General features: G+C 42.7%; 1 protein-coding gene across 3 annotated transcripts; it reads left to right on the forward strand.

Moving 5' to 3' along the window:
* The first annotated feature begins 11,745 nt into the window (after window positions 1-11,745).
* Window positions 11,746-42,087, forward strand: LOC112264803 (sodium/potassium-transporting ATPase subunit alpha-3). Of its 3 annotated transcripts, XM_042295609.1 has the most exons (22): window positions 11,746-11,906; window positions 12,212-12,290; window positions 24,476-24,622; window positions 25,313-25,372; window positions 25,516-25,719; window positions 26,640-26,753; window positions 27,638-27,772; window positions 28,160-28,277; window positions 29,653-29,921; window positions 31,535-31,733; window positions 32,137-32,381; window positions 32,735-32,927; window positions 33,175-33,487; window positions 36,362-36,512; window positions 36,806-36,974; window positions 37,619-37,773; window positions 39,455-39,578; window positions 39,712-39,857; window positions 40,153-40,283; window positions 40,457-40,558; window positions 40,798-40,889; window positions 41,369-42,087. In XM_042295609.1, exons 2-22 carry the CDS (start codon window positions 12,285-12,287, stop codon window positions 41,395-41,397), a joined length of 3,102 nt encoding a protein of 1,033 aa, XP_042151543.1. In that variant the 5' UTR covers window positions 11,746-11,906; window positions 12,212-12,284; the 3' UTR covers window positions 41,398-42,087. The 3 variants fall into 3 exon arrangements, with proteins under 3 accessions (XP_042151543.1, XP_042151544.1, XP_024297425.1); XM_042295610.1 differs by lacking the exons at window positions 11,746-11,906; window positions 12,212-12,290 and adding an exon at window positions 19,713-19,838; XM_024441657.2 differs by lacking the exons at window positions 11,746-11,906; window positions 12,212-12,290; window positions 24,476-24,622; ... (3 more) ...; window positions 27,638-27,772; window positions 28,160-28,277 and adding an exon at window positions 28,620-28,785 and having other exon boundaries at window positions 41,369-42,086.
* The last annotated feature ends 30,002 nt before the right edge of the window (window positions 42,088-72,089 follow it).

Genomic DNA, 72,089 nt, shown 5'->3' on the forward strand with positions numbered 1-72,089 from the left:
TGTAGACATGAAACTAGGGTTACGGGTGAACTAGGATGTAGATAGGAAACTAGGGTTAGGGTTGAACTAGGATGTAGATAGGAAACTAGGGTTAGGGTTGAACTAGGATGTAGATTGGAAACTAGGGTTAAGGTTGAACTAGGATGTAGACATGAAACTAGGGTTAGGGTTGAACTAGGATGTAGACATGAAACTAGGGTTAGGGTTGAACTAGGATGTAGATAGGAAACTAGGGTTAGGGTTGAACTAGGATGTAGATAGGAAACTAGGGTTAAGGTTGAACTAGGATGTAGATAGGAAACTAGGGTTAAGGTTGAACTAGGATGTAGACATGAAACTAGGGTTGAACTAGAATGTAGACATGAAACTAGGGTTAGGGTTGAACTAGGATGTAGACATGAAACTAGGGTTAGGGTTGAACTAGGGTGTAGACATGAAACTAGGGTTAAGGTTGAACTAGGATGTAGATAGGAAACTAGGGTTGGGGTTGAACTAGGGTGTAGACATGAAACTAGGGTTAAGGTTGAACTAGGATGTAGATAGGAAACTAGGGTTAGGGTTGAACCAGGATGTGGACATGAAGCTAGGGTTAAGTTAGGCTTGGGGCTAGGGTTAGGGTTGAACCGGGATGTTGATAGGAAACTAGGGTTAGGGTTGAACCGGGATTTAGACATGAAACTAGGGTTAGGGTTGAACCAGGATGTGGACATGAAGCTAGGGTTAGGGTTGTGCTTGGAGCTAAAGTTAGGGTTGTTGTTGAGACTAGGGTTAGTGTTGAACCAGGATGTGGACATGACGCTAGGGTTAGGGTTGTGGTTGAGTCTTGGATTAGGGTTGAACCTGGATGTGGATATGAAGCTAGGGTTAGGTTAGGGTTGTGGTTGAGTCTAGGGTTAGGGTTGAACCAGGATGTGGACATGAAGCTAGGGTTAGGTTAGGGTTAGGGTTGTGGTTGAGTCTTGGATTAGGGTTGAACCTGGATGTGGATATGAAGCTAGGGTTAGGTTAGGGTTGTGGTTGAGTCTAGGGTTAGGATTGAACCAGGATGTGGACTTGAAGCTAGGGTTAGGTTAGGGTTGTGGTTGAGTCTAGGGTTAGGGTTGAACCTGGATGTGGATATGAAGCTCTGGTTGGGATAGGGTTGTGGTTGAGCCTAGGATTAGGGTTGAACCAGAATGTGGACATGAAGCTAGGGTTAAGTTAGGGTTGTGGTTGAGTCTAGGGTTAGGATTGAACCAGGATGTGGACATGAAGCTAGGGTTAGGTTAGGGTTGTGGTTGTTGTTGAGACTAGGATTAAGCTTGAACCTGGATGTGGATATGAAAGCTAGGGTTAGGTTAGGGTTGTGGACTCTAGAATGTGGACATGAAGCTAGGGTTAGGGTTGTGGTTGAGTCTAGGGTTAGGGTTGAACCAGGATGTGGACATGAAGCTAGGGTTAGGTTAGGGTTGTGGTTGAGACCAGGATTAGGGTTGAACCAGGATGTCGATATGAAGCTAGGGTTAGGTTAGGGTTGTGGTTGAGACCAGGATTAGGGTTGAACCAGGATGTGGATATGAAGCTCAGGTTAGGGTTGTGGTTAAGACTTGGATTAGGGTTGAACCAGGATGTGGACATGAAGCTTGGGTTAGGTTAGGGTTGTGGTTGAGTCTACGATTAAGGTTGAACCAGGATGTGGACATGAAGCTGGGTTTGGGTTAGGCTTGAGGCTAGTGTTATGGTTAAACCAGGATGTGGATAGGATTAGGTTAGGGTTGTGGTTGAACCAGGATGTGGACATGAAGCTAGTGTTAAATTAGGGTTGTTGAGGCTAGCGTTAGGGTTGAACCAGGTTGTGGACATGAAGCTAGGGTTAAGTTAGGGTTGTTGAGGCTAGGGTTAGGTTGAACCAGGATGTGGACATAAAGCTAGGGTTAGGTTGTGGTTGTTGTTGAGGTTGAGGCTTGGATTAGGGTTGAACATGAAGGTGGACATGAAGCTAGGGTTAGGTTAGGGTTGTGGTTGTTGAGACTTGGATTAGGGTTGAACATGAAGGTGGACTTTAGCTTCATGTAGATCCTTTAAGATAGGGATCATGACTGAGCATGTTTGAGTTCTATTAATATCCCTATCTTCCTATGGGAACTGATTAGAAAACATCATCTGGTGGATGGAGGATTAATTGCCTTTGTTCCATAAAGATCACACTTTAAAAAACACAGTGCAGCGGAATATAGGAGATAATTACTCCACCAATTCATCTCTCACTTTTTTGCTCACTCACTCTGAATAATTCTCTCCCTCCCACACATTTCCTGAACCTCCCTTTTATCCCTCTTTTTCTACTGTCTCATTTTACCAATTTCTTTTAATTTAGCACTCTGATTAGGAGGCGAGGTTACCTGACAGACGGTGCCATATCGACCAGGTTAAGGTTTCTTGTTCAGTGTACATTCTTGTGGTATATACAGTGCATGGTATTGTTGTCACCAACCTGTATAAGAATGGTAAGGGTTGAGGGTTAGGTTTGAACCGGGATGTTGATAGGAAACTAGGGTTAGAGTTATAGGTTTGTGGTTGAGGCTTGGGTTACTGTTGAACCCGGCTGTGGATATGAAGCTAGGGTTCGGGTTGAACCAGGATGTTGATAATAAACTAGGGTTAGGGTTGTTGTTGAGGGTTAGGGTTGAACTAGAATGTGGGTAGGAAACTAGGGTTGTGGTTGAGGCTAAGGTTAGGGTTGAACCTGGATGTGGATATAAAGCTAGGGTTGGGGTTAGGTTAGGGTTGAGGTTGAGACTAGGATTAGGGTTGAACCAGGATGTGGATATGAAGCTAGGGTTGGGGTTAGGGTTGAGGTTGAGACTAGGATTAGGGTTGAACCAGGATGTGGACATGACGCTAGGATTAGGGTTGTGGTTGAGACTAGGATTAGGATTGAACCAGGATGTGGACATGAAGCTAGGGTTAGGTTAGGGTTGTGGTTGAGGGTAGGGTCAGGGTTGAACCAGGATGTGGACATGAAGCTAGGGTTAGGGTTGTGGTTGAGACTAGGATTAGGATTGAACCCGGATGTGGATATGAAGCTAGGGTTAGGTTAGGGTTGTGGTTGAGTCTAGGGTTAGGGTTGAACCAGAATGTGGACATGAAGCTAGGGTTGGGGTTAGGGTTGTGGTTGAGACTAGGATTAGGAAAGAAACCAGGATGTGGATAGGGATTCTGTAGTAGATAGGGATCATGACTGAGCATGTTTTCCAACAGATGAGTTCTATTAATATTTCCCTATCTTCCTATGGGGACTGATTAAAAAAAACATCATCTTGTGGATGGAGGGTTAATTGCCTTTGTTCCATAAAGATCACACTTTAAAATAAACAGTGCAGCGGAGGATAGGAGATAATTACTCCACCAATTCACTTTCACTCTTTTGCTCACTCACTCTGTTTGTCTAATTCTCTCCCTCCCAGACCTCTTGTGAACCTTCCCGTATCCTTCTCTTTCTACTGTCTAGTTTCCCCCATTACGTTTCATTTTATCAGCAGCCTGATTAGGGGGCAAGGTTACCTGACAGCCGTTGCCACAGCGACCAGGTTAAGTTCTCTCTCTCTCTCTCCTCTCATACTTTCACTATAGGCCAAGTCAAAGAAAGAGATGAAGAGAGATGACGAGGAACAATCTAATATGACTCCAGCATGGTATTTCCCTAGTGGAAATTCCACACATGCTAAAAGCATGGTTTCTACCAGAGACATGGAAATGTCAATAAATGAAAGAGACCAGGGAGTTTGTGTGTTGTGGAGGATGGCAGTTATAGCACTCCTCCATCGCTGTGTGTGTGCTGTATTTTAATACAGTACTTACATGGGTTATTGCTCTGTAGTTCCCGTAGTGTCTTTGAGGGGTCAGGAGAATGCAAGGCCAATTAATCGGAGGTCGTTGAGCCTCTCACACTGTGTTACAATGAAAGACGTCTCATTCTAGGCCTACAGCCTGAGGATTTCACTCTGATCTTGAAAATTGGCAGACGACCATCAAATCCTATCAAAATCAATCCAAAAGCTTAGCCAACAGTGTATGCCCATTATAAGACATTAGTTCATGTTAGTTCTCCACACGTATCATTCTTATATTTTCACCATAAAACCAATAACTGCCCGGTCTGATCTATACCTTCCTCTCTGTTATAAAGTAGAGTGAATTTGTATTTGATTTTGAATAGCCAGGTAATAGGGAATTGTTTACATTTTCATAATTAATTGAGTGACATTTACCTTCAGCTACACAGAATATCTCACCACCGTGCGTTTCCATCTCCTCTCTCCCTTAATTCCTTTCTCGAGCGTGCAGAAGGGCTGTCAACAGTTTAGTGAAAATACCTTTTTTTTTTGCGAAAAACATGTTACCACAAACAGATTTCACCTGCAGGAACAAGGTTTGAGAGTCCATGGCATACAGAGTTCAAGTGGAATATCACCTGCTGGGCAGTGAGAGCATGGTCCTCAAAGAGTGGTTGATGCATGCAGTGAAATAAGTGTTATTATATTTGTTTCTGAGCACATGCTCTGCTGTAAAACTGAAGTAGCCGAGCGGACCGGCGGGGAGGCCCACGGACTCCATCTCTATTTGAGAGCATATAGATGGCATGTATTTTCCCTCCTGTCCATGTGATAATGGGCCATTCTAAATCTAAACAAATTGGACATATTAGTAAAGACAAGATTAAATTGAGAAGAGATTGATGGGTGAAAATGTGATTGCTTTTTTACTCATACATTTTTACTAATACTGTGTGACTTTATTCCAAAGCGGTATCCGTAGTCGTTAGATGCCGTGATCACAATATAGTGGCTACATCCAGGAAAGCCAAGGTTCCAAATGCTAGGCTTAAAATAGTGTATAAGAGATCACGCAAAAATATTTTGCCGTGGCCTCTTATGTGGATGATAAAACCATTTGTTGGTCTGATGTGATTAATAAGGAGCATCTAGACACGGCACTTGAGGAATTTATGAAATTGCTTCTTCCAATTGATAAACAAGCACCTGTTAAAAAAATGACTGTTAGAACTCCCAAGGCTCCATGGATTGATGAGGAATTGAACAACTGTATGGTTTGAAAGAGACGGGGCAAAAGGAGTGGCTAGTAAGTCTGGCTGTACATCTGATTTACTGCAAATTAAGATATGATGTGACTGAACTAAAATTATGGGCAGAAACACACATTCAACTCTGTTTCATCAAATCAGATGGTTTATCTCTCACAAAACCATTTGATGGTGACAATTATTTGAATGATTATGTCAGTTTAGTGTGAACCCCTTTAACTCCACCCAACACAGGATTCAATGTTCTCCAGCACACAACCCCAGCACACAACCCCAGCACAGAACCCCAGCACAGAACCCCAGCACACAACCCCAGCACAGAACCCCAGCACAGAACCCCAGCACAGAACCCCAGCACACAACCCCAGCACAGAACCCCAGCACAGAACCCCAGCACACAACCCCAGCACACAACCCCAGCACAGAACCCCAGCACAGAACCCCAGCACAGAACCCCAGCACAGAACCCCAGCACAGAACCCCAGCACACAACCCCAGCACACAACCCCAGCACTCAACCCCAGCACTCAACCCCAGCACTCAACCCCAGCACACAACCCCAGCACTCAACCCCAGCACACAACCCCAGCACTCAACCCCAGCACTCAACCCCAGCACTCAACCCCAGCACAGAACCCCAGCACACAACCCCAGCACACAACCCCAGCACAGAACCCCAGCACAGAACCCCAGCACACAACCCCAGCACAGAAGACCAGAACAGGTAAGTATGCTTAAGGTCAATTTTAATTGAAATTCATGGGGTTAACATGGATCAGGCCCCATTTCCCCACAGCAGATGGTGTCGACACAGAAGAGGAGCCTCCCCTCAGGTAGGATACCTTCCCCCTTACTACCTCAGGTACGTATCGGGCATGCGGAAGTGACACGCCGCATTATTCTGATATGGCACTGCAACAATATAGTTATACCAAGGGAAGGCACTGCAAACAATATGGTGAAAGGCACTACAATCTAACCCTGGTGCTGAACAGAGTATGGGGGCCTTGGTTGGACCTGCACTACTATGCCAACCCCTCTAAAGAACTCTCCTGCTATAGGACAAAATAGGGAGGGTGAAAGACAGACATAGAAAATAAAATGAACATCTCTGTATGGCGATATCCAGATCCGCACAGCTGCCTGTCCTGGAACGCACCCGGTCTGAGAATTTGCTTGGCGAAGTCGTCTCTGGCCCTGCCTCCACTTTCAGTGGTGTGGCAAAATGGCCCAGAGAGAGAAAGAGTAGTGTTAGGGGAACCCAGGAAGAATGGCGTCCCTTATTTGGCAGAGCTAAAGCTCCTAGATGTGCGTTGTACCAATGCCTATCTCGGTCCTCTGCTCTCAGAGCACCACTCAGCTCCAGAGCCCCAGTTCGTTTGGAAACTGTCACGGTCAAAACATATTGCTTCAATGGTTGTAAATAAAAAATGGGGAGGTCTATCAGTGATAAAAAGATGATCTGCTTTTTTGACACCACACTCCACAAAGAAGGCGGCACGTTTTGCTCTCGTAATTAGAGGGCTAATATTAACAATGTGCGTGCCAAACTCTCACGGCATAGAGTTGAAGAAAGACTGCATTGCTTCTTGTTTTTACAATGTTAGTTTCTAATTCTCAAGGTGAAAAAGACAACGGACACTATAGAAGCTTAACCAAGTTTATTCTTCCCAGAAGATCAATACAGCTGCATTTGACAAATACATTTCCACGCAAGCACTGATATTTAACCCTTCCTCCTAGGCTGAGTCTCCTCCTACACATCTGTACAAACATTGTTCTTTAATGCTAGGCAGGACACTAAGTGATACGGGCCATAAACTTTTATTTCTCCCTTAACATGACCTGACCTGATCTCGCCCCCATCACTAATCCATGGCTCTCTCCCCTTATCAATGCCTGCCACATGCGATCGCTTCCCTACACTCAATATTTCAATAGGATGCCTGACACAATGTAAATGTTATACATTACCCTCTCTCCCTCAGTGAGATGAATAAGTATATTTCTTATTCTCAGAACCCAACAATAAGAAACATTCATGTGTTGGAAATTCCAAATTGCTGTGTGTCATCATACACACAGCACTGGCAGACACACAGAACCCCAGCACACAACCCCAGCACACAACCCCAGCACAGAACCCCAGCACAGAACCCCAGCACAGAACCCCAGCACAGAACCCCAGCACAGAACCCCAGCACACAACCCCAGCACACAACCCCAGCACTCAACCCCAGCACTCAACCCCAGCACTCAACCCCAGCACACAACCCCAGCACTCAACCCCAGCACACAACCCCAGCACTCAACCCCAGCACTCAACCCCAGCACTCAACCCCAGCACAGAACCCCAGCACACAACCCCAGCACACAACCCCAGCACACAACCCCAGCACAGAACCCCAGCACAGAACCCCAGCACACAACCCCAGCACAGAAGACCAGAACAGGTAAGTATGCTTAAGGTCAATTTTAATTGAAATTCATGGGGTTAACATGGATCAGGCCCCATTTCCCCACAGCAGATGGTGTCGACACAGAAGAGGAGCCTCCCCTCAGGTAGGATACCTTCCCCCTTACTACCTCAGGTACGTATCGGGCATGCGGAAGTGACACGCCGCATTATTCTGATATGGCACTGCAACAATATAGTTATACCAAGGGAAGGCACTGCAAACAATATGGTGAAAGGCACTACAATCTAACCCTGGTGCTGAACAGAGTATGGGGGCCTTGGTTGGACCTGCACTACTATGCCAACCCCTCTAAAGAACTCTCCTGCTATAGGACAAAATAGGGAGGGTGAAAGACAGACATAGAAAATAAAATGAACATCTCTGTATGGCGATATCCAGATCCGCACAGCTGCCTGTCCTGGAACGCACCCGGTCTGAGAATTTGCTTGGCGAAGTCGTCTCTGGCCCTGCCTCCACTTTCAGTGGTGTGGCAAAATGGCCCAGAGAGAGAAAGAGTAGTGTTAGGGGAACCCAGGAAGAATGGCGTCCCTTATTTGGCAGAGCTAAAGCTCCTAGATGTGCGTTGTACCAATGCCTATCTCGGTCCTCTGCTCTCAGAGCACCACTCAGCTCCAGAGCCCCAGTTCGTTTGGAAACTGTCACGGTCAAAACATATTGCTTCAATGGTTGTAAATAAAAAATGGGGAGGTCTATCAGTGATAAAAAGATGATCTGCTTTTTTGACACCACACTCCACAAAGAAGGCGGCACGTTTTGCTCTCGTAATTAGAGGGCTAATATTAACAATGTGCGTGCCAAACTCTCACGGCATAGAGTTGAAGAAAGACTGCATTGCTTCTTGTTTTTACAATGTTAGTTTCTAATTCTCAAGGTGAAAAAGACAACGGACACTATAGAAGCTTAACCAAGTTTATTCTTCCCAGAAGATCAATACAGCTGCATTTGACAAATACATTTCCACGCAAGCACTGATATTTAACCCTTCCTCCTAGGCTGAGTCTCCTCCTACACATCTGTACAAACATTGTTCTTTAATGCTAGGCAGGACACTAAGTGATACGGGCCATAAACTTTTATTTCTCCCTTAACATGACCTGACCTGATCTCGCCCCCCCCATCACTAATCCATGGCTCTCTCCCCTTATCAATGCCTGCCACATGCGATCGCTTCCCTACACTCAATATTTCAATAGGATGCCTGACACAATGTAAATGTTATACATTACCCTCTCTCCCTCAGTGAGATGAATAAGTCTATTTCTTATTCTCAGAACCCAACAATAAGAAACATTCATGTGTTGGAAATTCCAAATTGCTGTGTGTCATCATACACACAGCACTGGCAGACACACACTTACCCCAACAAACATGCCAACAGGGGACTTTTCACAGTCCCCAAGTCCAGAACAAATTCAAGGAAATGTACAGTATTATACAGAGCCATGATTGCATTGAACTCCCATCTTAAATAGCGCAAGTGAACAGCAAACCTTGTTTCAAAGAACAAATGAGGCAACACCTTACAGCACAATGCCTCTCCCCCATGTGACCTAGTTTTTGTGCGTATGTACTGACATGTATGTGTAACTGATAGATGCACACACACACACATACACACTACACGTTAATGTTTTTAAATGTATGTAAATTGTAAAGTATTTTGTCTGTAATGTATCTTTCATTATGTGTCAGACCCCAGTAAGACTAGCTATTGCCATGGGTGTCAGTTATTGCAGATCCTAATAAAATAAAATACACACACACACACACACACAAATAATCATAAAACACAAATTCCTTTCTTCTTTCCAGTGTCAAGGCACTCCAGGTACTCACCCAGTTGGATACAAAAATAATCTTGTAAAGCTAGAGCCTTACGCTTTCAAGTGTGTTACAATGGTATCAGATTAATGAGTGTGTGTTCTCTCTGGACTGTTCTCATTGCATTTACATGCATGGAGACCACAGCTGACTTTGGTGTGGAGAGATAAGAGACGTATAGAGACCATCACTCTGGATGAACTGCAGAGATCTACAGCTGAGGTGGGAGACTCTGTCCATAGGACAACAATCAGTCGTATATTGCACAAATCTGGCCTTTATGGAAGAGTGGCAAGAAGAAAGCCATTTCTTAAAGATATCCATAAAAAGTGTCTTTTAAAGTTTGCCACAAGCCACCTGGGAGACACACCAAACATGTGGAAGAAGGTGCTCTGGTCAGATGAAACCAAAATTGAACTTTTTGGCAACAATGCAAAACGTTATGTTTGGCGTAAAAGCAACACAGCTCATCACCCTGAACACACCATCCACACTGTCAAACATGGTGGTGGCAGCATCATGGTTTGGGCCTGCTTTTCTTCAGCAGGGACAGGGAAGATGGTTAAAATTGATGGGAAGATGGATGGAGCCAAATACAGGACCATTCTGGAAGAAAACCTGATGGAGTCTGCAAAAGACCTGAGACTGGGACGGAGATTTGTCTTCCAACAAGACAATGATCCAAAACATAAAGCAAAATCTACAATGGAATGGTTCAAAAATAAACATATCCAGGTGTTAGAATGGCGAAGTCAAAGTCCAGACCTGAATCCAATCGAGAATCTGTGGAAAGAACTGAAAACTGCTGTTCACAAATGCTCTCCATCCAACCTCACTGAGCTCGAGCTGTTTTGCAAGGAGGAATGGGAAAAAATTTCAGTCTCTCGATGTGCAAAACTGATAGAGACATACCCCAAGCGACTTACAGCTGTAATCGCAGCAAAAGGTGGCGCTAGAAAGTATTAACTTAAAGAGGCTGAATAATTTTGCAAGCCCAATTTTTCAGTTTTTGATTTGTTAAAAAAGTTTGAAATATCCAATAAATGTCGTTCCACTTCATGATTGTGTCCCACTTGTTGTTGATTCTTCACAAAAAAATACAGTTTTATATCTTTATGTTTGAAGCCTGAACTGTGGCAAAAGGTCGCAAAGTTCAAGGGGGCCGAATACTTTCGCAAGGCACTGTAAGAGATGCATGGAGACCACAGCTGACTTTGGTGAGGAGGTATAAGAGATGCATGAAGACCACAGCTGACTTTGGTGTGGTGAGATAAGAGAGGCATAGAGACCACAGCTGACTTTGGTGTGGAGAGATAAGAGACGCATAGAGACCACAGCTATCTTTGGTGTGGTGAGATAAGAGATGCATGGAGACCATAGTTGACTTTGATGTGGAGAGATGAGAGACTCATGGAGACCACAGCTGACTGACTTTGGCTGTGTGAGAGATAAGACCACAGCTAACTTTGGTGTGGCGAGATGAGATACGACCCACAGCTAACTTTGGTGTGGAGAGATGACTTTGGTGTGGAGAGATAAGAGACGCATAGAGACTACAGCTGACTTTGGTGTGGAGAGATAAGAGACGCGTAGAGACCAAAGCTGACTTTGGTGTGGAGAGAGAGATAAGAGACGCATAGAGACCACAGCTAACTTTGGTGTGGAGAGATAAGAGATGCATGGAGACCACAGCTGACTTTGGTGTGGAGGTATAAGAGAGGCATAGAGACCACAGCTGACTTTGGTGTGGAGAGATAAGAGATGCATAGAGACCATAGCTGACTTTGGTGTGGAGAGATGAGAGACGCATAGAGACCACAGCTGACTTTGGTGTGGAGACATAAGAGATGCATAGAGACCACAGCTAACTTTGGTGTGGAGAGATAAGAGATGCATGGAGACCACAGCTGACAGTGGGGGCTTAGACGGAGGTAATTGAGAGGAACACTACAGTGTAGTAACAGATTGATCATTGGGGAGGGACAGTGCCAGTCTATTAATTTGTTCTCGAAATAGGGAGGACATTCTTGAGCATAGTCTTTGTATTTATAGCTGCAGGAGAGACTCCATAACGTCATTGACGTGTTGTGAAGACCATCTCTCAAGAGGTAGGCTAACTGTCAAGCAAACTGTATGAAAGTATAAACGTTTTCATAGTTGTTAGACAGTTGATCTGTCAAGCCTTCTCTCACTTCAATTATTGACAAATGTTTGACCATCCTGACGCAAAATTGGACTGGTGATCTGTCAATTGTCTTTTTGTAATGCGACCTATTGTGGCGCAGAATGGTCTGTGGTTGGATTATAGTTGCGAGCGCCACTGATTACATAGCGCACTTGCAATAGGTCTGTCCTGCTTTGCGTGTATATGGGAGTGCCAGTGCATCTCACACACCCACTGGCATTTCTTTCACACGCGGAGTGGTGTGGAAAAGGAGAGGGACGGCAGCTGGGCATAGCAGTGGAGGGAGACAGAATCCGAATATCGCTAACCAAGACGCTCGGCTCTTCAATTTGACCTGGTATCATTTTCACGTCATACAGAGCAACGCGTATTGCTAGGATGCTTGTAATTGTATATTACACATAAAACGGCCCCTTTAATTCGTTGTAGTTTTTGTGTGTGTGTGTGTGGGGGGGGGGGCGAATAAAACTTGGCATAGGTATTCAATGAAACCTTGCCTTCTCACGTATTCCTATGCCGTTCCTCTTTTAAATGAGATCTGATCATTTATTATTAGAGCAAAAGCCAATTGTGTCAGGAAGAAGAGCGTTTGTTCCTCAAATTTGTCGAGTTACAGTTTCCTCTTCTGTTTTTATACTACAGCCTACTATCAACTATTCTGCTTTGAATCCAGCCTAAAACAGTTTCATCTGCTGAGGATACCCGACTGACTGAGATGGGGGTAAGAGCTATTTCCATTCTAATTGGTGTGCGTAACAATGAGTTTATGAATGGGTAGCTGTAACCTATGAGGAATGTGTAACGCACCTTAAAGATAATAAATATCATATTAGAATGGCATAGTCCACTATAGTATTTCGATGGCTTGTGATACCATGGCAAATTGGTGTGACTTTACTTGCATGACTGTTAAACGTGTGCAGTGTAGCTATTTATGTCTATGTTGATTCAATGCAATTGCACGAATTACAGTCCCAATACCTTTAATTACTGTCTATTCTTTCGTTACATTATATTTTCTTGCCATGTCTGTGTTAAATAGCAACATTACTGACATTCTTATAATCTGCTATCTGCCCTGTTTTCCGAATTGCACCCGAACCGATCCGCGACACACTTCCACTCTTCTCCTCTCCAGACGCCAGTCGGTGCGTCATAATGGAGTTACCGGGAGAGGGGAATCTGTTGTTTCATTCCCGCTCCAAAATGGACATTAATAACGCTAAACATATGTAGGCTATGGATGGATGGACCTCGTGCCAAATTGAAAACAAGCTGTTCTCTAAACCCAAATCCCAAATTAGCCGGATAGTTTTTTTTGCCATTCACTATTTGGATACTATATTCCATTGAATTTGAATGGCACATATAGATATTGCCAATAAGAATTACAATATTTAGGCTAGGCTACCGAAGAAAGGCAATGGTGATGCAGTAAGGATGGCGGACAACTTTATCAATCCTCGACATCTCATTAAATCTAAAAAGGTCTAATTCCATTACATTTTGAGTCTGGTTGTCATCATTTTGTTTCACGTTTTGACACCTTGCTTTTATTGCACACTGATGGCCTCCGTGATTGTAATCTGGAATTGATGGAGAGGCGACGGGGACATATTCAGAGGGTGGGTGTGGGATACTAAATGCCGATAGATAATATTTGAATTGTCGACCACTTGTTTTATATCCATCCTACAGAGTAATATTTTAAGTCACGGAAGCTGTGAAAGTCGTTGCTTATGGATATACCGAAATGGAATTAGTGGAGAGGTTCGGTTGGGGTACCAATCGGCGCAGACAGCTGCGTCAAAATGGATGCCCAATTCCCCATTTCGATGTGGGTTGGGGAGGTTGTCGTAGCCTAATAATCAAACATGCCAGTGCATGATTCTAACAGAAAACATTGCTCATTTCCAGTGGCGATTTTGGCATATAAATCTTGGTGGGGCAAAACAAAATTATGTGGGATGCATGCCAGCAAAGCCACAACACAACACTAAACAATACATTAATTGCACTATACCATTGCTACACCTGGCTATCAGGGGAGCCTTGTCTGGCAACGAAACAGTTCATTCAGCCTCATTTACTGCCTTTTAAAAACCCATAACTGATATGGCTGACTTGCTTAAACAAATGTGGTTTCTACTGACAATTGAGATGTACAAACTATGTCATAAGGGGAAGACAAGCAGATGAGAGGCAATCTGTAATTTTGATTAAGACATTCATTTTGAAATGTACAGTGACAGAATTCAGAACATGGGCCGTTCTTACAGTGTTCTCCCTGTACACCAAGTCAGAACCGTAGGATAAATAAAGGGGGCATTTAAGCAGACAATGAAAGCTCTTACAAATCAAATCAAATTTTATTTGTCACATACACATGGTTAGCAGATGTTAATGCGAGTGTAGCGAAATGCTTGTGCTTCTAGTTCCGACAATGCAGTAATAACGAGCAAGTAATCTAACTAACAATTCCAAAAAAAACTACTGTCATACACAGTGTAAGGGGATAAAGAATATGTACATAAGGATATATGAATGAGTGATGGTACAGAGCAGCATAGGCAAGATACAGTAGATGATATCGAGTACAGTATATACATATGAGATAAGTATGTAAACCAAGTGGCATAGTTAAAGTGGCTAGTGATACATGTATTACATAAGGATGCAGTCGATGATATAGAGTACAGTATCAACGTATGCATATGAGATGAACAATGTAGGGTAAGTAACATTATATAAGGTAGCATTGTTTAAAGTGGCTAGTGATATATTTACATCATTTCCCATCGATTCCCATGATTAAGGTGGCTGGAGTAGAGTCAGTGTCATTGACAGTGTGTTGGCAGTAGCCACTCAATGTTAGTGGTGGCTGTTTAACAGTCTGATGGCCTTGAGATAGAAGCTGTTTTTCAGTCTCTCGGTCCCAGCTTTGATGCACCTGTACTGACCTCGCCTTCTGGATGGCAGCGGGGTGAACAGGCAGTGGCTCGGTGGTTGATGTCCTTGATGATCTTTATGGCCTTCCTGTAGCATCGGGTGGTGTAGGTGTCCTGGAGGGCAGGTAGTTTGCCCCGGTGATGCGTTGTGCAGACCTCACTACCCTCTGGAGAGCCTTACGGTTGAGGGCGGTGCAGTTGCCATACCAGGCGGTGATACAGCCCGCCAGGATGCTCTCGATTGTGCATCTGTAGAAGTTTGTGAGTGCTTTTGGTGACAAGCCGAATTTCTTCAGCCTCCTGAGGTTGAAGAGGCGCTGCTGCGCCTTCCTCACGATGCTGTCTGTGTGAGTGGACCAATTCAGTTTGTCTGTGATGTGTATGCCGAGGAACTTAAAACTTGCTACCCTCTCCACTACTGTTCCATCGATGTGGATGGGGGTGTTCCCTCTGCTGTTTCCTGAAGTCCACAATCATCTCCTTAGTTTTGTTGACGTTGAGTGTGAGGTTATTTTCCTGACACCACACTCCGAGGGCCCTCACCTCCTCCCCCTGTAGGCCGTCTCGTCGTTGTTGGTAATCAAGCCTACCACTGTTGTGTCGTCCGCAAACTTGATGATTGAGTTGGAGGCGTGCATGGCCACGCAGTCGTGAACAGGGAGTACAGGAGAGGGCTCAGAACGCACCCTTGTGGGGCCCCAGTGTTGAGGATCAGCGGGGTGGAGATGTTGTTGCCTAACCTCACATTACAGCAACAGGGGCAGGTCAAGGCAGGCAGGGGTCGATAATCCTGAGTAGTGGGGCAAAGGTACAGGACGGCAGGATCAGGGCGGGCAGAAAAGGGAAAACAGGGAAAAACGGACAATCAAGAGACAGGAACAGAGGGAAAGACGCTGGTAGACTTGACGAAACAAAATGAACTGGCAACAGACAAACAGAGAACACAGGTATAAATACATAGGGGAAAATGGGCGACACTTGGAGGGGGTGGAGACAAGCACGAAAACAGGTGAAACAGATCAGCCGTGACAAGCATTTCAAATTCCTTATATTAAGCAAACCAGACAGTACCATTTTTTATGTATGTATAGCCAGGGGTACACTTCAACCCTCATCATTTACAAATGAAGCATGTGTGTTTAGTGAGTCCGCCAGAATGACCAGGTGACCATTCAAAATGTAACGAGTACTTTTGGGTGTCATGGAAAATGTATGGAATATTGCAGTGCTAGGTGTGCCACTAGAGATTCTGGGTTCATGTCCAGGCTCTGTCACAGCCGGCCGTGACCAGGAGACTCATGGGACGGTGCACAGTTGGGCCAGCATCGTTCGGGTTAGGGGAGGGTTTGGCCGGCAGGGATGTCATTGTCCCATCGCGCACTAGCGACTCCTGAGGCGGGCCGGGCGCAGTGCACGCTGACACGGTCGCCAGGTGTACGGTGTTTCGTCCTTCCGGGTCAAGTGGGCATTGTGTCAAGAAGTGCTGCTTGGTTGGGTTGTGTTTCGGGTGACGCACGGCTTTCAACGTTCGCCTATCCCAAGTCCGTACGGGAGTTGCAGCGATGAGACAAGACTGTAACTACCAATTGGATACCATGAAACTGGGGTGAAAAAGGTGTAAAATATATATATATGTATAATAAATTAGATTGATGAGGGAAAAACTATTGAATCCATTTTAGAATTAGGCTGTAATGTAGAAGGGTCTTGGTCAGCCATTGTTATGATTGATGGCTGAGAAGAAGAGTGACGGCTAGATTATGTCTTCTGTTTTATTTCCTCCATGGCTGCCATTAATGTCCTTGGTGTTGGCTGTGGATGAATAACCAATCCCAGGGCTTCATTGGGAGACTGCTGTGGATGATGGAATGTGTTTGTGTTTAAGTGCATGTACAGTATGTATGTATGTATGTACTGCATGTATGTGTGAGACAAAAGATGTACATTGAGGGGGCAGTTCTGCTATATGTATACAGTAATCTGCCGTGACTACTGCATATAGCCTGCCCTATACAGAGCATTCAGAAAGTATTCAGACCCCTTGACTCTACCAAATTTTCTTACGTTACAGCCTTATTCTAAAATAGATTAAATCACTTTTTTTCCCTCATCAATCTACACACAATACCCCATAATAACAAAGCAAAAACTGTTTTTCAAATTGATTAAAAAAATTAAAACTCAAATATCACATGTACATAAGTATTCAGACTCTTTATTCAGTACATTGTTGAAGCACCTTTGGCAGGGATTACAGCCTCGGGTCTTCTTGGGTATGACGCGACAAGCTTGGCACACCTGCATTTGGGGAGTTTCTCCCATTCTTCTCTGCAGATCCTATCAAGCTCTGTCAGGTTCGAAGGGGAGTGTCTCTGCACGGCTATTTTCAGGACTCTCCAGAGATGTTCGATAGGATTCAAGTCCAGGCTCTGGCTGGGCCACTCAAGGAAATTCAGAGACTTGTCCCGAAGCCACTCCTGCGTTGTCTTGGCTGTGTGCTTAGGGTCGTTGTCCTGATGGAAGGTGAACCTCCGCCCCAGTCTGAGGCCCTGCGTGCTCTGGAACAGATTTTCATCAAGAATCTCTCTGTACTTTGCTCCGTTAATCTTTCCCTCGATCCTGACTGGTCTTCCAGTCCCTGAAACTGAAAAACATCCCCACAGCATGATGCTGCCACCACCTTGCTTCACCATAGGGATGGTGCCAGGTTTCCTCTAGATATAACGCTGGGCATTTAGGCCAATAAGTTCAATCTTGGTTTCATCACACCAGAGAATCTAGGTTCTCTTGGTCTGAGAGTCCTTTAGGTGCCTTTTGGCAAACTCCAAACGGGCTGTTATGTGCATTTTACTGAGGAGTGGCTTTCGTCTGGCCACTACCATAAGGTCTGATAAGGTCTGATTGGTGGAGTGCTGCAGAGATGGTTATCCTTCTGGAAGGTTCTCCCATCTCCACAGAGGAACTCTGGAGCTCTTTCAGAGTACCATCTGGTTCTTGGTCACGTCCCTGACCAAGGCCCTTCTACCCTGATTGCTCAGTTTGGCAAGGCGGCCAGCTTTAGGAAGAGTCTTGGTGGTTCCAAACTTCTTCCATTTAAGAATAATGGAGGCCACTGTGTTCTTGGTGACCTTCAATGCTACAGAAATGTTTTTGTACCCTTCCCCAGATCTGTGCATCCACATAATCCTGTCTCTGAGCTCTATGGACAATTCCTTCGACCTCATGGCTTGGTTTTTGCTCTGACATGGACTGTCAACTGTGGGACCTTATATAGACAGGTGTGTGACTTTCCAAATCATGTCCAATCAATTGTATTTACCACAGGTGGACTCCAATGATCAATGGAAACAGGATGCTCCTGAGCTCACGTTCGAGTCTCATGGCAAAGGGTTTGAATAGTTATGTAAATAAGGTTATTTCTGTTAAGGTATTTCTGTTTTTAAATTTTTTATACATTTGCAAATCTCATAATGGGGTATTGTGTGAAGACTGATGTGAAAATTAATTAATTTAATCCATTTTAGAATAAGGCTGTAAGGTAACAAAATGTGGAAAAAGTCAAGGGGTCTGAATACTTTCTGAATGCGCTGTATGTAATGTGTAACGTTTCTTGACAGCATCTGCTAAGATATAGGACCTGTATTGGTTTGTCTCCTCTCTATCAATGTCTGATTTATTGAACTAGTCTGGAATCTGAATAACCTGTGGACAGCCGATAAGCCACATGGTCTCCACTTTGATGAGTACAGCAAGTGTCGTAGTGTGCCCATGATATAGCTCTCATTTGCATTCTCCTCCCCGCCCCTCCTCTGTTGTGATTGGTTGAGCAACACCCTTGCCCCAATTGTCAATCCAATAAATCAGTTTCAGTTGTACAACCATTATGCATCAGGTGAATCTATGTTGGTTAAACGTTAGCATGTACTAGAGTCCAACATTTACGTTTTATGGACATCAAAGTAACACTTTCTGTGTAAAAATCTCAATACAGAATTGTAAGTCATTCTACAGTTAGATTCTGAGATGTTTTTCAGATTGAGGCATGGTTTTGATGAAGATTTAGACCATGTCTAAAATTCTAACATTGCTGCGAGTATCTTATCATCATGACCAATACACAACCATACAGCCCCCCCCCCCAAAAATAAATAAAGTGATGACATTGCATTCAAAGTTGCTTTCAAATGCAGCGTTGTGTCAAGGCGTTGGTGACGGGGAGGGGGGGACTCCTTGTATATATGAGTCACCAGTGCCAGTGAAGAGGGTGATTATGGGCCGTTGAATAATGCAGTCCTGACATCTCATCTGTGTTGATGGGACCTCTTGTTTCCTGCATGTCTGGTTTCCAACAGCTGTGTGTGTGTGATCCATACTGCCCTAATGTACGTCAGGCATCAGGGACATCCAATATACCTTGTCCTAGTAGTGAAAGGCCGTCATTGATTTCCAAGTATGGCGAACATGACATCACTTCCTGTCAGAGGTGTGAAGACGGGCTTTTACTGGTTTTCCATCAGGGTAAATAGAACAGCTCTGTGATGCATGAGTTAAAAGGTGGTCAGTTAGATTAATATTTCTTAACAGTCCAGGGATTGGCTGTTGCCAGGAAACCTGGCTCATTTGTGGCCGGGTCTGTCAAGCTCATTCAGTCAATAGTAGCCATTTTGGTCAAACAGTGTGTTTGACCAGTGGGCTTTAGAGATATGAGGTGTCTTTAGGGATCAGTAGGATTAAAGCACGAGGAGAGATAAGTAGGATTTCTAGAAGTGAATGAGTGAAGTGAAATGCCATTCAACCCATATGCAGCCCCGTCTTAAAGCACAGTCAAACAGCGAGGACGCTCAAACGTCAAGCGCCATACGCTTAACGCAATCACATGCCGAACGCGATCAAGTAAACAATGTACTTACATCAATGTATCTCATTTGACGGAAGCCCCTACCCTCCCACACTGGATGAACCGATCACAGGAGGAAAGAGAGAAGACAGATGGGTGGGCTTCTGGGGAGGGGGGTGGGAGGATGGATGATGGAGGGGGTGGGGGGGGGCGGGTCTCCGGTCAGTGTGCGTCAGTGATTTCTAGGTCGATCCACTGATCGGCGTGTAGTGATGATCTGCTTCTCTGTGGAAGAGAGGTCTGTGGTCTACAGGATCTAGTCTGTGGCAAAGCACTCTGAAATATTCTAGAGCAGGTTTGCACTGGTACGGAAACTGTACTTCCTCTTTCTTGGGTATCAACACTTGGTTAAACACAGCTTCTGCAACACCGTGGCCCATTTTCTAGCCTGTGGCATAAATTCTGAAATTCAATTGGACTAAAGGTAAAGTTAACTATATTTCCATGGTTCTTGGATATTACCATTTGTTGTGTAGGAAATTTTAGACTCAACAGCTTTAATCTGCAAACCTGTCAGCTACAAGTACCATAGGCTACTGCTGGTGCATTGGGATAAGGCATTATGCTCAACCCAAAATCATAGTGTCTGAGACAAGGAGTTCTGATCTAGAATCAGGTCCCGCCTTTCAATGTAATCTCATTCATCATGATCTAAAACTGATCCAATATCAGCACTCATACTCTGAGAATTTCTTCTTAGAAATTCCTCAGGTCGAGCCTGTACCAAAGTGCAGGCAGTGAATAGTGCTGAGTAGGGGTCCTTCTAATGAACAAGTCGGGCTAGTGTGTGCCTGAGTGGAAAGACTCTTGGGCATCAGCCTTGACTGTGAATGGATGTGTAGGCTACACGTGTGTAGTGGGCTGGGAGCAGAGAGGGAATAGCCAATGGAATTGAGCGAGGAAGCAGTCAATATCATGAGTGGATGGTTGGATAATCAATTGTCTATATTGGTGCGTATGTTATGAACTCACAGAATGACTGGGTAAAAATGGATGTGTGTGAATGTGTGAGTAAATGACTCAGTGACTGGGCTTGTAGTGCTGGATATAGGTTCCAGTCTGAAACGGTATGTGGCTTTGAGATGAATCCCAACATGATAAAGGTTTACACAGCTCAAAGTTTCCCTTGAATCATGCACTCCTTTCAGAACCATTCAGCTCTTTGTGAGCAAGGGAATGAGTGAATACGTGCAAGTGATAAGATAGGGGAGAGAAAAAATAGAGTCGAAGGTGAACGCGATTAAGAGAGAGAGTGGTAGAACACCAGAATGATAGAAGATGAGAGAGAGGGAGGGAGGGGGGGAATAAAAGAGAGTAAGGATTACTATATTGTTCAGTGGGTTTGTCCTATACTGTAGTAAACAGTGGTAATCCCACCTCCTGCTCCAGATTTTCACACTATCCCTCCTTTATGACAGATGGCTTACAATCACATCACATCACTCACTCACGCAAACACACACGGGGACACGCTCACACATAGAGCTTCACACCGACCCAACATCATACTGAATCACATACACACACACACTGTATACTTTATATACAAATAAGTAAAGGTACACATACACACACACACTGTATACTTTATATACAAATAAGTAAAGGTACACATGCACACACACTGTATACTTTATATACAAATACAGTGGGGCAAAAAAGTATTTAGTCAGCCACCAATTGTGCAAGTTCTCCCACTTAAAAAGATGAGAGAGGCCTGTAATTTTCATCATAGGTACATTTCAACTATGACAGACAAAATGAGAAAAAAAATCCAGAAAATCACATTGTAGGATTTTAATGAATTTATTTGCAAATTATGGTGGAAAATAAGTAAAGGTACACACACAACACACACACACACACACACACACTGTATACTTTATATACAAATAAGTAAAGGTACACATACACACACACTAAATACTTCATATACAAATAAGTAAAGGTAGACATACACACACACACACACACACACACTGTATACTTCATATACAAATAAGTAAAGGTACACATACACACACTCTTACACCTACCATTACAATAACAGCCATACTTCACAACAACACCTCACACACAATATGGCCTAGTATCTCGGTCGCTATATCATCTTAATGATTATCAGTCATGGCAAGTGGATTCTAATAGAAACAAGAGCGCAGAATAACAGGATGTTGGTGGTTTAACAGCAAACCACGAGATATGCTAGTTTACCAAAATAGAAAACAAACACAAACCGTTGCCATAGCAGACAAATGTCTGGATTAAACCTACAGATAAGACCCCTCCCAAATGTATGTAATAGGACCTCCCAAATGTCCCTTCTCACCCCCTCCCCTCTGCCTTTTCAAAACTAATTTGAGAGCAACGGGATTTAAGTGGATTATCAGCATAGTCAGTCAGTGGTAGGCTAGGCAACTGAGGGGTTTAGTGGATGACATTTTGGCTCTACTGTGGAGGACTCCTGGAGGACTGTGGAGGACTCCTGGGGTACTTCCTGGTTTTTTGTGTGTTAGATTCTGGGAAACAGAAGCAGATGTAGTAGGAAGATGAACCACCAAAGGCTCCTGTGATGCATATCTTGTAAAATGTCAAGCTGCGGGATTTAGCTCTGATACAATGATTTGGAGTTGTCTCATAGGACAGGTTATATATCCATATCTGCAAGCTTTTGAATCTCTCCCCTGAGTGGCAATGTCTAGTCTTTGATCAAGCGATGCAGACTGTAATTCAGCCATGAAACGTGGTTACCTTGTGGACTGCACAAGATGGATACAATGTGAATGTATCAGGGACGAAACCCAAAGCCCCGCTCATAGTGTGTTTTACTGTCTTACTGCGATTGAATAGAGACCCTAAAGTTGAGACGATACATTGCCACTTGTATCTATTAGGACCATATGGCACTGATAGGCACAGATAGGCACATATAGTGCATTTGGAAAGCCATGATGTGGTCCAACTCCCCAACCGGCTCGGGGGGCGAAGGTCGAGTCATGCGTCCTCCGAAAACATGACCCGCCAAACCGTGCTTCCTATAACACCCACCCGCTTAACCTGGAAGCCAGTTGCACCGATGTGTCGGAGGAAACACCGTTCAACTGACGACCGAGGTCAGCCTGCTAGGCGCCCGGCCCGCCACAAGGAGTCGCTAGAGTGAGATGAGTCAAGTAAAGACCCCGGCCAAACCATCCCCTAACCCGGACAACGCTGGGACAATTGTGCGCCGCCCTGTGAGACTCCCAATCACGGCCGGTTGTGATACAGCCCGGGTCTGTAGTGACGCCTCTAGCACTGTGATGCAGTGCCTTAGAAATCTGTTCGACTCGGGAGGCCCACCATTTATAAAATATTTAATACATTTGCAAACAAAAAAACTAATTTTGCTTTGTCAGTCTGGGGTATTGTGTGTAGATTGATGAGGGAAAAAAACAATTGAATCAATTTTAGAATAAGGCTGTAACGTAACAAAATGTGGGAAAAGTCAAGGGGTCTGAATACTTTCCAAATACACTGTACAAAGACATAATGTATGTGTGTTTCTTTGAAGAGTGTAACTGCTTGTTTAAATCATTTTGTATGGTATTATACCATGTTCTATCTGTCTTGGGTGTCATTGTACACTATGATATTTTCAAACCCATCCATAACAACAACTTTTGGTCATGTAGTGCACAAGAGGCATGTAAACACATACACGCACATATAAGGCACATAGTTTAGTAGGTCTATCATTGACCAAATCTCCTCTCAGGACGTTCTCAGGACTTGCTGTGGTCCGTAGTCTCCCTGATCACCATGGCCCCCTGGAGCCACAGGGCCACTGTCATGCGCTTTCCATAGAAACGACCATGTGAGGTCCCGCTCACTGCTGCCACTGTGGCACTGTACTCTCACAAGGCTCGCATTGTCCACGGAGGAGAGAAAGAGGAAGGGATGTGAAGAGAGTTTGCGAGAGAGAGAGAGAGAGAGAGAGAGAGATGAAAGGAGAGAAAGACACAGTAAAATAGAGGGTGGGTGTGGAGGGAGTAATTGAGGGAGGGAATGGTAGAGGAAGAAAGCATGTTTGGGGGCCTTTTCATTAGGTAGGAAATCATTAACTCATCACTTACTGTTAAATCGGGAGATTGAGGCAGTCTTAAGGGAAACGAAGCAGCAGGGGCAGGTGGGTCGAGGTGGTTAGATTCATTGACAAAATGGCGCCAATGTTCCAAAGTGACGTCGCCCACTGTACGCATTTACAAAGTTCCCACTTCAGACTTCAATATTTAAAAGAAAAAGCCTTCAATCAGGTTAACAAAATAACGAAAAAAAGATTTACCGCGAAAGACAACGCAGGAATGCAGCCTTTCCCGTTGAGATACCAAGACCGATCTGACAAGAAAATCCCAGAAATGGGTGTTTACCGGGAATACACTTGGTCACTCCTTGGCCCATACCTTGTCTCAATGACAGGAATTCATTTTAATGTTGGGAAACAAACATTTTCAACTGGAAAATGAAACGCTCTCAAAGGGTGGGAATTTGGATAGTTTCACTACCTATAGGAGATGCCTAGTAAAGTCGCTGAGTTTTTAACCATAACCAATTGGTCCTGATTAGACAAAACCTTCCATTCTGGACCATGTTATACACACATCCTCCTGGCTGTTATACTTTGATCCTTTTCATGTGGAATATACAAAGCTAGAGTGGAAAATATTTAGAGAGCTTTGCCCAATCGTATAATTACGGCAGCCTTGCACTTCAATCTCTGTTTGCTTGTTTGATTGTGGCCGACACTCAAGTAGCTAACAGTGATATTGTGGGTTATCTGAGTGCATGAATTCCTATGTAATTGTGGCTTTGGCTTGTGGTGCACATAGGATACCAGCTGGCACTAGGAAACCCACTTCACTGCCATACTCAAAGTTACTACGGCAGCATTGAGGCATTCACAGCCTAACATGGTGCTTTTGGGATTAGCTGACCCACACCGTGTATTAGCCCAACCTTTTTCTATGTAAAATATGGACGAGTCAGGGATCTGTGTTCTGAGGACTCTCTTTGTTTGTCTTGCAGTACGGACGGTCAGACAGCTACCGTGTGGCCACCACGACGGAGAAGGATGAGAAGGAGTCCCCCAAGAAGGCGGACTCCAAGAAGGCGGACTCCAAGGCAGACAAGAAGACCAAGGACATGGAGGAATTGAAGAAGGAAGTTCCCTTGGTATGTGGTGCATCATTCCTACTTCCTGTTTTCCTGTCAGTGCACCGTGGGCCTAGAGCAGTGTGTCCTGCGACCGGCACTGGTCCCTGGGATGTTGCTAACTGGTCCCTCAGATTCATCTAGGGTGCTAGTTTTAGCCGAAGGAGAAAGGACCATAGCTTGCCGGACACTGGTATAATAACAGTTTGAGAAACACTATCCTAAAGAGCACCCACTGGGCACAGACGTCAATTCAACATCTATTCCACGTTGGTTCAACGTCATTTCATTGAAATGACGTGGAAACTACGTTGATTCACCCAGTGTGTTCCCAGTGGGCAGTCTTTATGTATTCTGTTTGGGACAGCGACAAAGTTGTTAATAAATGACTTCTCAGATGTTTGGACAATGGATTTTGACAGCCTGTATTCCTGAAAATCTATTTTATTGTTGGCAGTAAATTCATCTCATGGGTGTCAAGCAAAGGAAATTGTTTTTTGTTGTTGGTACGAATAGTAGTCTCTGGCGAGAGGCACTTCCAATATAAACTAATCCTGTTTGAAGAAGATTTACTCTGTTATGAGGTGTAACAGTATAGCTTCCGTCCCTCTCCTCGCCCCAACCTGTTTCCAGCGTTATTCACAATATGTATTTGCAAGAATGTAGTTAAAACTAGAGATTTATTCAATGTTTTCAACTTTTCTCTTTTAGACGGAACACAAGATGTCCATCGAGGAGGTATGCCAGAAGTACTCTACCGACATAGTCCAGGTAAGTTCATCACCTCAAGACTTTTCTCAAAAACCTGTGTTGGGGCTTTTAAAACGAAACATGTTAGAACATCAATGGTAATATCAGTTGTCGCACAAAAATATCAGCCAATCCCTTTCCCTCCTCTCTCACCCCCTCTTCAGGGTCTGACCAATGCCAAGGCCGCTGAGTACCTGGCTCGAGACGGCCCCAACGCCCTCACGCCTCCCCCCACCACCCCCGAGTGGGTCAAGTTCTGTCGCCAGCTGTTCGGTGGCTTCTCCATCCTGCTGTGGACCGGCGCCATCCTCTGTTTCCTGGCCTACGCCATCCAGGCCGCCACCGAGGACGAGCCCGCAGGAGACAATGTGAGTGACAGACCCCCCCCCCCACAAAAGGGCCACCATTATCACTTGGCAGGGGACAAATGGATGCAAGGTTATAGATGGCCTTTTGGGTTCAGCTTAATGTAGTGTTTCCAAAACGTAGCATTAGGATTCAACTTGGGAGGTTGTGGCTGATTCTTACTTGCCACTAAAATATTTTGGAAACTCTATGCCTTGGTGAACAAGGAAGTGTCTCGTGTCTCGTGTTGAGATGAGTCAGAGTCCCATGTGTTCCTTAGATCCAGCTATATGGTTCAACCAACCCTAAATGAATGTGAAGTATAGGCACCGTCTAAAATGATAAATGGTTAAACAATATTTCTCTCTCTCCTTGCTCTCTGTCTCCAGTTGTACCCGGGTAATACTAAATGAGGCATTTGAATTTCCACGAATTTCATTGAATTTATCAATGACTTATTTCCTATCCTATGTATGTTCCATTAATTCAAAGTCAAATTCAAATTATTCTGCATCCTGTGTACTATTTCAATTAAAATTCAAGAACTGAATTGGAATTGATCAGCCATTCTCAATTCAATTCTGAATTGACCCCAACCCTGCATGGCATGTGGCATTTTAGATCCAGCCATATAGTTCAACCAAACCTAAACGAATTAAAAAGCTTGCCACCATATTAACATGATCAAGCAATGAAGTTATATTTTACCCCAGCAAACAGTTGAACGTTCCTGCAACGTTAGGCAACGTTCCAACGGAGTCCCAGTTTGGTTTTCAGATCACTTTAGCATGACAACATCCCACGAATGCTTTTAAAATGTCCTGGGAAAATGTTATCTGATAAACATTCGTAGAAGGACATAATAGTTGTAAGAACGTTTGTATCAAATGTTCCAATACTGTTTTGTTTTTTTAACATTGTTTGCTGCGTTCTCTCTCCCCAGTTGTACCTGGGTATCGTTCTCTCGGCTGTCGTCATCATCACCGGCTGTTTCTCCTACTTCCAGGAGGCAAAGAGCTCCAAAATCATGGAGTCCTTCAAGAACATGGTGCCCCAGGTAAACAAACCTCTTCTTAGACCTTTACCACCCTATCCTATTGTCTCCCTACATTCCCAACCGGTTAGAGCAGGGTTCCTCAACAGGTTGGCAGCAAGCTGAATTTGGCCAGCAGTTGATTTGATTTGCCCCCCCAAGTTTTCTGACCCCAAAAATATATATTTGTTTAACAAAATCGGGACATAAAAGACTGTAAAACAAATCAACTCCAAGTGATTTTAATTCTGGAAATGTGTTCCAAAGTATTCCCACACATAGTGTAGAGATATGTGTGATCCTATACAAATGTAAGCAAGGTTTGAGATGATCATGTATTAGTCAAATGTTACAACTGTTTGGGCATCTTGCGTTCAATTTGCAGTGTACAAATGATTTATAATCATGTTCCCGGTCCCCAGACCATCCTCTCGAGAGAAAAAAACGGCCCTGAATCTAGTTGATGATCCCTGACCGTAGGACTCAGTGTCTGTAAATACTCATTCCAATCCTATTAGTCTCAATCATATGTGTTTTACAAATGAATAATCCAAACTTGTTTTTCTAGATGACGATGGGTGGGGTAGTTGTGGCAGTGACTCAAAATAACCTTTGACCCTTATCCATATGTTCCCCCTCAAAACACACGTAGCCGACATGGTTTTGGCCACTGTAACCAGGGGTTACTCTATTCTATTCTACGTCTTTGTAAGTGAACACGATGCATATAGTCATTCAGTGGTGAGTTAATAGCTACTAAGACATCGGCTCAAATGTTCAGTCTCTGATAGGTCAGTGATAGCGTGTAGTTGGTTTTACTGTTACCCCAGTGTTACACCTGTATGCATAGTCACTTAATGGTTGGTTTATGGTTCCTACTTCACCATTGGGGTTTCCTCTGTCCACAGCAAGCGCTGGTGATCCGCGAGGGCGAGAAGATGCAGATCAACGCTGAGGAGGTGGTGGCTGGAGACCTGGTGGAGGTGAAGGGAGGAGATAGGATCCCCGCCGACCTCAGGATCGTCTCTGCTCACGGCTGCAAGGTAAACCTACACACACACACACAGACACACACAGACACACACACACACAGACACACACACACACACAGCATATGTTTAACTATCCTTGTGGGGACCAAAAAATTGATTTCCATAAAAAAATCCTATTTAAAAAAACTTAACCCTAATTCTAACCCTACCCCTAATTGTAAACCTAAACCCTAAACTTAAAATAACCTTTGGAGAATGTTCCTTGTTTTACTATCCTTGTGGGGACTTTTGAGGATTTCCTGTACCCATGAGGATAGTAATACAAACTGATACACATACACACACACACTACCACACACACACACACACACACACATTTTACATACAAGCTTTTTAAAATTGTAATCAAGTTCCCTGGATTTTGTCCTTCTCCTATAGGTGGATAACTCCTCCCTGACTGGTGAATCAGAACCCCAGAGCAGGTCACCCGACTGTACCCATGACAACCCCCTGGAGACCCGCAATGTCGCTTTCTTCTCCACCAACTGTGTTGAAGGTACGGTCGCCTTGGCAACTGCATCGTCCCCATCCCCCTCTTCCTCTTGGCCCATTTCCTTCTTATCATCATCATCATCATCATCATTGTTGTCGTCTTAACCATCATTGCCCCGTCACTCTACATGTCGTCTTTCCATTGCTGTGTTTTCTTCCTGTTTTCTCTTTCTTCTTCTCTTTATCCACCTCTGAGTGGGTTTTAAGGTGGAAAATGCTGGCTGCCATGGCAACAAGGCACCCACCATTTTAACAAGCACCCAACCCAGCGCCCACGCACACTCTGTCTCGCTCTCCTTCTTTCTTTCACCTCTCCCTTCCTCCTTCTTTGAATTCCCCGGCTGCCCCCTTTTCCCTTCCCATCTGCCCACAGCGTTTCGTCTTTGAGAACACTCCATCTGGTGTCAATATTAGCTTAGCGTCCACTTATGGCTCAGTGGTCTAATGGAAGTGTCAATAGAGGAGGAATGGCGAAGATTCAGCCAGTTCAGAGAGAGAGAAGAGAGACTGCGGTAAGCGACAACTGCGTAGCGTATATTTGTTTTTGTTTTAAGGCGACGTCGGAGGCGTAACTGCGTTGGAGCGGTCGAATCCACGATCGGCCTGTGTGTTAATACCTGCCGCGGACATTTCCCGTTGGATGCATTAGTGAAACATCCCATGCGGCCATGTTGCAACGTAATCCACACCTCGTTTCGGCTCGTATAAATACTTCTTTGTTTTGTTGACTGATTTTTCTCAATTTGAGTGTCATTATTTTTTATTGAGCCTACACTTTCTCTTTGGAAACTTCTAAAAGCGAGTGGGATGGCTGTGGCTTCGTGACGATGACCGCGAGAGCAGCCGCTCACTGATTTGACAGCTCCAACGCAGTTACACCTCCAACATTGCCGAAACAAAAGAAACGATGATATGGAATGCAATTGTCGGTTACGGCAGGTTAACGCTGATCTGATTGACTCTAGGCCTTAGTTGTCTGATGAAGCTAAGGCCAGGCACTGGTTACCTGTAGGCCCCAAATATACTAAAGAACTAGGATTTACTTCATAGAATGGTATATGCCGCCCCCATGTGGTCAGAACAGTGTATGGCACCTGCATTGGTGGCGATAAGAATTACTTCCGTGGCATTTCAGTAAAGAACACTTCAGCAGTTCAGTATTATAATTTTTTGAATGATTACTTTCGGGACATTTACTATAAGGGAGTGATACAAAAAAATGATTATTAAAAACATTTGATTTGCACTTTGAGTTTTTCCTCAAAGTGCTTTTCGCTGTATGGTGGTAACTTATCATTTTACACAATCTTTGACAATACACCAATATAACATGCAAGTAAAGTCATCTAACGCCCGACTCTTCTCCCCACTGTCACCAGGCACGGCGCGTGGCATCGTGGTGTGCACCGGCGACCGTACCGTCATGGGCCGTATCGCCACCCTCACCTCCGGCCTGGAGTCGGGCAAGACCCCCATCGCCAAGGAGATCGAGCATTTCATCCACCTGATCACAGGTGTGGCCGTGTTCCTGGGCATCACCTTCTTCATCCTGGCCGTCTGCCTGGGCTACACCTGGCTGGAGGCTGTTATCTTCCTCATCGGCATCATCGTGGCCAACGTGCCCGAGGGCCTGCTGGCTACTGTCACTGTGAGGGGATATTTTGGTGGATTTTAGTGTTGTGTTGTGTGGTGTGGTGGACGGGGTTGCGAGGGGAAGTTGGGGGGGTAGTGAAGAGTGGACTGTGTGTTTGTCTGTGTTCTTCTTTTTCCTCTGTGTCGGTGTCTTGTGCTGTACCTCTGTGTCTGTCTGTCTCTTACTCTGTGTGTTATATCTCTGCGCTAATATTTCCATGTGTTCCAGTATCGCTGCGTGGTTATCCGTCTGTCTGTAATAATAGAGGCGCTTGTGTCTTCTTTGATGGTTGTGGTGGTGTATCTCTCTTCTCTCCTCTCTTCTCTCTCTCTTCTCTCTTCTCTCTCTCTTCTCTCTCTCTTCTCTCTCTCTTCTCTCTCTCTCTCTCTCTCTCTCTCTCTCTCCTCTCTTCTCTCTTCTCTCTCTCTCTCTCTCTCTCTCTCTCTCTCCTCTCTTCTCTCTCCACAGCCCATTGATTTCTGTGCACCTGTATCTCTCTCTCTCTCTTCTCTCTTCTCTCCTCTCTTTGTGTCTGTGTCTCTTTTTCAGGCTCTCTCTTCTTCTCTCTCTCTTCTCTCTCTTTGTGTCTGTGTCTCTTTTTCAGGCTCTCTCTTCTTCTCTCTTCTTCCCTTCTTTGTGTCTGTGTCTCTTTTTCAGTGCTCTCTCTCTCTCTCTCTCTTTCTTCCCTCTGTGTGTCTGTGTCTCTTTTTCAGGCTCTCTCTTCTTCTCTCTTCTTCCCTCTGTGTGTCTGTGTCTCTTTTTCAGGCTCTCTCTTCTTCTCTCTTCTTCCCTCTTTGTGTCTGTGTCTCTTTTTCAGGCTCTCTCTACACCTGCGTCATTCAGTGTCAGTGACTCCCCCCGGTCAGTTGTCTTCTATGACAACTGTTAAGAGAGACTGATAAATGCTAGGCTCATGTTCATGTAAATGCTGGGCTGTTGCCACTCTCGCTGCTTGGCTAGTAGCCTGTATGGCCCATGATACGTTTTGCCTTATTGAAAGTCGCATGAAACACTCTGCGCCTGCCTTTCACTGCTTTTTACTCTGCGCTTGGCTTTCCTTCTCTTTCTTTCTATCCTTCTGCATTTCCCTTCTGGGCTGTGAAATATACTGTAGTATTTGTTTGGCTCTAGTGCATTTTACTGTAATGGGGAGCGGGGGGGGTGTGGAATGACGGGGGTTTGTACAACTCCAGGTCTCAAGGGTAAGTGTGTAGTTATCTTGTATTGGTTGGTCATGGGTTTCTTCTCTGCAGATGCAAGTAAGTCGTTGATTGGTTTGAGGGTCTAGGGCGTCTGCACCTGGAGTTGTGCATCCCGTGTTTTCACTTTCATGATTCGGTACTAATCTTTTCTCTCATGTTCTCCCATTCTCTATTTGTTACTTTCTTCCAACCCTGTCTTCTTTTCGCAATCTCTGTTGCTTTCTCTGTCTCTCTCTTTTCTCCCTCCTTTCTCTGTCTCTCTCTTTTCTCTCTCATTTCTCTCTCTCTCTTTTCTCTCTCATTTCTCTCTTTTCTCTCTCATTTCTCTCTCTCTCTCTTGTCTCTCTCTTTTCTCTCTCCTTTCTCTCTCTTTTCTCTCTCCTTTCTCTCTCTTTTCTCTGTCTCTCTTCTTCTTCTCTCTCTCAGGTGTGTCTGACCCTGACCGCTAAGCGTATGGCTCGTAAGAACTGCCTGGTGAAGAACCTTGAGGCTGTGGAGACCCTGGGCTCCACCTCCACCATCTGCTCTGATAAGACTGGCACCCTGACCCAGAACAGGATGACCGTGGCCCACATGTGGTTCGACAACCAGATCCACGAGGCCGACACCACTGAGGACCAGTCTGGTAGGAGAGATGGGTTTAAGTTCACTGAACTCGTTGTTTATGTTCTTTACTATATAAACATCAAAGTCAATACATCTTATTGTGATCAGTTATTCATATGGTGGCACCAGTTTAGGTGATTTAGATAGTCTTGTAGTCGCTGGAATTAGATACAATTTTGCAAACCAGCAAAATGTGGTTTGCAGGCCTGATGTGGCACCCGAGTCAGAAGTTTCAGACCACTGTGTTGAGATTGGCCTGATGTTGTTTGTAACATCTTGTATCAAAGGATTTGCATGTTCTTTGTTGGTGGTACGTATATTGATGCAGGCCTTGATGAAGGCTTCAGGGCTGCCTGTGAGCACAGGAATGCAACAACCATGTGTCTGCCACTAACAACTCTTCCTCCCTCTCTTCTCCCCAGGCGCCTCTTTCGACAAGAGCTCGGAGACGTGGTTGGCGCTGGCGCGCGTGGCGGCCCTGTGTAACCGGGCGCAGTTCAAAGCGGCTCAGGACCAGCTGCCCATCCTGAAGAGGGACGTGGCGGGCGACGCCTCCGAGTCCGCGCTGCTGAAATGTATCGAGCTGTCCTGCGGCAGCGTCAGGCAGATGAGGGAGAAGAACAAGAAGGTGGCCGAGATCCCCTTCAACTCCACCAACAAGTACCAGGTGAGGGACCAATATGGAGAGCAAGTGCGCACCCTGGATCCCTGGGGCTGCATGTATCAAATTGTCTCAGAGTAGGAGTGCTGATCTAGGATCAGGTTACACCTATCCGTGTGATCTCATTCGCTGTGTTATAAAAGGCAAAAGCGACCCTGAATCGGCTGGATGCACACGGCTCTAGGTCTAGATGTGGGTCCGACCCTGGTCTTACCTGGGTCCGGGTTAGGGTCGAAGCTCGGGTCAGGGAAAACAAGGTTTTTTAAAAATCCTTATATAAACAGTTTGTGTAAGGACTTTGTATAAGAGGCTGAACAACAAGTGTGTGATTGTGCTCCACCCCTTGCCCCCCCCCCCAGCTCTCTGTGCATGAAACGGAGGATGAGAACGACAACCGCTACCTGCTGGTGATGAAGGGAGCACCAGAGAGGATCCTGGACCGCTGCTCCTCCATCTTGATCCAGGGCAAGGAGCAGCCCATGGACGAGGAGATGAAGGAGGCCTTCCAGAACGCCTACATGGAGCTGGGAGGACTGGGGGAGAGAGTACTCGGTGAGACAGGAGGGAGAGAGGACAGAGGAGGGATGAGGCAGGGAGTCCTGGGTCAACAAGAGGGTGGGAGAGAGGTGTAGGAAGTCCCAGGGCGCTTGCACGGAGCTGGGAGGACTAGGAGGGAGAGTACTCGGGTAAGAGAGGGGGAGGGAGGGAAGAGGGTAAGAAATGGGAACCTAAAGAGGCCTTTCAGAATGCATACACAAATACTGACAATAATACCAATTCTAATACTGTCCCTTCCCAGGCTTCTGCCACCTGCTAATGCCCGAGGACCAGTACCCCAAGGGCTTTGCCTTCGACTGTGACGACGTCAACTTCACCACAGAGAGCCTGTGCTTCGTGGGCCTCATGTCCATGATTGACCCTCCCCGTGCCGCCGTGCCCGACGCCGTGGGAAAATGTCGCTCCGCTGGCATCAAAGTCATCATGGTGACCGGCGATCATCCAATCACAGCCAAGGCTATCGCCAAGGGCGTGGGCATCATCTCCGAGGGCAACGAGACCGTGGAGGACATCGCCTCTCGCCTCAATATCCCTGTCAGCCAGGTCAATCCCAGGTAAGGAGAGTGTGTGTGTGTGTGTGTGTGTGTGTGTGTGTGTGTGTGTGTGTGTGTGAGCATACTTTATCTATCTTGCTTTCACACATATATACAGTGAGTGGACACCACATTATGAACACCTGCTCTTTCCATGACATGGACTAACAGGTGAATCCAGGTGAAAGCGGTGCTCCCTTATTGATGCTACTTGTTAAATCCACTTCAATCAGTGTAGATGAAGGGGAGGAGACCGGTTTAAGAAGGATTTTTAAGCCCTGTGACAATTGAGACATGGATTGTGCATGTGTGCCGTTCACGGGCAAGACAGAAGATTTCCGTGACTGTTAACGGGGTATGGTAGTCGGTGCCAGGCACTCCGGTTTGTGTCAAGAACTGCAACGCTGCTGGGTTCTTCACACTCAACACTTTCCAGTGTGTTATCAAGAATGGCCCACCACCCAAAGGACTTCCAGACAACTTGACACAACTGTGGGAAGCGTTGGAGTCAACATGGGCCAGCATCCCTGTGGAACGCTTTCGACACCTTGTCCAGATAAATTGAGGCTGTTCTGAGGGCCAAAGGGGGTGCCACTCAATATTAGGAAGGTGTTCCTAATGTTTTGTACGCTCGGTGTACTTTACCAAGCACTCAGTCAGTCAGATAGTCAGCCAGTCGCACCCAATTACTGGCATAAGTGTATGAACTACAAACCTTCTGCAGTTCTGTGTGTGTCTGTCTCAGTGATACCAACCGTACTCTCACTCAAATCAAATCAAATGTTATTGGCCACATACACCATGGTTAGCAGATGTTAATGCGAGTGTAGCGAAATGCTTGTGCTTCTAGTTCTGACAATGTAGTAATAACCAACGAGTAATCTAACCTAACAATTCCACAACTACCTTATACACACAAGTGTAAAGGGATAAAGAATATGTACATAGAGATATATGAATGAGTGATGGTACAGAACGGCATAGGCAAGATGCAGTAGATGGCATCGAGTACAGTATATACGTATGAGATGAGTAATGTAGGGTATGTAAACAAAGTGGCATAGTTTAAAGTGGGTAGTGATACATGTATTACATAAAGATGCAGTAGATGATATAGAGTACAGTATATACGTATACATATGAGATGAGTAACGTAGGGTATGTAAACATTATATTAAGTAGCATTGTTTAAAGTGGCTAGTGATATATTTTACATCAATTTCCATCAATTCCCATTATTAAATTTGCTGGAGTTGAGTCAGTGTGTTGGCAGCAGCCACTCAATGTTAGTGGTGGCTGTTTAACAGTCTGATGGCCATGAGATAGAAGCTGTTTTTCAGTCTCTCGGTCCCTGCTTTGATGCACCTGTACTGACCTCGCCTTCTGGATTATAGCGGGGTGAACAGGCAGTGGCTCGGGTGGTTGTTGTCCTTGATGATCTTTATGGCCTTCCTGTGACATCGGGTGGTGTAGGTGTCCTGGAGGGCAGGTAGTTTGCCCCCGGTGATGCGTTGTGCAGACCTCACTACCCTCTGGAGAGCCTTACAGTTGTGGGGGAGCAGTTGCCGTACCAGGCGGTGATACAGCCCGACAGGATGCTCTCGATTGTGCATCTGTAGAAGTTTGTGAGTGCTTTTGGTGACAAGCCGAATTTCTTCAGCCTCCTGAGGTTGAAGAGGCGCTGCTGCGCCTTCTTCACGATGCTGTCTGTGTGGGTGGACCAATTCAGTTTGTCTGTGATGTGTACGCCGAGGAACTTAAAACTTACTACCCTCTCCACTACTGTCCCATCGATGTGGATAGGGGGGTGCTCCCTCTGCTGTTTCCTGAAGTCCACAATCATCTCCTTAGTTTTGTTGACTTTGAGTGTGAGGTTATTTTCCTGACACCACACTCTGAGGGCCCTCACCTCCTCCCTGTAGGCCGTCTCGTCGTTGTTGGTAATCAAGCCTACCACTGTAGTGTCGTCCGCAAACTTGATGATTGAGTTGGAGGCGTGCATGGCCACGCAGTCGTGGGTGAACAGGGAGTACAGGAGAGGGCTCAGAACACACCCTTGTGGGGCCCCAGTGTTGAGGATCAGCGGGGTGGAGATGTTGTTACCTACCCTCACCACCTGGGGGCGGCCCGTCAGGAAGTCCAGTACCCAGTTGCACAGGGCGGGGTTGAGACCCAGGGTCTCGAGCTTGATGACGAGTTTGGAGGGTACTATGGTGTTAAATGCTGAGCTGTAGTCAATGAACAGCATTCTCACATAGGTATTCCTCTTGTCCAGATGGGTTAGGACAGTGTGGTTGAGATTGCATCGTCTGTGGACCTATTTGGGCGGTAAGCAAATTGGAGTGGGTCTAGGGTGTCAGGTATGGTGGAGGTGATACGGTCCTTGACTAGTCTCTCAAAGCACTTCATGATGACGGAAGTGAGTGCTAGTCGTTTAGCTCAGTTACCTTTCTTGGGAACAGGAACAATGGTGGCCCTCTTGAAGCATGTGGGAACAGCAGACTGGGATAAGGATTGATTGAATATGTCCGTAAACACACCAGCCAACCTGGTCTGTGCATACCTCTTGTGTCTGAGCCGTTGAATTGCGACTCTACTTTGTCTCTATACTGACACTTAGCTTGTTTGATTGCCTTGCGGAGGGAATAGCTACACTGTTTGTATTCAGTCATGTTTTCGGTCACCTTGCCCTGGTTAAAAGCAGTGGTTCGCGCTTTCATTTTCACGCGAATGCTGCCATCAATCCACGGTTTCTGGTTTGGGAATGTTTTAATCGTTGCTATGGGAACGACATCTTCAATGCACTTTCTAATGAACTCGCTCACCGAATCAACGTATTCGCCAATGTTGTTGTTGGACGCAGTGTCTTCCTGTGTGTGTGTGTGCGCGTTCCAGGGATGCCAAGGCGTGTGTGATCCACGGGACAGACCTGAAGGATCTGTCTCAGGACCAGATGGATGAGATCCTGAGGAACCACACTGAGATTGTGTTCGCCAGGACCTCCCCCCAGCAGAAACTCATCATCGTGGAGGGCTGCCAGAGACAGGTGAGGGGCGCACGCACACACACACGCACATGCACACGCAAACGCACACACGCACACAGAGACAGTCATGCAATGTGCACACACACACACACACACACACAGAGACAGTCATGCAATGTGCACACACACATGCACACAACCAGACACGTCTGGCTTCCTTGACATGAAAGGACTTTGAAGTGTAGAAATCTGAAGAAACAGATTCTCCACGACAGATTCTCATACAGTAGTAGATAGAATTTGAAGGCTTTTTCTAGGAGGCTTTTAACAATTTTCACTAACCTGTCTTTCAGGGTGCCATCGTGGCTGTGACTGGTGATGGGGTGAACGACTCTCCCGCCCTGAAGAAGGCTGACATCGGCGTCGCCATGGGGATCTCCGGCTCAGACGTCTCCAAACAAGCCGCTGACATGATCCTGCTGGACGACAACTTTGCCTCCATCGTCACCGGAGTGGAAGAGGGTGAGGGACAGAGGGAGGGAGGGAAGGAGGGAAGGAATAAGGGAGGGAAGGAATAAGGGAGGGAAAATGAGGGAAAGAAGCAGGGAGGAGAAAGGTAGGAGGGAAAGAGGTATACAGATGCAGGATCTTAATTTGATCACACTGTTGCAGGAGAACCTTTCTGCAGCGCAAGAAATGAAAAATTGAAATTTATTATAGTTTTTTTTAAAGGCTTCTGAAGTTTGTAATTTCCACGTTGAAATGTCAGACTTGCTTTTCCCTTATGAGAAATGTACCAACCCCTACAAAAATGCCCATTAATTATAATCCACACAATAATTCACATTTCCTGTTGCTGCAGGATTATTTTCCTGCTGTAGCAAACTGGCTCAAATTAAAATCCCACATCTGTATGCAGGATGAAACTGAAGGAGAGAACGGGGGTGGTGTGAACGACAGGTAGGAGGAAGAGAGTAAGAAAGGTCAGCGAGAGTAGAGAAGGAGACCAGACAAGAGAGGTAATGGAATATTTAGAGACAAAAGGAAAGGTGCTGTTTCGAAAGGTAACCTTATCTGCACGATGAGCCTTGTTGTATGAAAATAAGATGTCTAATGATGTCGTCCTGGGCTAGCCTATACAAGCTTTTCCTTTTGTGACCCTCCAGGACGTCTGATCTTTGACAACCTGAAGAAGTCCATTGCCTACACCCTGACCAGTAACATCCCTGAGATCACCCCCTTCCTCTTCTTCATCCTGGTCAACATCCCACTGCCCCTAGGGACCATCACCATCCTCTGCATCGACCTGGGAACCGACATGGTGACACACACACCCACACATGCATGGCACATACATACACACACACAGGCAAATTGTAGTTTGTTCAATTTATACCATTTCAAATCAAATCAAGGTGCATTCGTCCACATGCCCCCAAATACAACAGGTGAAGTAGTGAAATGCTTACTTACCAACAATGCAGTTTTAAGAAAGTACCCCCCAAAAAGAACGAGATAAGTATAACAAATAATGAATTAAAGAGCAGCAGTAAACAACAATAGCGGGGCTTTATACAGGAGGTACTGGTACAGAGTCCATGTGGAGGCTATATACAGGAGGTACCGGTACAGAGTCAATGTGGAGGCTATATACAGGAGGTACTGGTACAGAGTCAATGTGGAGGCTATATACAGGAGGTACCGGTACAGAGTCAATGTGGAGGCTATATACAGGAGGTACTGGTACAGAGTCAATGTGGAGGCTATATACAGGAGGTACTGGTACAGAGTCAATGTGGAGGCTATATACAGGAGGTACCGGTACAGAGTCAATGTGGAGGCTATATACAGGAGGTACTGGTACAGAGTCAATGTGGAGGCTATATACAGGAGGTACTGGTACAGAGTCAATGTGGAGGCTATATACAGGAGGTACCGGTACAGAGTCAATGTGGAGGCTATATACAGGAGGTACCGGTACAGAGTCAATGTGGAGGCTATATACAGGAGGTACTGGTACAGGGGGCTATATACAGGAGGTACCGGTACAGAGTCACAGGGGTACCGGTACAGAGTCAATGTGGAGGCTATATACAGGGGTACCGGTACAGAGTCAATGTGGAGGCTATATACAGGGGTACTGGTACAGAGTCAATGTGGAGGCTAGGCTATATAGGCTATATACAGGGGTACCGGTGGAGGCTATATACAATGTGGTACCGGTACAGCGTCAATGTGTGGAGACACTGGCGTCGAGGTAATATGTAGAGTTATTAAAGTGACTATGCATAGATAGTAACAGACAGTAGCAGCAGCGTAGAAGAGATGGGGGGGGCAATGCAAATAGCCTGGGTAGCCATTTGATTAGATGTTCAGGAGTCTTATGGCTGTGGGGTAAAAGCTGTTTAGAAGCCTCTTGGACCTAGACTTGGTGCTCCAGTACCGCTTGCCATTCGGTAGCAGAGAGGACAGACTATGACCATTTTTAGGGTCCTTCCTCTGACACTGCCTGGTATAGAGGTCGTGGATGGCAGGAAGCTTGGCCCCGGTGATGTACTGGGCCGTACGCACTACCCTCTGTTGTGACTTGCGGTTATTTAAGTCGTCTGGTAGTCTCGTGTCACTGGGCAGCTATTGGCTGTGCTTCCCTTTGTGATCTGTAATAGTTTGCGAGCTCTGCCACATCCGATGTGCGTTGGAGCCGGTGTAGTACGATTCGATGTTCGTCCTGTATTGCCGCCTTGCCTGTTTGATGGTTCGTCTGAGGGCATAGCGGGATTTCCGGGTTAGAGTCCTGCTCCTTGAAAGCGGCAGCTCTAGCTCAGTGCGAATGTTGCCTGTAATCCATGGCTTCTGGTTGGGGTATGTACGTCATTTGAGGTCAGTTGTCTCATCCAAGTGTGTGCTTTGGTCTGTTGTCCTTTGCACCACAAAGAGAGTCAGTCTATTGTAATGTGTATTGACATCCACCATTTTCTCCTAACCCTACTGTATGCCTACAGGTGCCAGCGATCTCCCTGGCCTACGAGGCAGCAGAGAGTGACATTATGAAGAGACAGCCCAGAAACCCAGCCAGGGACAAACTGGTGAACGAGAGGCTGATCAGTATCGCCTACGGACAGATTGGTGGGTTTTTAAAAGTCTATCCCTGTGTTCAGGTCGTTAGTCTGCGGTGGATTGACTCCCGGCCTAATTCTAATTCTAGTTCTATCGGCAGAGTAAATAAAGTGAAGACATCTTCCTCCCTCTGCCTCTGTAGGGATGATCCAGGCTCTGGGAGGGTTCTTCTCCTACTTTGTGATCCTGGCAGAGAATGGTTTCCTTCCCTCTTTATTGGTGGGCATCAGGCTAAACTGGGACGACCGCTCCAACAACGACCTAGAGGACAGCTACGGACAGCAATGGGTACGCGACCCTCCTTTCTCTCTTTTTTTTTAAATATATTTTTTTTAACTCTTTCTTTCTCTCGTCTTTACTCACTCTAACCTTTTTTTACCCCTCTGTCATCTTATTTTCTCTCATCCAGTCCTCATTAGTCTCATTAAATGAATTGCTCTCTGAGTCATCACCACAGCTTTCCGCTTAGTCATCACAACTTTCCACTTAGTCATCACCACAACGTTCCACTTAGTTACCTCTACTCCACTTAGTTTGCTCTTTAACCCTCCCTCCTTGTGATTTCCTCTCCCTCGCACGCCAGACCTATGAACAGAGGAAGATAGTGGAGTACACCTGTCACACAGCCTTCTTCGTCAGTATTGTGGTGGTACAGTGGGCTGATGTCATCATCTGCAAGACCAGGCGCAACTCTGTCTTCCAGCAGGGCATGAGGTCAGAACCCTTTATCTTTGCACCTGTCCTCTAATGACACAGACGTTTGGCATGATTCAAAAGCAGACCTTTTCTTGTCTCTATTCAGATTTTGTAAGGTTATGGAAGCGCCTCTACTTTGTCTCTCTCATAGCTAGGATAAATGTTGAGATTCATTATTTGTTTGTTTACAGGAATAAGATCCTGATCTTTGGGCTGTTTGAGGAGACAGCTCTGGCTGCTTTCCTGTCCTACACCCCAGGCATGGACGTGGCTCTCAGGATGTACCCCCTCAAGTGAGTACCCCAGCCTCTGTTCTCATTCACACAGAGCAACAGCACCCTCTACTGAGGGACATTTATATGACAGTTACTTGATAGTAAAGTACCACTGTGTGGACTGGAGACTATTTCAATCCATTCTATGGGGAAATGATTTCCTCTTTTAAGGAGAGTTATTCACTCAACTGAATGGCCCTCTGCCTTTTTCTTCCTTTTTCTCTCCATCCGTCTTTTTCTCTCTTTCTCTGTCTCAGGCCCAGCTGGTGGTTTTGTGCGTTCCCGTACAGTTTCCTCATCTTTGTTTACGATGAGATCCGAAAACTCATCCTGCGCCGAAACCCCGGAGGTACTCACAAACACACTTACTGTACTCACTATAGACGTGTGTATGACGTATTACAGTAGCCATAATAACATTTACTATGATAGAACTGGGTATCTTTCGCAGAGCATTGTGGGTACTGTTGTACATCATGCTACAACATTTTTAAAAAAACAAGAAAATGCTGCTGTCAGGTTTGCTTAATATAAGATATTTTAAATGATTAACCCTTTTATACTTCACTTTTGATACTTAAGTATATTTTAGCAATTATATTTACTTTTGGTACTTATGTAGATTTAAAACCAAATACTTTTAGGGTAGTATTCTGAGAGACTTTCACTTTTAGTCATTTTCTATTATGGTATATTTACTTTTATTCAAGTATGAAAATTGGATAATTTTTCCACCACTACCTCTGATACAAATGTTTGCTGTTTTGTTAATAATTTGTCTCTCTCTTTCTCTCTGTTCCCTTCATTTTCTCCTTCCTTTCTCTTTAGGCTGGGTGGAAAAGGAGACATACTATTAAATTATCAAACCATTCTTTACTTCTCACCCCCTTACCTCCCCCTCTTTTTCCTCCTCCCTACCTCCACCCGTCCCTCTAATCACATACAAACCATACAAGAAACCGCATCTGAAAACTCATCCATTCCTCATCCCGTATTTTCATCCAACATCGCCTTGAGGACAAGAGGACCAACCACTGAGAAGGAGAGGAACAGGGCGATCACGCCAGATCCCTGTGCCCCTCTTCGTCTCTGCCTTTTTTTTCTGCCAAAAGACTACAGCATAGTCAACACTGCCAATACTCTTCGAATGTTTACTACACTGTTATGACACTGTTTATAAATGTGCTAATACACTGTCATGTACAAAATACCGGTATCTCTCTCCTCTATCGACAACAAAATGGCAGCTGCATCTAGATTCCCCCGGCGAGCGGTGTGGCGTCATTGTCACCTGTTCCACCCCGCCATCCCCTCGACACGCTCCCTCCACCAATCTTCTACTTAACATGCCCCTCAAGCCACTCCCACCACTCCCTGGCCCAATGGGTAAAACAGAAAGATCCCACCGCTGACACTAGTAAACGTGGAATAATCTCCCACGGCCTCTACAGGGGTAAAAAAAATAAAAAATCCCCCTCCCTCCTCCTCCTGTTCCCCTCCCTCCTCCTCCTGTTCCCCTCCCTCCTCCTCCTGTTCCCCTCTCTCCTCCTCCTGTTCCCCTCCCTCCTCCTCCTGTTCCCCTCCCTCCTCCTCCTGTTCCCCTCCCTCCTCCTCCTGTTCCCCTCCCTCCTCCTCCTGTTCCCCTCCCTCCTCCTCCTGTTCCCCTCCCTCCTCCTCCTGTTTTTCTGCCAATGTTGTTGTTGTTTTCTAAACAATTGTTCGTAACACTACGGTGTGTTTTTTTAATGTTAGGAGTGGGTCTGGGAACTGCTCGTCTGTCCGTCCCTGTTTATCCGTCTGTTGGTGAGCACCGTGCGACTTCCCCCTGTCCTTGTAAACCCCCCAACTCACCCCTGCTAATAAAATACAACAATCTTTCTGTATCCTAAGAAAAAGAGATTTCTCTCCCATGTCATTATTTAAATAAGTGAGCAATGGAATAAGACACTGTACCTTACATGCGAAACAGCAGCAAGAAATGAAATAAAATATAAGGATCTCTCTTTTTTTCCCAGTTTGGCCTCAGTTTTGTGTGTGGGGTTTGGCAGAGAAAGACAATACTGTAAATACATTTTTCACACTATTAACACTCCTGATCCCACTTTAAGGCAGACAGAATGTCGCGAGTTACATACCAGCGTGATTGAAGGGTTGTCTGCCATGAGATTTTGTTGGGAGCGCCGATAGTGAGATGATCATCACTTCTTACTACACTTATTATCACACCGCACACAATTATTCTGCTCTACCTACTCACTCATCATGGTTGGGAAAATAATAATACTGATTTTTTATTTATTTTTTAAATCAAGGTAAAGTAACATTACATAGGTATTCATTCACCACCTCAGGGGAATACATACGGGCGATAATGACGCCCTGAGCTTAGAGAGACGTTTTATTTCTCTATTTTGTTAGGTTAGGGTGTGATTTGGGGTTGGCATTGTATGTTATCTGTTTCTTTGTTTTTGGCCGAGTGTGGTTCCCAATCGGAGGCAGCTGTCTATCTATCGTTGTCTCTGATTGGGCAGCCATACTTAGGCAGCCGTTACCCCAGCTGTGTTTTGTGGGTAGTTATTTTCTGTTTAGTATCTGTTTACCTGACAGAACCGTTCGCTTTCGTTTTGTTACTTTGTTCGAGTTTCTTTGATCAATAAAATCATGAACACTTTCCATGCTGCGCTTTGGTCCACTCATTCCGACGAGAGCCGTAACAGAACTACCCACCACTAAAGGACCAAGCAGCGTGGCCAGGAGGAGAAGGGATCCTGGGCACGGGAGAGAAGGGAGTTTAGGACATCGTGGACATGGGAGGAGATCATGGCAGGCGACAAAAGCCTGGCATGGAAACAGGCGGAGGCTGATGTAGAGGAGCGGAGAGATCAGGAGTTACGGCAGAGACGAGAGCACGAGAGGCACGGGTTGGCGATCGGAGTTGGTCACGTTCCAGTGCCATGTTTTCCGGTTTTCCGCACCGTGCCTTCAGTGCACAGTCACAGCCTGGTGCGTGCAGTACATGCTCTCCGTACCTGCCGCGTAAAGAGGGGTATCCAGTCAGGAAGGGTGGTGCCGGCTCAGCGCTCCTGGTCTCCAGTGCGCCTCCTCGGACCAGAATATCCTGCGCCGGCTCTGCTCAAGGTGCCTCCAGTGCGCCTGCACAGCCCAGTGCGTCCTGTGTCTGCGCCTCGAACGTGCCGGGCTAAAGTGGTGATTCAGCCAGGAGGGGTTGTGCTAGCTCTAAGCTCCAGACCTCCAGTGTGCTTTCACAGCCCAGTGCGTCCTGTGCTGGTGCCCCGCACTTGCTGGATTGAAGTGGGTATCCAGCCAGGACGGCTTGTGCCTGCTCCACGAACCAGGCCTCCAGTGTGTCTCTCCAGCCTGGTGAGTCATCTGCCTGCTCCACGGACCAGGCCTCCAGTGTGTCTCCCCAGCCTGGTGAGTCCTGTGCCTGCTCCACGGACCAGGCCTCCAGTGTGTCAGCCCGGTGTCCTGTCTCTCCAGCCAGGCCTCCAGGTGAGTCCTGTGCCTGCTCCACGGACCAGTCCTCCAGTGTGTCTCCCCAGCCCGGTGAGTCCTGTGCCTCCTCCACGGACCAAGCCTCCAGTGTGTCTCCCCAGCCTGGTGAGTCCTGTGCTTGCTCCACGCACCAGGCCTGCAGTGTGGGTGAGTCCGGAGCCTCCGGTGACTGTCCCCAGTCCGGGGCCTCCGGCGACGGTCCCCAGTCCGGGGCCTCCGGCGACGATCCCCAGTCCGGGCCCTCCGGCGACGATCCGCAGTCCGGGGCCTCCGGCGATGGTTCCCAGTTCGGAGCCTCCGGCGACGATTCACGGTCCGGTTCCACAGAATCGGAGGGATCAGCAGAGGGAGCGGGGGCTACGTCCCTAACCGGAGCCGCCACCGAGGGTAGATGCCCGCCCGGACCCTCCCCTATAGTTTCAGGTTTGCGGCCGGGAGTCCGCACCTTTGGGTGGGGGGGTACTGTCACGCCCTGACCTTAGAGAGCCATTTTATTTCCCTATTTGGTTAGGTCAGGGTGTGATTTGGGGTGGGCATTCTATGTTATCTGTTTCTTTGTTTTTGGCCGAGTGTGGTTCCCTATCGTTGTCTCTGATTTGGAATCATACTTAGGCAGCCTTTTCCCCACCTGTGTTTTGTGGGTAGTTATTTTCTGTTTTGTATCTGTTACCTGACAGAACTGTTTGCTTTCGTTTTGTTACTTTGTTCGGGTGTTTCTTTGATCAATTAAATCATGAACACTTTCCACGCTGCGCTTTGGTCCACTCATTCCGACGAGAGCCGTAACAGACACTCACATCCTCTCTGTACACCACCAGGCTCTCACATTGCTGTACATCCATTGTTTTCTTTTTCCTCCCATTTAGATGCTGCTGCACTGTAGCTAGTAATATGGAAGCCATATACATCCTAAAAAAACTAACATATACACTGGTAGTAAAAGTACCCAATTGTCATACTTGAGTAAAAGCAAAGATACCTTACAGTTTGTTTTTGTTGCGATTGCTCACACACTTGTTGCGGAATTTGGCTCATTGTGTCAAGACTCTACACACAAGCCAAATAAGACACAACCCTTGGAGATGAACATCTCACTTCTATGTCAGAACGAAACTCTGCAATCAAAACCTAACAATCCTTATTCTAAATGGCATTTTTGCAACAAAATGATACGCACATGCACCATTTGAATGACTCAAAGCGGCAACAACACACTGATGTACTTTATACAAAACACTGTCTTTAGTACTTTGTATACCTTTTTGATGTTCTCATACAGGCTTCTGTGAAAGATGGTTCCAGTGCAGTACATCTACTCGCATTTTAATGAACGCAAAAATGGAAAGGCTTCAGAAAAAAATATGTTCACCTTATTTTTTTGCCAATGCAGGTTTTTACAACAACAACAAAACCACAAAGAAAAGTAGAATTACAGTATTCGATACAATATGTTACTGTAAACTCATGGAAACAAAAGTAATTACAGCCAATCACAATGCCAAGCTCTATACACCAATTGGCAACACCCACTTATCTCAGATGAGATCAGGGCCACATTGGTTGACCATGTGCTCAACCATGGATTGAGTATGAGGGAGGCTGGGCAGAGAGTTCAGCCCAACCTGAGCCGCTACACGGTTGCGTCTATCATCCATTCAGAAATGACAACCGGTCCATCTACACTTATGTTCTTTATGTACAGTGGCAAGAAAAGGGATGTGAACCCTTTGGAAATACCTGGAATTCTGCATAAATTGGTCATAAAATTTGATCTGATCTTCATCGAGGTCACAATAGACAAACAGTCTGCCTAAACTAATAACACACAAACAATTATATATTTTCATGTCTTTATTGAACACGCCATGTAAACATTCATAGTGCAGGGTGGGAAAACTTTGTGAACCCTTGGATTGAATAAACTGGTTGACCCTCCTTTGGCAGCAAACCAAACGTTTTCTGTAGTTGTGGATCAGACCTGCACAACGGTCAGGAGGAATTTCGGACCATTCCTCTTCACAAAACTGTTTCAGTTCAGCAATATTATTAGGATGTCTGGTGTGAACTGCTCTCTTGAGGTCATGCCACAGCATCTCAATCGGGTTGAGGTCAGGACTCTGATTGGGCCACTCCAGAAGGTGTATTTTCTTCTGTTGAAGCCATTCTGTTGTTGATTAACTTCTGTGTTTTGGGTCGTTGTCCTGTTGCATTATCCAACTTCTATTAATCTTCAATTGGCAGACAGATTGCCTGATGTTGGTGTGCTGTGCCTTTTTCCCCCACACATGGTGTTGTGTTTTCCTTCCAAACAACTCAACTGTAGTTTCATCTGTCCACAGGATATTTTGCCAGTAGCGCTGTGGAACCTCCAGGTGCACTTTCGCAGACTTCAGACGTGCAGCAATGTTGATTTTGGACAGCAATGGCTTTTTCCGTGGTGTCCTCCCATGAACACCATTCTTGTTTAGAGTTGTACGTATAGTAGACCCGTCAACAGAGATGTTAGCATTTTTCAGAGTCTTTAACTGACACTCTAGGATTCTTCTTAACCTCATTGAGCATTCTGTGCTGAGGTCTTGCAGTCATCTTTGCAGGACAGCCACTCCTAGGGAGAGTAGCAACAGTGCTGAACTTTCTCCATGTATAGACAATTTGTCTTACTGTGGACTGATGAACATCAAGGTTTTTAGGAGATACTTGTGTAACCCTTTTCAGCTTTATGCAAGTCAACAATTCTTAATCTTAGGTCTTCTGAGATCTCTTTTGTTCGAGACATGGCTCACATTGGGCAATGCTTCTTGTAAATAGCAAACTCAAATTTTGTGAGTTTTTTATAGGGCAGAGCAGCTCTAACCAACATCTCCAATCTCGTCTCATTGAGGGTTAGCTGACTCCTGACTCCCATTAGCTTTTGGAGAAGTCATTAGCCTAGGGGTTCACATACTTCTTCCAACCTACACTGTGAACGTTTAAATTATTTATTCAATACAACAAAAATACAATCATTTGTGTGTTATTAGTTTAAGTACACTATGTTTGTCTATTGTTGTGACTTAGATGAAGATCAGATCAAATTTGATGACCAATTTATGCAGAAATCCAGGTAATTCCAAAGGGACATACTTTTTCTTGCCACTGTGTATATTGTAGAATACTGCAGTCCGACATATCAGTAGGCCTGTGTTACTCCGTGATTGTTGGCCAATGTTACAGTAATATCATTTCATGTTGAAAGAAAATAGATTATTTTAGCTTACTGTAACCAATCATATCATATTTGTGGATCTTCTGCAGAACTGAGAGACGGCCAGACCATGGTGGAAGACACCTGCTGTTCACACCAGAACAGGAGACCGCTATTGTGAACATGGTGGTGGCAAACAATACCATTAGACTATGAGAAATCCAGAACCACATAATTGCAGACAACACAATATTCAATAACATTCACCAGGTGGGCTTGTCTACATTGGACAGTGTTTTTCGGCAAAACTCAGAGAGGGTTAAAGAACAGCGCCATGAATATGTGCAAGTAAGTACTCTACTGTGAATGTATTATCATATCAGCACTGTATATACACATTACAATACTGTAATCCAGTGTATTGTGCCTCACCATATTGACTGCTCTAGGTCTGTCACATATTGTCTGTTTCAGAGAGTCTTGGAGCTGGAAGCGGCTGCAATTCAGCACGTTTATATTTACATTGATGAGGCTGGCTTCTACCTAGCCAAAATAAGGGGACGGGGACAGAACATTATTGGCCACCGTGCCATTGTGAATGTCCCTGGACGGCGTGGAGGGAATATCACCATGTGCAGCCGTTAGCCAGCAAGGCGTCCTCCATCACCATGCCAACCTTGGTCCCTACAACACCGCCCTTCTCATCACAATCCTGGACACACTACATGGTATCCTCATTCCAGCCGAGCAGAGGGGTGGACCAGAGCAGACCACCTGGGACAACGTGAGTTTCCACTGGGCTGCTCTGGTCCGCAACTGGGTCATCAACCACCCACAATGTATTGTTCTATACCTCCCACCATATCCCCCATTCCTAAACCCAATTGAATAGTTTTTTTCGGCATGGCGATGGAAGGTGTATGACCGCCATCCCCTCGCACACATGCTTCTTCTTCAGGCAATGGAGGACGCATGAGGTGAAGTTGATGTGGGGGCTTTCGATCGCTGGATCCCTCACTCCAGAAGATTGTTTCCCCGCTGTTTAGCCAGGAAGAACATCGCTTGTGATGTAGATGAGGTGCTGTGACCAGACCAAAATAGGAGGCAGGATGTAGCCTCGTGTCTTTCTTACATTTTGCATGTGTTTTTGTCTTTGTGTTTAGAGTTTTGAAAGAATGAGCCACTTTCATTTTTACATTTTGTACAGAAAATCCTTTATCTTACTGAACGTTTGTCCTTTTGGGTACGGCAAGTGTTTAATACAAAACACAAGTGTTCAAAAATACAGAGGCTGAAGGAAACAGGTACAAAAGTCAAACGAGTCCTATATCAACATAACCTGAAAGGCCACTCAGCAAGGAAGAAGCCATTGCTCCAAAACCGCCATAAAAAAAACTGACTACGGTTTGCAACTGCACATGGGGACAAAGATCGTACTTTTTGGAGAAATGTCCTCTGGTCTGATGAAACAAAAATAGAACCTGTTTGGCCATAATGACCATCGTTATGTTTGGAGGAAAAAGGGGGAGGCTTGCAAGCCGAGGAACACCAACCCAATCGTGACGCACAGGGGTGGCTTAAGGACAACAAAATCAAGGTATTGGAGTGGCCATCACAGCCCTGACCTCAATCCTATAGAAAATATGTTGGCAGAACTGAAAAAGCATGGAGGCCTAAAAACCTGATTCAGTTACACCAACTCTGTCAGGAGGAATGGGCCAACATTCATCCAACTTATTGTGGGAAACTTGTGGAAGGCTACCCGAAACGTTTGACCCAAGTTAAACAATTTAAATGCAATGCTACCAAATACTAATAGAGTGTATGTAAACTTCTGACCCACTGGGAATGTGATGAAAGAAATAAAAGCTGAAATAAATCATTCTCTCTACTACTATTCTGACATTTCCCATTCTTAAAATAAAGTGGTGATCCTAACTGACGTAAGATAGGGAATTTTTACTCGTATTAAATGTCAGGAATTGTGAAAAACTGATTTTAAATGTATTTGGCTAAGGTGTATGGAAACTTCCGGCTTCAACTGTATATTTGCGTAGGTATACCTTACTGTAACAATCTTTTACAACAGTGTAACTACAGTGTAACACTGAAAATTCAAAAGGCATAAACCTTCTGGTGCGATATTCATAGTGTTTTGTGTTGAGCACATCCGTGTGTTGTTGGTTGGTAGACAGATCTAATCATTTGACGCGAGTGTGCCATTTTGATGCAAAAAAACAAACATTTTAGATCGAGAAAACAGTTTTGAATGCAGCGTTTGCTTTTGCTAGAGATTTACATTTTTGCGTTTGTGTTTTGGGAAAATGGGCCAAAGATTCAGCAAACGTGTGTAAACAGTTGTGGAAAACTGTAATGTATATGTAATTGCTCAAATATACTTAAGTATCAAAAGTAAATGTAAGACTACAAATCATTTAAAATGGCTTATATTAAGCAAACCAGATGTCATCCTCTTGTTTATTTACGGATATCCAGGGCACACTCAACACTCAGACATCATTTACAAACTAAGAATGTGCGTTCAGTGAGCCCACCAGATCAGAGGCAGTCGGGATGACCAGAGATGTTCTCTTTAAGTGAGGTGAATGGGCCATTTTAATGTCCTGCTAAGCATTCAAAATGTATCAAGTACTTTTGGGTGTAACGGAAAATGTCTGGAATAAAAAGTACATTCTTTTCTTAGGATTGTAGTGAAGTAAAAGTTGTCCAAAATATAAATAGTAACGTACAGATACCCCCAAAAATGTTTTACCTAAGTACTTTACACCACTGTACAGTACATATAATAGATATTTATGAAGATATGAGTCCTGAATATTTGTGAAGATTAAGTCAATAGATATAGCCTATAAATATATGAAATTCCTGGAAAAAAAAGACATTTCAAACGACACACTTTACAATATACTATGGGAGATGAATACTTAAGGAACCATAGATCAAGAGTTTGATTCTAGTATATTCAATAGTACCTTCCACTCACAAGGATCATAAAAACAGTCATACTTCATCACTTTATTTGAAAGGGTATACGACGGTCCCTTGTTATTGTAGAGCCCACAAAGGATTTGATCAAACACGTATTAGTATTCTTGAATCTTAATGAATGACCTATTGTTATTGAGATGTATTACATGAATGTTCATTTGAACATTATATTTGACGTCCGCCTTGAGGGGCAGTGTTAGGGGGATTCATTTCTAAAGGTTTCAACTGTATCGCATAGGTTTACAGAGATGGGTGTGGGTGTGTGCTTGCTTTAGTAATGGGCTTCTGAACGTGTGTGTGTGTGTGTGTGTGAGAGAGAGTGGGAGAGGGAGAGTTTTGTATTTCATGAATACAATTACAGGGCTGAGGAAGCCAATGATGGCTTGCCCATTGCGCACACACACACACACACTTGCGCACACACACACACACACACACACACACACACACACACACACACACACACACACACACACACACACACACACACACACACACACACACACACACACACACACACACACACACACACACACACTATCCTGGGGATATAGGTCAACCCGTTTGCACTGGATCCAGCTTTCTAGACCTTCTCTCTCATGAGACTGACTGCCTTCTCTCTCCCCATTGTCCATCAATTACTAGAAACCAGTTTTACCCAAATGGGCACATAAAACCCTTGATTGTTACAGCACATAAGTTACTGTAGCAGCTCCTGGGGCCAGGGGCCTTTGTGAGCCTTTGAAACGCAATACATATCTTTAATTATCGAGCTTACACTATCTCTCCACGTCCCTCATAACAGTAAAACACAATTCACAAACGCAAACAGTAGCATCTGCTTCATAGAATAACAAAACATGCCTTGAAGCTAGCTACCCCTCAGCACAGCACAAATATGTCAGCTCATTATGATGCGCACACACACACAAACACACACACAGGGGCTCTCTTTGGCAGCCGTCCCCCTTGTAATCTCCCCACAACGTGCCCCCCTTTCTCCCGCTTCACTGTTCTGTGTGATAGAATATCGATCGCTCGCCTCGGCGCGTCATTGAGGGGGGGAAAAGGGAGGGTATGGTCAGACATGCTCCAAGGTTGTTTCCTTGGCAACAGGAGGATGGGTCAGAGTGTTGCCATGGCTCCTAGGTCGCCGGGGTCAGGTGGTGGGGGAGGGGTCAGTGGGTCGGCCAAATCTGTTTGGGTGTTAGTTAATGGGTAAGGGATGTTGGGGTTGGGGAGAGCTTCTGCAATATTGCAGTGTTGGTAATGAATGTGTGGATACAGGGTGTGACACCGTCATGTACATATTACAGTGTAGGCACACACACACACTCACACACACACACACACACACACACACACACACACACACACAAACACAGGAAAATATAAACAGGATATGGATATGTCTGATTACATAGTTCAAAGTAGTCTGACGCATACAGATGTAGGATCTTAATTTGAGCCAGTTCGCTACAGCTGGAACATTTACCTGCAGCAACAGGAAGTTGCAATGGCCACACGTGATTTACAGTAAAAGCTTTGAGATCAAGCATCGGAACAGTATACAAATATCAGTTTATTTTCACAATGTAGTATTACAATCTCATTTGCATGCACAAAAGACTGAACCCCCCCCCGTCACTTTCGATGTTATGGTGATGCTAATGAAGTATAAGGGACTCGCACTCTCACTTCTCGTCGCTGTGGATTTTGGCTGAAGAGCTTTCATCAGTGTATGAGGACCATTTTCAGACACAAATGTGAAAGTTCACCGTCTTCACTGTGACTTCTTCTATTTCTAAAAGGGATGTGGTCCCGCTCCGTTCAATAGAGAGCACAGCACAGCGCAACCACTGCAAAATGGGATCCAAGTAAGGTTACTGTTCGGGGATGTGAAAGAGACAAGAGACACAGATCAAATGTGGATACTCAAAGTGGTTTAATCCTGATATGTAATAAGGGTGTGTACAAATATTTTGTAGGTTTACAAAATCAGGATTGTGGTTTGTCTTATGAGTACGAAAGGACATTAAATGGCACAAGGTGGAACCCTTCATTTGGACAGTAGGTATAAAAGGAATAGGGGATGCTGGGGGAACAAGCCAACATGGATAACAGGGTGAAATGCACGACAATCCATAGCTGCACAATTATATGCCCGCAATAATGACCCTGAGGATGGAAAAAAATGAATGAAAAAAAAAGCTATTCCTCTAAAGCTTTGATCATATACATACATAATGTATAATTTGCTTAGACACAGCAGAGTTTAGGTTTTTAGCATTGTACAGATACCAACACGCGTGGAGATAAATTCTCTGAAAACCTATTCCATCCTAAAATGGTTAAAAAATAAAATAATGTCAAATGCAACAGACAGAACCCTGGACAGCTACATTTTCTCGGATGACATCTAAGATTGAAGAGTGCTTTTTGTAGACTTAACGGAGGGGATAAATGAAAGCGCTCACTAATGTTGCCAGCCGTATGGGGTAAGTGAACCTACGAAATAGGACGATAAAGAGAGATAATCCATTCCATGCGTGAGGGTAAATGACAATCCATCTGTCTTCATACAATTAAACCCCAAACCATAGCAGTTCATACCTAGGACCTTATTCATTTAAAAAACAAGAACAGGTAACAAGTCGTGAAAAGTGCCCAGTTTCTCCAGCATCCTAATGATCACGATGCCGAGCATCGACACAGTTAGATTCGTCCAGTCAGATTGCAGAGAGGGTCTGCAGCCAGAAGATGGCACTGACAGTCCTAATCCCAAACCTCCTCTTGCTTTGAGACTCCGAGTAAGAACCTTGAACATCACCTGTTCATTCTCAGCCCCCCAGCGCTTTACATGATTCATTGTTCCAGGGTAATAACAGAGGAGTCATTGATGGAACTACATCGTAACAAGTGAAAGTAGGGAGTTACATAGTAGGACACGAACGGCTGTTCATTCCAAATGTAGGCTATAAGAGCTGCATAGTCGCTATTTAAATCATTGCACAAATATTGACTTATTACCAAGAAATTATACAAGGTGTTCCTCTGATAGACTTACTATCAGACCCTACATTTTTATATACAAACCTGAATCGTATACGAAGTACATTCTAATAGCTTCTCCACAAATCAAGACAGAAACTAAATAAGATTAACCGTTCAAAACCAAGGTTATTTGAGCCTTGAAAGCAACAAAGCAAGTTTTATATTTTTGATAATAAACGTATTTAAGTTGTATAGCCTACCCAACAATAGTCATAATTCATTAATTGGTCGCGTTCCCCTGCTCAGACGTTGAATGCATCAACCAATGGATGCATGCCACATCATCGACTGTGTCATCAACTGACAGATTACTAAAGCATATGATGGGGTTAGCTGATATGTCAAATACCTATCTAGGCGTTGTAAGATCTGGCAGGCATCTGCCATGCCTGGGCAGAGGAACCCACCCATTGTTTTGAATGCAGATATTGGGCATGTCCCTCTGACCAGGCGTTGCTTACGCATGCCAGATCTTACAACGCCTGGATAGGTATTTTACATATCTAGCCACATCATATGTTATGGCAATCAGGTGTCCAATGGCACAGTCAATGACATGGCACGCAACCATTGGTTGGAGCATACAAAGTCTGAGCAGGGGAACACGACCAATACCTGGCTGATTGCTCCAGATATGGTGATAGGATGTATATTTAAATGTCTGGAGCGCGCAGAGTGTCTCTTGAGCAACTTTTGCAAGGTGTATGACTGCTGGACTTTGGTTCGTCGGGCCAAAGTTTCTTCATTCAAAAACGAGAAGAAAGGTATTCATTACCACAGATTTAACTTTCTTTGTGTCGTTAGACAATTGTTCATGACAGTTTGCCAAATTAACCACCTGCTCTACCAAAATCTGCTCTACCAAAAGCTTAGTTTCCCCCTCAATTGACACCACAGACCAATTCAGATATATTTGACTTTTCTCTCAGTTGTGATGGTAGCCTAGCCTAAAATAATTGAATGTCTCCATTTTAAACTGTGTTCCGTATTTCTGTCTGTAGGTATGCTCCTAATCAGGCTATCACTGTTTGGAAAATGCAATTTGTTCACAAAAAAGGGAAAAAAGGTAATTGCACCACCATCTAACACTACATACTGTATATATACCACCATCTAACACTACATACTGTATATATACCACCATCTAACCCTACATACTGTATATATACCACCATCTAACCCTACATACTGTATATATACCACCATCTAACACTACATACTGTATATATACCACCATCTAACACTACATACTGTATATATACCACCATCTAACACTACATACTGTATATATACCACCATCTAACCATACATACTGTATATATACCACCATCTAACACTACATACTGTATATATACCACCATCTAACCATACATACTGTATATATACCACCATCTAACACTACATACTGTATATATACCACCATCTAACCCTACATACTGTATATATATCACCATCTAACACTACATACTGTATATATACCACCATCTAACCATACATACTGTATATATACCACCATCTAACCCTACATACTGTATATATACCACCATCTAACACTACATGCTGTATATATACCACCATCTAACCATACATACTGTATATATACCATCATCTAACCCTGCACACTGTATATATACCACCATCTAACACTACATACTGTATATATACCACCATCTAACCATACATACTGTATATATACCACCATCTAACCCTACATACTGTATATATACCACCATCTAACACTACATACTGTATATATACCACCATCTAACACTACATACTGTATATATACCACCATCTAACCATACATACTGTATATATACCACCATCTAACCCTACATACTGTATATATACCACCATCTAACCATACATACTGTATATATACCACCATCTAACCATACATACTGTATATATACCACCATCTAACACTCTACATACTGTATATATACCACCATCTAACCCTACATACTGTATATATACCACCATCTAACACTACATACTGTATATATACCACCATCTAACCATACATACTGTATATATACCACCATCTAACCCTACATACTGTATATATACCACCATCTAACACTACATACTGTATATATACCACCATCTAACATACATATATACCACCATCTAACCATACATACTATATATACCACCATCTAACACTACATACTGTATATATACCACCATCTAACACTACATACTGTATATATACCATCTAACACTGTATATATACCACCATCTAACACTACATACTGTATATATACCACCATCTAACACTACATACTGTATATATATATACCATCTAACACTACATACTGTATATATACCACCATCTACATACTGTATATATACCACCATCTAACCCTACATACTGTATATATACCACCATCATCTAACCACTACATACTGTATATATACCACCATCTAACCCTACATACTGTATATATACCACCATCTAACCCTACATACTGTATATATACCACCATCTAACACTACATACTGTATATATACCACCATCTAACCCTACATACTGTATATATACCACCATCTAACCCTACATACTGTATATATATATACCACCATCTAACCCTACATACTGTATATATACCACCATCTAACCCTACATACTGTATATATACCACCATCTAACCCTACATACTGTATATATACCACCACCATCTAACCCTACATACTGTATATATACCACCATCTAACCACTACATACTGTATATATACCACCATCTAACACTACATACTGTATATATACCACCATCTAACCCTACATACTGTATATATACCACCATCTAACACTACATACTGTATATATACCACCATCTAACCATACATACTGTATATATACCACATCTAACACTACATACTGTATATATACCACCATCTAACCCTACATACTGTATATATACCACCATCTAACCCTACATACTGTATATATACCACCATCTAACCATACATACTGTATATATACCAGCATCTAACCCTACATACTGTATATATACCACCATCTAACCATACATACTGTATATATACCACCATCTAACACTACATACTGTATATATACCACCATCTAACCATACTACATACTGTATATATACCACCATCTAACACTACATACTGTATATATACCACCATCTAACACTACATACTGTATATATACCACCATCTAACACTGTACATACTGTACTATATACCACCATCTAACCTACATACACACTCTAACCTTACATACTGTATATATACCATCATCTAACCCTGCACACTGTATATATACCACCATCTAACACTACATACTGTATATATACCACCATCTAACACTACATACTGTATATATACCACCATCTAACCTTACACACTGTATATATACCATCATCTAACCCTGCACACTGTATATATACCACCATCTAACACTACATACTGTATATATACCACCATCTAACACTACATACTGTATATATACCACCATCTAACCTTACATACTGTATATATACCATCATCTAACCCTGCACACTGTATATATACCACCATCTAACACTACATACTGTATATATACCACCATCTAACCCTACATACTGTATATATACCACCATCTAACCCTACATACTGTATATATACCACCATCTAACCCTACATACTGTATATATACCACCATCTAACCACTACATACTGTATATATACCACCATCTAACCCTACATACTGTATATATACCACCATCTAACCCTACATACTGTATATATACCACCATCTAACCCTACATACTGTATATATACCACCATCTAACCCTACATACTGTATATATACCACCATCTAACACTACATACTGTATATATACCACCATCTAACCCTACATACTGTATATATACCACCATCTAACCATCTACTGTACCACCATCTAACATACTACTGTATATATACCACCATCTAACACTACATACTGTATATATACCACCATCTAACCCTACATACTGTATATATACCACCATCTAACCCATACATACTGTATATATACCACCATCTAACCCTACATACTGTATATATACCACCATCTAACCATCTAACTACATACTGTATATATACCACCATCTAACCTAACACTACATACTGTATATATACCACCATCTAACACTACATACTGTATATATACCACCATCTAACCCTACATACTGTATATATACCACCATCTAACACTACATACTGTATATATACCACCATCTAACACTACATACTGTATATATACCACCATCTAACTATATATACCACCATCTAACACTACATACTGTATACATCTAACTACATACTGTATATATACCACCATCTAACCCTACATACTGTATATATACCACCATCTAACCCTACATACTGTATATATACCACCATCTAACACTACATACTGTATATATACCACCATCTAACCATACATACTGTATATATACCACCATCTAACACTACATACTGTATATATACCATCCATCTAACCCCATCTAACATACTGTATATATACCACCATCTAACACTACATACTGTATATATACCACCATCTAACCCTACATACTGTATATATACCACCATCTAACCCTACATACTGTATATATACCACCATCTAACACCACATACTGTATATATACCACCATCTAACCATACATACTGTATATATACCACCCACCATCTAACATACTAACACATACATACATACTGTATATATACCACCATCTAACACTACATACTGTATATATACCACCATCTAACACTACATACTGTATATATACCACCATCTAACACTACATACTGTATATATACCACCATCTAACACTACATACTGTATATATACCACCATCTAACCATACATACTGTATATATACCACCATCTAACCCTACATACTGTATATATACCACCATCTAACTCTACATACTGTATATATACCACCATCTAACCCTACATACTGTATATATACCACCATCTAACCCTACATACTGTATATATACCACCATCTAACACTACATACTGTATATATACCACCATCTAACCCTACATACTGTATATATACCACCATCTAACACTACATACTGTATATATACCACCATCTAACACTACATACTGTATATATACCACCATCTAACACTACATACTGTATATATACCACCATCTAACCACATACTGTATATATACCACCATCTAACATACTGTATATATACCACCATCTAACCCATACATACTGTATATATACCACCATCTAACCATACATACTGTATATATACCACCATCTAACCCTACATACTGTATATATACCACCATCTAACCCTACATACTGTATATATACCACCATCTAACACTACATACTGTATATATACCACCATCTAACCACTACATACTGTATATATACCACCATCTAACACTACATACTGTATATATACCACCATCTAACCTACATACATACTGTATATATACCACCATCTAACACTACATACTGTATATATACCACCATCTAACACTACATACTGTATATATACCACCATCTAACCTACATACTGTATATATACCACCATCTAACACTACATACTGTATATATACCACCATCTAACACTACATACTGTATATATACCACCATCTAACCATACATACTGTATATATACCACCATCTAACCACTACATACTGTATATATACCACCATCTAACCATACATACTGTATATATACCACCATCTAACATACTGTATCTACCATACATACTGTATATATACCACCATCTAACACTACATACTGTATATATACCACCATCTAACACTACATACTGTATATATACCACCATCTAACATACTGTATATATACCACCATCTAACATACATACTGTATATATACCACCATCTAACACCATACATACTGTATATATACCACCATCTAACCACTACATACTGTATACCACCATCTAACACTACATACTGTATATATACCACCATCTAACCCTACATACTGTATATATACCACCATCTAACACTCTACATACTGTATATATACCACCATCTAACACTACATACTGTATATATACCACCATCTAACCATACATACTGTATATATACCACCTAACATCTAATATATACCACCATCTACATACTACTGTATATATACCACCATCTAACACTACATACTGTATATATACCACCATCTAACACTACATACTGTATATATACCACCATCTACACTGTATATATACTACATACATACTGTATATATACCACCATCTAACCACTACATACTGTATATATACCACCATCTAACCATACATACTGTATATATACCACCATCTAACCCTACATACTGTATATATACCACCATCTAACCACCATCTACATACTGTATATATACCACCATCTAACCCTACATACTGTATATATACCACCATCTAACACACCTGTATCTATACCACCATCTAACATACATACTGTATATATACCACCATCTAACACTACATACTGTATATATACCACCATCTAACATCTAATATACCACCATCTAACATACATACTGTATATATACCACCATCTAACCACTACATACTGTATATATACCACCATCTAACACTACTGTATATATACCACTCTAACCCTACATACTGTATATATACCACCATCTAACCTACATACTGTATATATACCACCATCTAACACTACATACTGTATATATACCACCATCTAACACTACATACTGTATATATACCACCATCTAACCCTACATACTGTATATATACCACCATCTAACCCTACATACTGTATATATACCACCATCTAACACTACATACTGTATATATACCACCATCTAACACTACATACTGTATATATACCACCATCTAACACTACATACTGTATATATACCACCATCTAACCCTACATACTGTATATATACCACCATCTAACACTACATACTGTATATATACCACCATCTAACCCTACATACTGTATATATACCACCATCTAACCTTACATACTGTATATATACCACATCTAACCCTACATACTGTATATATACCACCATCTAACACTACATACTGTATATATACCACCATCTAACCCTACATACTGTATATATACCACCATCTAACCATACATACTGTATATATACCACCATCTAACCATACATACTGTATATATACCACCATCTAACCCTACATACTGTATATATACCACCATCTAACCCATACTACATACTGTATATATACCACCATCTAACACTACATACTGTATATATACCACCATCTAACCTCACACTAACCATCTAACATACTGTATATATACCACCATCTAACACTACATACTGTATATATACCACCATCTAACCCTACATACTGTATATATACCACCATCTAACCATACATACTGTATATATACCACCATCTAACCCTACATACTGTATATATACCACCATCTAACCCTACATACTGTATATATACCACCATCTAACCATACATACTGTATATATACCACCATCTAACCTACATACTGTATATATACCACCATCTAACCCTACATACTGTATATATATACCACCATCTAACACTACATACTGTATATATACCACCATCTAACACTACATACTGTATATATACCACCATCTAACCCTACATACTGTATATATACCACCATCTAACCCTACATACTGTATATATACCACCATCTAACACTACATACTGTATATATACCACCATCTAACACTACATACTGTATATATACCACCATCTAACACTACATACTGTATATATACCTACTGTATATATACCATCTAAATACCGTAACCTACATACTGTATATATACCACCATCTAACACTACATACTGTATATATACCACCATCTAACACTACATACTGTATATATACCACCATCTAACCCTAACACTACATACTGTATATATACCACCATCTAACACTACATACTGTATATACTGTATATATACCACCATCTAACACTACATACTGTATATATACCACCATCTAACACTACATACTGTATATATACCACCATCTAACCCTACATACTGTATACATACTGTATATATACCACCATCTAACCACCATCTAACCTACATACTGTATATATACCACCATCTAACCATACATACTGTATATATACCACCATCTAACCATACATACTGTATATATACCACCATCTAACACATCTACATACTGTATATATACCACCATCTAACACTACATACTGTATATATACCACCATCTAACACTACATACTGTATATATACCACCATCTAACACTACATACTGTATATATACCACCATCTAACCCTACATACTGTATATATACCACCATCTAACCACTACATACTGTATATATACCACCATCTAACCCTACATACTGTATATATACCACCATCTAACCCTACATACTGTATATATACCACCATCTAACCACTACATACTGTATATATACCACCATCTAACCACCATACATACTGTATATATACCACCATCTAACCCTACATACTGTATATATACCACCATCTAACCCTACATACTGTATATATACCACCATCTAACCCTACATACTGTATATATACCACCATCTAACCCCTACATACTGTATATATACCACCATCTAACACTACATACTGTATATATACCACCATCTAACCATACATACTGTATATATACCACCATCTAACACTACATACTGTATATATACCACCATCTAACCATACATACTGTATATATACCACCATCTAACCCTACATACTGTATATATACCACCATCTAACCATACATACTGTATATATACCACCATCTAACCATACATACTGTATATATACCACCATCTAACACTACATACTGTATATATACCACCATCTAACCCTACATACTGTATATATATCTAACACCATCTAACACTACATACTGTATATATACCACCATCTAACCATACATACTGTATATATACCACCATCTAACCCTACATACTGTATATATACCACCATCTAACACTACATACTGTATATATACCACCATCTAACACTACATACTGTATATATACCACCATCTAACACTACATACTGTATATATACCACCATCTAACCCTACATACTGTATATATACCACCATCTAACCACTGTATATATACCACCATCTAACCATACTGTACATCTAACCATGTACATACTGTATATATACCACCATCTAACCTACATACTGTATATATACCACCATCTAACCATACATACTGTATATATACCACCATCTAACCTACATACTGTATATATACCACCATCTAACACTACATACTGTATATATACCACCATCTAACCCTACATACTGTATATATACCACCATCTAACCCTACATACTGTATATATACATATCTGTATATATACCACCATCTAACCCTACATACTGTATATATACCACCATCTAACCCTACATACTGTATATATACCACCATCTAACCTACATACTGTATATATACCACCATCTAACCATACATACTGTATATATACCACCATCTAACCCTACATACTGTATATATACCACCATCTAACCCTACATACTGTATATATACCACCATCTAACCCTACATACTGTATATATACCACCATCTAACCCTACATACTGTATATATCTACCACCATCTAACCCTACATACTGTATATATACCACCATCTAACACTACATACTGTATATATACCACCATCTAACCACTACATACTGTATATATACCACCATCTAACCCTACATACTGTATATATACCACCATCTAACCACTACATACTGTATATATACCACCATCTAACCCTACATACTGTATATATACCACCATCTAACCCTACATACTGTATATATATACCACCATCTAACACTACATACTGTATATATACCACCATCTAACCATACATACTGTATATATACCACCATCTAACACTACATACTGTACCACCATCTAACACTACATACTGTATATATACCACCATCTAACCACTACACATACTGTATATATACCACCATCTAACCACTACATACTGTATATATACCACCATCTAACCATACATACTGTATATATACCACCATCTAACACATACTGTATACTCTAACCATACATACTGTATATATACCACCATCTAACCATACATACATACTGTATATATACATACTGTATATATACCACCATCTAACACTACATACTAACCATACATACTGTATATATACCACCATCTAACCCTACATACTGTATATATACCACCATCTAACCCTACATACTGTATATATACCACCATCTAACACATACATACTGTATATATACCACCATCTAACACTACATACTGTATATATACCACCATCTAACACTACATACTGTATATATACCACCATCTAACACATACATACTGTATATATATATACCACCATCTAACCCTACATACTCTAACACTACATACTGTATATATACCACCATCTAACACTACATACTGTATATATACCACCATCTAACCATACATACTGTATATATACCACCATCTAACACTACATACTGTATATATACCACCATCTAACACTACATACTGTATATATACCACCATCTAACACTACATACTGTATATATACCACCATCTAACACTACATACTGTATATATACCACCATCTAACCCTACATACTGTATATATACCACCATCTAACCTACATACTGTATATATACCACCATCTAACACTACATACTGTATATATACCACCATCTAACCCTACATACTGTATATATACCACCATCTAACCCTACATACTGTATATATACCACCATCTAACCCTACATACTGTATATATACCACCATCTAACCCTACATACTGTATATATACCAACCATCTAACACTACATACTGTATATATACCACCATCTAACCATACATACTGTATATATACCAACCATCTAACACTACATACTGTATATATACCACCATCTAACCTACATACTGTATATATACCACCATCTAATCTAACCTACATACTGTATATATACCACCATCTAACCCATACATACATACTGTATATATACCACCATCTAACCCTACATACTGTATATATACCACCATCTAACCCTACATACTGTATATATACCACCATCTAACCCTACATACTGTATATATACCACCATCTAACACTACATACTGTATATATACCACCATCTAACCACTACATACTGTATATATACCATCTAACACTACATACTGTATATATACCACCATCTAACACTACATACTGTATATATACCACCATCTAACACTACATACTGTATATATACCACCATCTAACCACCATACATACTGTATATATACCACCATCTAACCCTACATACTGTATATATACCACCATCTAACCACCATACATACTGTATATATACCACCATCTAACCCTACATACTGTATATATACCACCATCTAACCCTACATACTGTATATATACCACCATCTAACCATACATACTGTATATATCTACCACCATCTAACCACTACATACTGTATATATATATCTAACACTACATACTAACCACCATCTAACATACATACTGTATATATACCACCATCTAACCCTACATACTGTATATATACCACCATCTAACCACTACATACTGTATATATACCACCATCTAACACTACATACTGTATATATACCACCATCTATACTGTATATATACCACCATCTAACATACATACTGTATATATACCACCATCTAACATACATACTGTATATATACCACCATCTAACCCTACATACTGTATATATACCACTAACATCTAACCCATACATACTGTATATATACCACCATCTAACCTACATACTGTATATATACCACCATCTAACCATACATACTGTATATATACCACCATCTAACCATACATACTGTATATATACCACCATCTAACCCTACATACTGTACATACTGTATATATACCACCATCTAACCCTACATACTGTATATATACCACCATCTAACACTACATACTGTATATATACCACCATCTAACCATACATACTGTATATATACCACCATCTAACACTACATACTGTATATATACCACCATCTAACCCTACATACTGTATATATACCACCATCTAACACTACATACTGTATATATACCACCATCTAACACTACATACTGTATATATACCACCATCTAACACTACATACTGTATATATACCACCATCTAACCCTACATACTGTATATATACCACCATCTAACACTACATACTGTATATATACCACCATCTAACCATACATACTGTATATATACCACCATCTAACACTACATACTGTATATATACCACCATCTAACCACTACATACTGTATATATACCACCATCTAACCTACACTACATACTGTATATATACCACCATCTAACCATACATACTGTATATATACCACCATCTAACACTACATACTGTATATATACCACCATCTAACCACTACATACTGTATATATACCACCATCTAACCCTACATACTGTATATATACCACCATCTAACCCTACATACTGTATATATACCACCATCTAACACTACATACTGTATATATACCACCATCTAACCCTATACTGTATATATACCACCATCTAACCCTACATACTGTATATATACCACCATCACCATACTGTATCTAACCATCTACATACTACTGTATATATACCACCATCTAACCCTACATACTGTATATATACCACCATCTAACCATACATACTGTATATATACCACCATCTAACCACATACATACTGTATATATACCACCATCTAACCATACATACTGTATATATATACCATCTAACCCTATCTAACCACCATACATACTGTATATATACCACCATCTAACACATACTGTATACTGTATATATACCACCATCTAACCTACATACTGTATATATACCACCATCTAACCATACATACTGTATATATACCACCATCTAACACTACATACATACTGTATATATACCACCATCTAACCCTACATACATACTGTATATATACCACCATCTAACACATACATACCACCATCTAACCACTACATACTGTATATATACCACCATCTAACACTACATACATACTGTATATATACCACCATCTAACCCTACATACTGTATATATACCACCATCTAACCCTACATACTGTATATATACCACCATCTCTAACACTACATACTGTATATACCACCATCTAACACCTACATACTGTATATATACCACCATCTAACACTACATACTGTATATATACCACCATCTAACACTACATACTGTATATATACCATCTAACCCTACCACCATCTAATATACCACCATCTAACACTACATACATACTGTATATATACCACCATCTAACCCTACATACTGTATATATACCACCATCTAACCTACATACTGTATATATACCACCATCTAACCATACATACTGTATATATACCACCATCTAACCCTACATACTGTATATATACCACCATCTAACCTACATACTGTAACCCTACATACTGTATATATACCACCATCTAACACTACATACTGTATATATACCACCATCTAACCTACATACTGTATATATACCACCATCTAACCATACATACATACTCTAACCATACATACTGTATATATACCACCATCTAACCACTACATACTGTATATATACCACCATCTAACCATACATACTGTATATATACCACCATCTAACACTACATACTGTATATATACCACCATCTAACACTACATACTGTATATATACCACCATCTAACCCTACATACTGTATATATACCACCATCTAACACTACATACTGTATATATACCACCATCTAACCATACATACTGTATATATACCACCATCTAACACTACATACACCATCTAACACTACATACTGTATATATACCACCATCTAACCCTACATACTGTATATATACCACCATCTAACCCTACATACTGTATATATACCACCATCTAACCCTACATACTGTATATATACCACCATCTAACCCTACATACTGTATATATACCACCATCTAACCCTACATACTGTATATATACACTAACACTACATACTGTATACTGTATATACCACCATCTAACCATACTGTATATATACCACCATCTACATACTGTATATATACCACCATCTAACCATACATACTGTATATATACCACCATCTAACCATACATACTGTATATATACCACCATCTAACCCTACATACTGTATATATACCACCATCTAACCCTACATACTGTATATATACCACCATCTAACCACCATACATACTGTATATATACCACCATCTAACACTACATACTGTATATATACCACCATCTAACCATACATACTGTATATATACCACCATCTAACCACCATCTAACCCTACATACTGTATATATACCACCATCTAACCCTACATACTGTATATATACCACCATCTAACCCTACATACTGTATATATATATCACCATCTAACCATACATACTGTATATATACCACCATCTAACCATACATACTGTATATATACCACCATCTAACCCTACATACTGTATATATACCACCATCTAACCCTACATACTGTATATATACCACCATATATCTAACCCCATCTAACACACACTGTATATACCATCTAACCCTACATCTAACCACCATCTAACCCGATACTGTATATACTGTATATATACCACCATCTAACCCTACATACTGTATATATACCACCATCTAACCCTACATACTGTATATATACCACCATCTAACCCTACATACTGTATATATACCATCATCTAACCTTACATACTGTATATATACCACCATCTAACCCTACACACTGTATATATACCACCATCTAACCCTACATACTGTATATATACCACCATCTAACCCTACATACTGTATATATATCTAACCACCATCTAACCCTACATACTGTATATATACCACCATCTAACCCTACACACTGTATATACCACCATAACCCTACACACTGTATATATACCATCATCTAACCCTACACACTGTATATACCACCATCTAACCCTACATACTGTATATATACCACCATCTAACCCTACATACTGTATATATACCACCATCTAACCCTACATACTGTATATATACCACCATCTAACCCTACATACTGTATATATACCACCATCTAACCCTACATACTGTATATATACTAACACCATCTATACCCTACATACTGTATATATACCACCATCTAACCCTACATACTGTCTAACCCTATATATACCACCATCTAACCCTACATACTGTATATATATAACCACCATCTAACCCTATATATACCACCATCTAACCCTACATACTGTATATACCACCATCTAACCCTACATACTGTATATATACCACCATCTAACCCTACATACTGTATATACCACCATCTAACCCTACATACTGTATATATACCACCATCTAACCCTACATACTGTATATATACCATCTAACCCTACATACTGTATATACCATCTAACCCTACATACTGTATATATACCACCATCTAACCCTAACCCTACACACTGTATATATACCACCATCTAACCCTACATACTGTATATATATACCACCATCTAACCCTACATACTGTATATACCACCATCTAACCCTACATACTGTATATACCACCATCTAACCCTACATACTGTATATATACCACCATCTAACCCTACATACTGTATATATACCACCATCTAACCCTACATACTGTATATATACCACCATCTAACCCTACATAACCCTGTATATATACCACCATCTAACCCTAACACTGTATATACCACCATCTAACCCTACACTGTATATATACCACCATCTAACCCTACATACTGTATATATACCACCATCTAACCCTACATACTGTATATATACCACCATCTAACCCCCTACATACTGTATATATACCCCATCTAACCCTACATACTGTATATATACCACCATCTAACACTACATACTGTATATATACCACCATCTAACCCTACATACTGTATATATACCACCACATCTAACCCCTACATACTGTATATATACCACCATCTAACCCTACATACTGTATATACCACCATCTAACCCTACATACTGTATATATATACCACCATCTAACCCTACATACTGTATATATACCACCATCTAACCCTACATACTGTATATATACCACCATCTAACCCTACATACTGTATATATACCACCATCTAACCCTACATACTGTATATACCCTACATATCTAACTAACCCTACATACTGTATATATACCACCATCTAACCCTACATACTGTATATATACCACCATCTAACCCTACATACTCTATATATACCACCATCTAAAATCAAATCAAATCAAATTTATTTATATAGCCCTTCGTACATCAGCTGATATCTCAAAGTGCTGTACAGAAACCCAGCCTAAAACCCCAAACAGCAAGCAATGCAGGTGTAGAAGCACGGTGGCTAGGAAAACTCCCTAGAAAGGCCAAAACCTAGGAAGAAACCTAGAGAGGAACCAGGCTATGTGGGGTGGCCAGTCCTCTTCTGGCTGTGCCGGGTAGAGATTATAACAGATCATGGCCAAGATGTTCAAATGTTCATAAATGACCAGCATGGTCGTATAATAATAAGGCAGAACAGTTGAAACTGGAGCAGCAGCACGGTCAGGTGGACTGGGGACAGCAAGGAGTCATCATGTCAGGTAGTCCTGGGGCATGGTCCTAGGGCTCAGGTCAGTTGAAACTGGAGCAGCAGCACGGCCAGGTGGACTGGGGACAGCAAGGAGTCATCATGTCAGGTAGTCCTGGGGCATGGTCCTAGGGCTCAGGTCCTCCGAGAGAGAGAAAGAGAGAAAGAGAGAATTAGAGCACGCACACCTAGATTCACACAGGACACCGAATAGGACAGGAGAGGTACTCCAGATATAACAAACTGACCCTAGCCCCGGACACATAAACTACTGCAGCATAAATACTGGAGGCTGAGACAGGAGGGGTCAGGAGACACTGTGGCCCCATCCGAGCACATCCCCGGACAGGGCCAAACAGGAAGGATATAACCCCACCCACTCTGCCAAAGCACAGCCCCCACACCACTAGAGGGATATCTTCAACCACCAACTTACCATCCTGAGACAAGGCCGAGTATAGCCCACAAAGATCTCCGCCATGGCACAACCTAAGGGAGGGCGCCAACCCAGACAGGATGACCACAACAGTGAATCAACCCACTCAGGTGACGCACCCCCTCCAGGGATGGCATGAGAGAGCCCCAGTAAGCCAGTGACTCAGCCCCTGTAATAGGGTTAGAGGCAGAGAATCCCAGTGGAAAGAGGGGAAACGGCCAGGCAGAGACAGCAAGGGCGGTTCGTTGCTCCAGAGCCTTTCCGTTCACCTTCCCACTCCTGGCCAGACTACACTCAATCATATGACCCACTGAAGAGAGAAGTCTTCAGTAAAGACTTAAAGGTTGAGACCGAGTTTGCGTCTCTGACATGGGTAGGCAGACCATTCCATAAAAATAGAGCTCTATAGGAGAAAGCCCTGCCTCCAGCTATTTGCTTAGAAATTCTAGGGACAATTAGGAGGCCTGCGTCTTGTGACCGTAGCGTACATGTAGGTATGTACGGCAGGACCAAATCAGAGAGATAGGTAGGAGCAAGCCCATGTAATGCTTTGTAGGTTAGCAGTAAAACCTTGAAATCAGCCCTTGCTTTGACAGGAAGCCAGTGTAGAGAGGCTAGCACTGGAGTAATATGATCAAATTTTTTGGTTCTAGTCAGGATTCTAGCAGCCGTATTTAGCACCAACTGAAGTTTATTTAGTGCTTTATCCGGGTAGCCGGAAAGTAGAGCATTGCAGTAGTCTAACCTAGAAGTGACAAAAGCATGGATTCATTTTTCTGCATCATTTTTGGACAGAAAGTTTCTGATTTTTGCAATGTTACGTAGATGGAAAAAGCTGTCCTTGAAGTGGTCTTGATATGTTCTTCAAAAGAGAGATCAGGGTCCAGAGTAACGCCGAGGTCCTTCACAGTTTTATTTGAGACGACTACAACCATTAAGATTAATTGTCAGATTCAACAGAAGATATCTTTGTTTCTTGGGACCTAGAACAAGCATCTCTGTTTTGTCTGAGTTTAAAAGTAGAAAGTTTGCAGCCATCCACTTCCTTATGTCTGAAACACATGCTTCTAGCAAGGGCAATTTTGGGGCTTCACCATGTTTCATTGAAATGTACAGCTGTGTGTCATCCGCATAGCAGTGAAAGTTAACATTATGTTTTCGAATAACATCCCCAAGAGGTAAAATATATAGTGAAAACAATAGTGGTCCTAAAACGGAACCTTGAGGAACACCGAAATTTACAGTTGATTTGTCAGAGGACAAACCATTCACAGAGACAAACTGATATCTTTCCGACAGACAAGATCTAAACCAGGCCAGAACTTGTCCGTGTAGACCAATTGGGGTTTCCAATCTCTCCAAAAGAAGGTGGTGATCGATGGTATCAAAAGCAGCACTAAGGTTTAGGAGCACGAGGACAGACGCAGAGCCTCGGACTGACGCCAATAAAAGGTGCAATCTCAGTGCTATGAGTGGGTCTAAAACTACATTGAAGCATATCGTATACATTGTTTGTCTGCAGGAAGGCAGTGAGTTGCTGCGAAACAGCTTTTTGATTTTTTTGAGAGAGAAATGGACGATTCGATATAGGCCAAGAGTTTTTTATATTTTCTGGGTCAAGGTTTGGCTTTTTCAAGAGAGGCTTTATTACTGCCACTT

This window comes from Oncorhynchus tshawytscha, linkage group LG13, assembly GCF_018296145.1.
Source record: "Oncorhynchus tshawytscha isolate Ot180627B linkage group LG13, Otsh_v2.0, whole genome shotgun sequence".
Taxonomy (NCBI): Eukaryota; Metazoa; Chordata; class Actinopteri; order Salmoniformes; family Salmonidae; genus Oncorhynchus; species Oncorhynchus tshawytscha.

Coding starts and splice junctions, on each gene's coding strand:
- LOC112264803 (XM_042295609.1), top strand. Junction 29,922..31,534: donor GCCTGCTGGCTACTGTCACT/GTGAGGGGATAT, acceptor TCTCTCTCTCAG/GTGTGTCTGACCCTGACCGC. Junction 31,734..32,136: donor CACCACTGAGGACCAGTCTG/GTAGGAGAGATG, acceptor TCTTCTCCCCAG/GCGCCTCTTTCGACAAGAGC.